Below are 72,089 nucleotides of genomic sequence, written 5' to 3' on the forward strand. Positions count from 1 at the left end.
TGGGCGGCTGTTGAAGTATATACACCGCACAGTACGTCTCCCCTGTATATATACACCGCACAGTACCTCTCCCCTGTATATATACACCGCACAGTACCTCTCCCCTGTATATATACACCGCACAGTACCTCTCCCCTGTATATATACACCGCACAGTACCTCTCCCCTGTATATATACACCGCACAGTACCTCTCCCCTGTATATATACACTGCACAGTACCTCTCCCCTGTATATATACACTGCACAGTACCACTCCTCCTGTCCTGTATATATACACCGCACAGTACCTCTCCCCTGTATATATACACTGCACAGTACCTCTCCCCTGTATATATACACTGCACAGTACCTCTCCCCTGTATATATACACTGCACAGTACCACTCCTCCTGTCCTGTATATATACACCGCACAGTACCTCTCCCCTGTATATATACACTGCACAGTACCTCTCCCCTGTATATATACACCGCACAGTACCTCTCCCCTGTATATATACACTGCACAGTACCACTCCTCCTGTCCTGTATATATACACCGCACAGTACCTCTCCCCTGTATATATACACTGCACAGTACCTCTCCCCTGTATATATACACTGCACAGTACCTCTCCCCTGTATATATACACCGCACAGTACCTCTCCCCTGTATATATACACTGCACAGTACCACTCCTCCTGTCCTGTATATATACACCGCACAGTACCTCTCCCCTGTATATATACACTGCACAGTACCTCTCCCCTGTATATATACACCGCACAGTACCTCTCCCCTGTATATATACACTGCACAGTACCTCTCCCCTGTATATATACACCGCCCAGTACCTCTCCCCTGTATATATACACTGCACAGTACCTCTCCCCTGTATATATACACCGCACAGTACCTCTCCCCTGTATATATACAATGCACAGTACCACTCCCCTCTATATATACTCCACACAGTACCTCTCCCCTGTATATATACACCGCACAGTACCACTCCTCCTGTCCTGTATATATACACTGCAGAATTTACAATAGCTATCACTCATGTAAGAAGTGAAATCTGGCATTGTACTCTACCTATATTTCTCTGCTGTATCTGGGCATCATGAATCGTGGTATGTGTTAAAGGGGGGGGGCCCACTGAGACTCTTTCGCCCGGGGCCCTCAAAAACCTGGAGCCGGCCCTGCTTGTCACAATGCGACTTTATTCATTTCTAGAGCCACAATATAGTAGTAAAACTGAGCAAACTTCAACCGATTTCACAGCCAAAGTCGCCATTTAGCCCTAGCCTTAAAAGCATTATTCAGTCTCATGTATAAAAAAGGGGTTGTCTGGGTAAACACTCCCATGCGATCTGACATCACGCACAAAGAGACACTAGTGCATGTTGGGCCATAATAAGAATAGATCCTGTGCACAAAGAACATAAATAGTAGGTTGTTTTGATTAGTGTCTCTCTTCTCTCTTCCTGCTTGGAGAACCCCTTGAATTTATTGTGTTATGTTCAACTTTGTAATCTACTTAATAAAACTGTATGTGACTTCATAATTTCAATACTTCAATAATCCAGAGCTGGATGTAAGGATATACAGTCTAAATACACATCTGTAAATCACGACCAGAAGATTCTCCTGTGCAGAATTTGTTACTGTCCAACTCCTACACCGAGGATAACATAGACAGGGGAATTGTTAAGTGTAATTAGGAGATAGGCAGCATGACAGGGGTCACATGGCCAAAGTTTTCTCTGTGTATGTGCTATATCACAGTGTCATACAAGTAAATGGTGTCACGTATTGACGGATTATAATGAGGACTATCTTGGCTACTGTCCGGGACCTGGGGTTCTGGGGGGGCCAATGGCCAGATTGCACTAATTATAATGTTTTGTGTGGCACACATATCTCAGCGGGGAGCTTTCCTGGAGAATAGCAGCGCAGATCCAGGGGACTTCTCATCAGCTCCTTTGTGACATGCCACCTCGATGATGTCATCAGCCGCCGCAAACCGTCATGTACATGCCACAAGCAGAAGTGGAGCCTCGGGGACCAGAGCAGTGCATCAGGGGAATGATAGGGAGGTGAGCATATGTTTTTTTTATTAATATTTGCATGGGATGTGCGCCAACATACCGTATGTGGGCTATGTGAGGGCTCGTACTGTATATACACTACTCAAAAAAATAAAGGGAACACTAAAATCCCACATCCTAGATATCACTGAATGAAATATTCCAGTTGTAAATCTTTATTCATTACATAGAATAAATGTGATATCCCATGGAGGGCTGGAGTTGGAATGATGCTCAAAATCAAAGTGGTAAATGAAGTTACAGGCTGATCCAACTTCAGAGGGAATGCCTCAAGACAAGGAAATTATGTTCAGTAGTGTGTATGACAAGCAAGTGGCAAAAAGTCCAACAGAGTCTGATTTTTTTGTATCTTGCATGTCGTGGTCATGGCAGTACAAAAACACTGGAGAAAGCTAGGAGTTTTGATAAAAGAAAGAAAAGCTTTATTTAATCACATTACAAAAAATGCTTAAAAAGACACAGACAGTATAAATAGATGTGTTACAGAAAAAAACACCAGAAAGATTAAAGCACTCAGCACACCAGGACAATAGATGAAAATAATCCCTTCCCTGAATATCCACAAGAAAAAAAAAAGGATGAATCCCTCTTTTAAATAAATCAAGGCCCTTTCATAAGTGATGTTCACAAATTGCCACCTGGGATGTTCGCATACATGTCCACCAGTTCTCTAAGGCATTATATCAGTTAGATGTGCCCGACATGGTGGGCATAGAGGGGAGAGGGTAGGAAAAGGAAAAGAAAAGAGTCACCGTGTGCTTGAATGCTCACGGAACGCCCCCGACGCACGTTTCGCCACTGTCAGCCTCGCTTTCTCAAGGGGATGTGTCTTGCTCATGGCACTCTAGGTGTGATCCCATTAGTTTTTGTAGCGTTGTGATGTAGCAGTGTCATTGAGCGAACTTTGGTCACATAATGGCTGCCATGGCCAAGTCACTGTGTAGCCCTAGACTAACTCCTTTCTGATGAATAATATACAGTGCAGGTGTATGGAGCCAATGTCAATCTCTGGCATTGAATTTAGGTGCTGCAATTTTGCCTGGGGTCAACTATATGCCACTCTTCATTTCGGCATAAAACATCTGTAGGGATGAGCGGACCCGTGGATTTTCAAGTCCGTCTGGTTCAGATAAACTTGGCTGATGACTACCACTCTCATCATCATACTCCTTGTCTCGCTGATAGCAGTGAAAGAAGGCGACGCTGATGAGAGTATTCACCAGCCGGCGTCTGTGCTTAGTAAGAAATATGTCAGTGAGATATATAAATAGTGCAGTGCACCTGTAACTTAACACTTAGCCTCGGCTCTTCCCAATTGCGCTGATACTTTGTAAATCGGTGTAATTGTTTTTGGAATTGATATCAACTGAAAAAAATATTGGTCTTTTAAAGAGGGAAAAAAAACAAATGTGCAAAAATGGAAATTGGCTGTGGCTGTAAGGGGTTAAGGAGCTCCTGTCAGCTCTCCTGAAAACTCTTCTATATGAAACAACCATTCTGGAGAACCTTTCCTGGAAACTCATCAATATTTCCAATGCCCAGTGTGAGGCCTGCACACTAAGATAATTGTATAATCAGTGCTGACGGTCAGGCTGTATACAGTAGACACTCTCCCTATTGGAAGAGAAGTGGCAACAACCTGTCATTTCTTTGACTCTTTACTAGGAAGAGAAACACGAACACAATGCAGAGTTGACAATATTTTTTATTTCTTGCTTGCTATTTGTCCTTTCAGGATAACCTGATGTCTGATGGCTTCCATGGGCCCCATTCCTTTTTTTATTTCTTTGTTAAAGGCTTCCATGGTTTCATTGCTGTTTGAGGTTATCTGAAGTTGACTTTTCTGATATTTTGTAGCCAAAATCAGAACAAGAATATGTCAAAATGTTATTTATTTCAGTAACAATAAGATAACAATCACATCTTATAGCGAACCTGTCACCATAAGACCACCACCTTTCGGACCCCCACCTGACCTGCAAGATAAGAAAAAGACCTTTTATTATACTCACCTGTGGGGCGGTCCTGTCCGATGGGCGACGCTGGTCTTAACCCGGCCCCTCCTTTCTTCTCTCAGTGCCATTCTCCTTATTCCTCCATGTGGATGACGCGTCACTACGTCATCCCCAGTCTCTCAGACATCGCGCTCCTGCTCAGGCGTACTTCAGGGCAGAGTAAATTACTGCAGTGCACTTGCTAGGTCATTCTTCCTTCTCCTGCATTCACCATACCCCGAGCAGTGGTGCTGATTGCAGGCTTCAATGTGGATTGAGCTCACTGAAGGGTGAGCTGGCCTTTTTCTATTTGGAGTCTGATCTGTGGACAGCATGGAAAATATAAGAAGAATCTGAACAGAATGATGTATAGGTTTGTGGGAAAAGATTCAGTATGACTTGCATTTTATCCATTGTAATCCCAAGTGCTTGTATACATATGAGTCCACTGGGCGGACCTACTAGTGATTGACAGCTAGCTCCGCATGCACATTCAGACACGGAAGACTGTCACTCACTGAATAGGATCGCTCACTGTTTTTCAGTGAATAAAAGAATGTAAATCAATTTAATCTTCTTTTATGGTCAATAACATTCTGCCTGAGGATCAGATACTATTTTTCATGTGACAGGTTCCTTTTTATGTCTCCTGTGTTGGCAATCTGCTTATGAATACAGAGTGTCCAAAACAGCATCCTGCTGAGCAGGCCATAGAAGACCAAAAATCAGCAACCTGCTTGATTGACACATCCATTATTTAATCAAAATTCCCCAATAAAGAATGCAAACATATGGTTTCTAAACCAGATGTCTCACAGGAGACAACCCAGGACTACTAGTAAACAGCTAATTATGTCAAGGAAGGGCATGAACTGGGTGACCAGTAATGAGCAGTGGAGTTACATGGTGGCCACTTAGGGACAGCTTTAGTCCGTTAGTGCGACAGAGAGACTCTCAGGATGTCATCTTTATGATATCTCTAAAGGGCATATGGATTAGGAGTTGCCTTCAGGAGAAAACACCTTTTAGTTCTCATGAATGATCTCTGTTCAGGAGCACACATCATTGTTCTGCCTCCCAGCTTCCAGATTTGTGGGGGAAGGACGATGCACTCCTGAAGATTGTCAGTTCAGATCAGCTGCATTATCGCACCATTACTGGATTACCCCAACTGTGCACGCTCTTATTATGCTGAAATCAGGGACCGCTTTACATGTGCAGCATTCAAGGAGCACAGGGGCACTGAGGCTTCAGAGCAGCACTTACACGTTCTATAGCAAAAAGCTAGCAAGCGCTGTTCTGCTTGCCTAGGAAACTGTCCACCTTTGGTAGAACATAGAGTTAACCGGTGTTCTTGAGAATACAGACAATTTATAATAAGAGGTAAATTGTAAAGTACAGTAGATTATTTTTACAAGCACGTTACAATTTTTCCAATGTATGATGATTAGGAATAGTTATTTTTGCCATTCCTAAATATAGTCTCATAAGGCAGTCTGACTTTGATTCAAAGCTGTAATTTTTTTTATATACCGTATTTTTCGGATTATAAGCCGCACTTTTTCCCCAAAATTTTTTTGGGGAAAATAGGGGTGCGTCTTATAATGCACATGTACCATACCGGTACCGTTGCTGCAGGCTGGAATGAGGGGGTGTCCGGTGGTGCTGCGGGTGTCCGGCGGTGCTGCCCGGTGCTCTGCGGGGTGGTCTGGCGGTGTTGCCCAATGCTCTTTGGGTGTCTCCGGTGCTCTGCCGACATTTTGTGAAAGGCCTGAGCCCCGGCAGTCCCATGGCTTCCTGTGCAGTGGACTCCGGGAAAATGGCTGCCGGTGCATGCGCAGTTGGAGATCTCAGGAGATGAGATCTCGGCGCTGAAATCTAATTTCCCGAGATCTCCAGCTGCGCATGCCCCGGGGCCATTTTCCCGGAGTCCACCGCACAGAAAGCTGTGGGACTGCCGGGGCTCTGGCCTTTCACAAAATGTTGGGAGACCTCCGGCAGCACCAGAGACACCAGCTGCACCATCGGGCAGCACCACCGGACAACCCCGCAGTGTCGGCCAGGAACCCCGCAGCACCGGAGACACAATCAGAGCACCGGGCAGCAGCGCCGGACACCCCCCCACCGGGCACCGGAGAAACCCGCAGAGCACTGGGCAGCAGTGCTAGACACCCCCCGCAGCACCGCCGGGCATCGGAGACACCCGCAGAGCACCGGGCAGCAGCGCTAGACACCCCCTCATCCCAGCCTGCAGCATGACCCCACTCCTGCCTGCTCCAGCAGGAGTCCCCTTGGGACCCCGCTTCACCACAGCCACCACCCCGGTAAGCAATAAGGAGCAAGGATTATAAGAAGCACCATCATTTTTTTTAAATAAAAAAATCTTTTTCCTCTTTTTCTCCTTAAAATTTGAGGTGCGTCTTATAATCCGGAGCGTTTTATAAAGCAAAAAATACAGTATATATAATATTAGCGTGTTTTTCTCTGCTATTTGTTTATTTGCAGTCATTGAGCTTTCACTTCATTTAATGTCACTGTCATTGGAAAAATATGAGAAAAAGACAAAGTAATCGATACAAAGAGAATAAAAGTAACAGCGATGACAACTGTAGGGATAGGGCGCAGCCGTTGCTGAGTCTGTTCCTGGGAAAGTCCTCTCCCCCTGCCTTAGCTGTGTAAACAGGAAAGGATGTAACCATGTAAGAATGCAGTTAGTGTCCCGGACTCACACAAACATTTACTGGGTACAGTCTGCACGTGGGACGCCAGCTCCTCGGACCACTTTAGATCTCCTTGTCATGTGCAGGAGTCAACAGCATGAGCCAAGGTGAAAATACACTTTGATGTATTAGAAAAACATAGAACTGCATTTATGGTTAGGTATCAGTTCTACATAATGACTCAGACTCTAAAGACTCATTGAACCACTGCATTACTAAAGAGGCCTTCAGTACAGCTATGTGCAGTCAATAACACACTTCTTAGGCTACTTTCACACTAGCGTTAACTGCATTACGTCGCAAATGCGTCGTTTTGCCAAAAAAACGCATCCTGCAAAAGTGCTTGCAGGATGCGTTTTTTCTGCATTGACTAACATTAGCGACGCATTTGCGACGCAATGACACATGTCGCAACCGTCCTGCGACGGTTGCGCCATGCTGTGGCGGACCGTCGGGAGCAAAAAACGTTACATGTAACGTTTTTTGCTCCCGACGGTCCGCTTTTTCCGACCGCACATGCGCGGCCGGAACTCCGCCGGAACTCCGCCCCCACCTCCCCGCACTTCCCCGCACCTCACAATGGGGCAGCAGATGCGCTGGAAAAATGCATCCGCTGCCCCCGTTGTGCGGCGGGGACAACGCTAGCGTCGGGGACCTCGGCCCGACGCACGGCGACGGGCCGAGCCGGACGCTAGTGTGAAAGTAGCCTTAAAGGGAATCTGTCAGTGGGATCAACCCTGCTCAACCATCTAATTGGACATACATGTAATAGGAAGCTGAATAAACGATTCCTTGATATCTTCGATCAGATGTCCTGTTCCAGAGAAATCCACATTTTTCTTAATTTGTAAATGAGCTGTTAAGATCTATGGGGCAGGACATAGATCCCACATTGCCAAAAAATACTTCAGCTGGATATGCATCGTTCGGACACACATACAACTTATGTGTATTGCGGCACATAGACCCATTGGCCCTCTTTAGAGACTGCTGTCTTCTGTACAAAATAGGAAGTATGAGTCCTAGTAGAAGGCTTAGTTGCCATTATGAATATTTCAAAATTTCAATTTTTTTGTTTTCATTTTATTTATTTTTTTAATATTGAAAATTGGGGAAAAAAATATTCTCAAATATTCTCAAAACACATTCCCTTTAACCCCTTCATGCCATATGACGTACATTTACATCATATGTTGTGACCTTGCCTTTGATGCAGGATTGCACGCCGATTTCAATCTCTGACAGTGCAATTTAACACAGGGAGATCGTCATTTCATGCTCCCATTGGTGCCCGTAATGTGATCGCAGGTCTCCAATGGGTTGTCATGACAACCGAGAGTCTATTAATGACCTCTGTGTTTGACATTATGATCCTCCTGTAAACGCCAGTATCGCTGCATTCAGAAATGTCAGATCTATCAAAATGTAAAAAAAATTAATCTGATTGGTATACGGCGTAATAGAAAAAAAAATCAAAATGCCTGAATTATGATTTTTGGCCACCGCAACATTGCGATAAAAGAGGCAATGAAGACATCATATGTACCCCGAAAAGGTATCAATAAAACCATCTGATTAGGTTGCAAAAATAAGCCCTCACATAGCCACATATCCTGAAAAATTAAAAGGTTATGTGTCTAGAAAAACGGTGACAAAAGCAAAAAGATTTTTCTTATAAATTTCCGAATTTTTTTTTACTTCTTAAATAAGAAAAAAAAACTATACATGTTTGTTATTTGCATACTCATATGGATGTGGAGAACCATATTTCCAGGTCACTTTTACTATATAGTAAACATGGTAATAAAAAAAATATATATATTATTATGGAATTGCACTTTTTTTGCAAATTCACCCACTTGGAATTTTTTCCCATTTTCCAGTACAATATATGGTAAAATGAATGGTGCCTTCCAAAAGTACAACTTGTCCCGCAAAAACTAAGCCCTCATTAGGTTATGTTGATGGAAAAATAAATAAGTTATGGCTCTTGGGAGAAGGGGGAGGGAAAAAAAGGAAAATCGCCCCGAGTTAAAGGGTTAAGCATAAGCCACAAGTGTATTATGAAAAACCCCTTTGAAAGAGATTTTTATTAAGTTTCCTAGTACATTTATTTAAAAAATGTAGGGCTACTTTAAAGGGTGAGACCTAGATTTAGAGAAACCAGTGCCACTATTCAAGGTCACCATCAGGGCTTACTGCCCTTACTGACGTATGGGGCCCACACTGGGCCCCTCTCTTCTGCTCACCGGGCCCCAGTGGCAGAATTCTGCTGGCTCAGTAACTGAACGTGTGTCCTGAGACGCTAGCACGCACGTTGCCAGCCAGGGCCGGACTGGGACTAAAATTCAGCCCTGGCATTTGAAGTTACACAGGCCCACTTGTCACATGGTGACTGTATAATACCTTTGTACACTTGTAGGCAGGGCCGGTTTTAGGCAAAGTGGGGCCCTAGGCAAAGTTTAAAATGGGTCCCCAAATGCTAACATATTGCACATCACACAGAAGCCTTTCTGTTGTATTTACGTGCGCTGAGTTCAGGCCGCTAAACAAGTTTGATCGACAATACTGAAGTTGTTCAACGCTTGTTTCCCGGCCTCTTTCCACCAGCTGAGGAATAATGATGAGACAGAACGATCACTAATAGATCACCATACAGTATCATGTTTTCAGCAGCACATCTACAGTTTACACTGGCAATGTGCTGCTGACAACAAGGCTTTTAGTTCCAGCAAAAACAATCCGAATATGCAGCATTTTACTTGTTTAGTAAAATACACCCCATAGTCCTCCATATATTATAATGTGCTCCATAGTCCTCCATATAGTATAATACACTCCCTATAGTCCTCCATATATTAAAATACACTGCTCAGTCCTCCACATAGTATAATACACTCCTCATAGTCCTCCATATAGCATAATACAATCCTCATAGTCCTCCATATAGCATAATACAATCCTCATAGTGCTCCATATAGTATAATGCACCGCCACAGTCATCCATGTAGTACAATTCACTTCCCATAGTATAATGCACCCCATAGTTCTTCATATAGTATAACGTATTCCCCATAGTCCTCGATACAGTATAATGCAGCCCACATATAGTATAATGCAGCCACCCCAGAGTATAATGCAGCCACCCCAGAGTATAATGCAGCCACCCCAGAGTATAATGCAGCCACCCCAGAGTATAATGCAGCCACCCCACAGAGTATAATGCAGCCACCCCAGAGTATGTAACCCCCATAGAATATAATACAGCCCACCTCCCCATAATATATAATGTAGCCCCCCATAGAATATAATGCAGCCCCCCATAGTATATAACGCAGCCTCCCCCATAGAATATAATATACCCCCACAATAGTATATAACACAGCCACATAGTACATAACATGGCCTCCCCCATAGAATATAATATACTCCCCATAGTATATAGCAAAGCCCGCATATTATATAGCACAAACCGCATAGTATACAGCACAGCCTGCATACTATAGCACAGCTCGCGTAGTAGATCACACAGCAGTATTCAGCACAGACCACACAGTAGTATACAGCACAGACCACACAGTAGTATACAGCACAGCCCACGTAGAAGTATACAGCACAGTCCACACAGTAGTATACAGCACAGCCCACAGAGTAATATATACAGCACAGCCCACAAAGTAATATATACAGCACAGCCCACAAAGTAATATATACAGCACAGCCCAGAGAACTATATACAGCACAGCCCACAGAGAACTATATACAGCACAGCCCACAGAGAACTATATAAAGCACAGCCCAGAGTACTATATACAGCACAGCCCAGAGTACTATATACAGCACAGCCCAGAGTACTATATAAAGCACAGCCCAGAGAGTACTATATACAGCACAGCCCAGAGAGTACTATATACAGCACAGCCCAGAGAGTACTATATACAGCACAGCCCAGAGAGTACTATATACAGCACAGCCCACAGAGTACTATACACAGCACAGCCCACAGAGTACTATATACAGCACAGCCCACAGAGTACTATATACAGCACAGCCCACAGAGTACTATATACAGCACAGCCCACAGAGTACTATATACAGCACAGCCCACAGAGTACTATATACAGCACAGCCCACAGAGTACTATATACAGCACAGCCCACAGAGTACTATATACAGCACAGCCCACAGAGTACTATATACAGCACAGCCCACAGAGTACTATATACAGCACAGCCCACAGAGAACTATATACAGCACACAGTAGTATACAGCACAGAGCACAGCCCACAGAGAACTATATACAGCCCACAGTAGTATACAGCACAGAGCACAGCCCACAGAGAACTATATACAGCCCACAGTAGTATACAGCACAGAGCACAGCCCACAGAGAACTATATACAGCACAGAGCACAGCCCACAGAGAACTATATACAGCCCACAGTAGCATACAGCACAGAGCACAGCCCACAGATAACTATATACAGCCCACAGTAGTATACAGCACAGAGCACAGCCCACAGAGTACTATATACAGCCCACAGTAGTATACAGCACAGAGCACAGCCCATAGAGTACTGTCATGATCTCCATGGCCAGAGAACTAGCATAAGCCTCTATAGGAACAAGCTCTTGGAAGATGTAACTATACTGACCATGAACTAAACCTACCGCATCATCTAGAAGTAGCCAGGTAGCATGTCCTACTTTTTATCCCTATATGCCCAGCGCCGGCCGGAGAACTAAATAATGCTAGCAGAGGGAAATATAAGACCTGACTCACCTCTAGAGAAATGCCCAAAAAAAAGGAGACAGAAGCCCCCCACATATATTGGCGGTGATATGAGATGAAACAACAAACGCAGCAGGAAAATAGTTTTAGCAAATTTGAGGTCCGCTTTCTAGATAGCAGAAGACAGAAAGCATACTTTCATGGTCAGTAGAAAACCCTAACAAAACACATCCAGAAATTACTTTAGGACTCTGGCATTAACTCATAATACCAGAGTGGCAATTCCTGATCAACAAGAGCTTTCCAGACACAGTAACGAAACTGCAGCTGTGAACTGGAACCAAAATACAAAAACAAAACATGGACGAATGTCCAACTTATCTAGTAGATGTCTGGGAGCAGGAACAAGCACAGAGAGGCTTCTGATAACATTGTTGACCGGCAAGCATCTAACAGAGAAGCCAGGTTATATAGCGACACCCAGATCTAATCAGAACAGGTGAACAGGGAAGATGATGTCACAAGTTCAATTCCACCAGTAGCCACCGGGGGAGCCCAGAATCCAAATTCACAACAGTACCCCCCCCTCAAGGAGGGGGCACCGAACCCTCACCAGAACCACCAGGGCGATCAGGATGGGCCCTATGAAAGGCACGAACCAGATCAGAGGCATGAACATCAGATGCAGTGACCCAAGAATTATCCTCCTGGCCATATCCCTTCCACTTGACCAGATACTGGAGTCTCCGTCTGGAAACACGGGAGTCTAGGATTTTTTCCACAACGTACTCCAACTCACCCTCAACCAACACCGGAGCAGGAGGCTCAACGGAAGGCACAACCGGTGCCTCATACCTGCGCAATAACGACCGATGAAAAACGTTATGAATAGAAAAGGATGCAGGGAGGTCCAAACGGAAGGAAACAGGGTTAAGAATCTCCAATATTTTATACGGACCGATGAACCGAGGCTTAAACTTAGGAGATGAGACCCTCATAGGGACAAAACGAGAAGACAACCACACCAAATCTCCAACACAAAGCCGAGGACCAACACGACGGTGACGGTTGGCAAAAAGCTGAGTCTTCTCCTGGGACAACTTTAAATTGTCCATCACCTGCCCCCAGATATGATGCAATCTCTCCACCACCGCATCCACTCCAGGACAATCCGAGGATTCCATCTGACCGGAGGAAAATCGAGGATGGAACCCCGAATTACAGAAAAACGGGGAAACCAAGGTGGCAGAGCTGGCCCGATTATTGAGGGCGAACTCCGCCAATGGCAAAAAAGCAACCCAATCATCCTGGTCAGCAGACACAAAACACCTCAGATATGTCTCCAGGGTCTGATTAGTCCGCTCGGTCTGGCCATTAGTCTGAGGGTGAAAAGCAGACGAAAAAGACAAATCTATGCCCATCCTAGCACAAAATGCCCGCCAAAATCTAGACACAAATTGGGTTCCTCTGTCAGAAACGATATTCTCAGGAATACCATGCAAACGAACAACATTTTGAAAAAACAGGGGCACCAACTCGGAAGAAGAAGGCAATTTGGGCAGGGGAACCAAATGAACCATCTTAGAAAAACGGTCACACACCACCCAGATGACAGACATCTTCTGAGAAACAGGCAGATCTGAAATAAAATCCATCGAGATGTGTGTCCAAGGCCTCTTAGGAATAGGCAAGGGCAACAATAATCCACTAGCCCGAGAACAACAAGGCTTGGCCCGAGCACAAACGTCACAAGACTGCACAAAGCCTCGCACATCTCGTGACAGGGAAGGCCACCAGAAGGATCTTGCCACCAAATCCCTGGTACCAAAAATTCCAGGATGACCTGCCAACGCAGAAGAATGCACCTCAGAGATGACTTTACTGGTCCAATCATCAGGAACAAACAGCCTATCAGGCGGACAACGATCCGGTCTATCCGCCTGAAACTCCTGCAAGGCCCGCCGCAGGTCTGGAGAAACGGCTGACAAGATAACTCCCTCCTTAAGAATACCTGTGGGGTCAGAGTTGCCAGGTGAATCAGGCTCAAAACTCCTAGAAAGGGCATCCGCCTTAACATTCTTAGAACCTGGTAGGTACGATACCACAAAATTAAACCGAGAAAAAAATAATGACCAGCGCGCCTGTCTAGGATTCAGGCGCCTGGCGGTCTCAAGATAAATCAAATTTTTGTGGTCAGTCAATACCACCACCTGATGTCTGGCCCCCTCGAGCCAATGGCGCCACTCCTCAAACGCCCACTTCATGGCCAAAAGCTCCCGATTCCCAACATCATAATTCCGCTCAGCGGGCGAAAATTTACGGGAAAAGAAGGCACAAGGCCTCATCACGGCGCAGTCAGAACTTTTCTGCGACAACACTGCCCCAGCTCCGATCTCAGAAGCGTCGACCTCAACCTGAAAAGGAAGAGTCACATCAGGCTGACGCAACACAGGGGCAGAAGAAAAACAGCGCTTAAGCTCCTGAAAGGCCTCCACAGCATCAGGGGACCAATTAGCAACATCAGCACCCTGTCTAGTCAAATCGGTCAATGGCTTAACGACATCCGAAAAACCAGAAATAAATCGACGATAAAAGTTGGCAAAGCCCAAAAATTTCTGAAGACTTTTAAGAGAAGAGGGCTGCGTCCAATCACAAATAGCTTGAACCTTGACAGGATCCATCTCAATGGAAGAGGGAGAAAAAATATATCCCAAAAAGGAAATTCTCTGAACCCCAAAAACGCACTTAGAACCCTTGACACACAGAGAATTAGACCGCAAAACCTGAAAAACCCTCTTAACTTGCCGGACATGAGAGTCCCAGTCATCCGAAAAAATCAGAATATCATCCAGATACACTATCATAAATTTATCCAAAAAATCGCGGAAAATATCATGCATAAAGGACTGGAAGACTGAAGGGGCATTAGAAAGACCAAAAGGCATCACCAAATACTCAAAGTGGCCCTCGGGCGTATTAAATGCGGTTTTCCACTCATCCCCCTGCCTGATCCGCACCAAATTATACGCCCCACGGAGATCAATCTTAGAGAACCACTTGGCCCCCTTTATGCGAGCAAACAAATCAGTCAGCAACGGCAATGGGTATTGATATTTAACCGTGATTTTATTCAAAAGCCGATAATCAATACATGGTCTCAAAGAGCCGTCTTTTTTTGACACAAAGAAAAAACCGGCTCCTAAGGGAGATGACGATGGACGAATATGTCCCTTTTCCAAGGACTCCTTTATATATTCTCGCATAGCAGTATGTTCAGGCACAGACAGATTAAATAAACGACCCTTTGGGTATTTACTACCCGGAATTAAATCTATAGCACAATCGCACTCACGGTGCGGAGGTAGTGAACCAAGCTTGGGTTCTTCAAAGACGTCACGATAGTCAGACAGGAACTCAGGGATTTCAGAGGGGATAGATGATGAAATGGACACCAAAGGTACGTCCCCATGAGTCCCCTTACATCCCCAGCTCAACACAGACATAGCTCTCCAGTCAAGGACTGGGTTGTGAGACTGCAGCCATGGCAATCCCAGCACCAAATCCTCATGTAGATTATACAGCACTAGAAAACGAATAGTCTCCTGGTGATCCGGATTAATACACATAGTCACTTGTGTCCAGTATTGTGGTTTATTATTAGCCAATGGGGTGGAGTCAATCCCCTTCAGAGGAATAAGAGTTTCCAAAGGCTCTAAATCATACCCACAACGATTGGCAAAGGACCAATCCATAAGACTCAAAGCGGCGCCAGAGTCGATATAGGCGTCAGTAGTAATAGATGACAAAGAGCAAATCAGGGTCACAGACAAAATAAATTTAGACTGTAAAGTGCCAATGGAAACGGATTTATCAAGCTTTTTAGTACGCTTAGAGCATGCTGATATAACATGAGTAGAATCCCCACAATAGAAACACAACCCATTTTTCCGTCTAAAATTCTGCCGCTCGCTTCTGGACAGAATTCTATCACACTGCATGCTTTCTGGCGTCTTCTCAGTGGACACCGCCAGATGGTGCACTGGTTTGCGCTCCCGCAGACGCCTATCGATCTGAATGGCCATTGTCATGGACTCATTCAGACCCGCAGGCACAGGGAACCCCACCATAACATCCTTAATGGCATCAGAGAGACCCTCTCTGAAAGTAGCCGCCAAGGCACACTCATTCCACTGAGTAAGCACAGACCATTTACGGAATCTTTGGCAGTAAATTTCAGCTTCATCTTGCCCCTGCGATAGGGACATCAAAGTTTTTTCTGCCTGAAGTTCCAAATGAGGTTCCTCATACAGCAAGCCCAAGGCCAAAAAAAACGCATCCACATTGCGCAACGCAGGATCCCCTGGTGCCAATGCAAAAGCCCAGTCTTGAGGGTCGCCGCGGAGCAAGGAAATCACAATCCCAACCTGCTGTGCAGGGTCTCCAGCAGAACGAGATTTCAGGGACAAAAATAGCTTACAATTATTTCTAAAATTCTGAAAGCTAGATCTATTCCCTGAGAAGAATTCCGGCAAAGGAATTCTCGGCTCAGATACCGGAGCATGAATAATAAAATCTTGCAAATTTTGTACTTTCGTGGTGAGATTATTCAAACCTGCAGTTACACTCTGAAGATCCATTATTAACAGGTGAACACAAAGCCATTCAAAGATTATAAGGAGAGAGAAAAAAAAGAAAGACTGCAGCATAGACAGACTGGCAAGTGATCCAATTAAGAGCACAGAGAAAAAAAAAAAAAAAAAAACTCTCAGCAGACTTCTTATTTCTCTCCTTTCTCAGCCAAGGATTTTAACCCTTTAGTGGGCCGGTCAAACTGTCATGATCTCCATGGCCAGAGAACTAGCATAAGCCTCTATAGGAACAAGCTCTTGGAAGATGTAACTATACTGACCATGAACTAAACCTACCGCATCATCTAGAAGTAGCCAGGTAGCATGTCCTACTTTTTATCCCTATATGCCCAGCGCCGGCCGGAGAACTAAATAATGCTAGCAGAGGGAAATATAAGACCTGACTCACCTCTAGAGAAATGCCCAAAAAAAAGGAGACAGAAGCCCCCCACATATATTGGCGGTGATATGAGATGAAACAACAAACGCAGCAGGAAAATAGTTTTAGCAAATTTGAGGTCCGCTTTCTAGATAGCAGAAGACAGAAAGCATACTTTCATGGTCAGTAGAAAACCCTAACAAAACACATCCAGAAATTACTTTAGGACTCTGGCATTAACTCATAATACCAGAGTGGCAATTCCTGATCAACAAGAGCTTTCCAGACACAGTAACGAAACTGCAGCTGTGAACTGGAACCAAAATACAAAAACAAAACATGGACGAATGTCCAACTTATCTAGTAGATGTCTGGGAGCAGGAACAAGCACAGAGAGGCTTCTGATAACATTGTTGACCGGCAAGCATCTAACAGAGAAGCCAGGTTATATAGCGACACCCAGATCTAATCAGAACAGGTGAACAGGGAAGATGATGTCACAAGTTCAATTCCACCAGTAGCCACCGGGGGAGCCCAGAATCCAAATTCACAACAGAGTACTATATACAGCCCACAGTAGTATACAGCACAGAGCACAGCCCAGAGAACTAGATATAGCACACAGTAGTATACAGCACAGAGCACAGCCCACAGAGTACTATATATAGCACAGAGCACACAGTAGTATACAGCACAGAGCACAGCCCACAGAGAGCTATATACAGCCCACAGTAGTATACAGCACAGAGCACAGCCCACAGAGTACTATATACAGCCCACAGTAGTATACAGCACAGAGCACAGCCCACAGAGTACTATATACAGCCCACAGTAGTATACAGCACAGAGCACAGCCCACAGAGAGCTATATATAGCACAGAGCACACAGTAGTATACAGCACAGAGCACAGCCCACAGAGTACTATATACAGCCCACAGCAGTATACAGCACAGAGCACAGCCCACAGAGTACTATATACAGCCCACAGCAGTATACAGCACAGAGCACAGCCCACAGAGTACTATATACAGCCCACAGTAGTATACAGCACAGAGCACAGCCCAGAGAACTATATATAGCACACAGTAGTATACAGCACAGAGCACAGCCCACAGAGTACTATATATAGCACAGAGCACACAGTAGTATACAGCACAGAGCACAGCCCAGAGAACTATATACAGCCCACAGTAGTATACAGCACAGAGCACAGCCCACAGAGAGCTATATACAGCCCACAGCAGTATACAGCACAGAGCACAGCCCACAGAGAGCTATATATAGCACAGAGCACACAGTAGTATACAGCACAGAGCACAGCCCACAGAGTACTATATACAGCCCACAGTGGTATACAGCACAGAGCACAGCCCACAGAGAACTATATACAGCCCACAGTAGTATACAGCACAGAGCACAGCCCACAGAGAACTATATACAGCCCACAGCAGTATACAGCACAGAGCACAGCCCACAGAGTACTATATATAGCACAGAGCACAGCCCAGAGAACTGTATATAGCACACAGTAGTATACAGCACAGAGCACAGCCCACAGAGTACTATATATAGCACAGAGCACACAGTAGTATACAGCACAGAGCACAGCCCACAGAGAACTATATACAGCCCACAGTAGTATACAGCACAGAGCACAGCCCACAGAGAGCTATATACAGCCCACAGCAGTATACAGCACAGAGCACAGCCCACAGAGAGCTATATATAGCACAGAGCACACAGTAGTATACAGCACAGAGCACAGCCCACAGAGTACTATATACAGCCCACAGTGGTATACAGCACAGAGCACAGCCCACAGATAACTATATACAGCACAGAGCACAGCCCACAGAGAACTATATACAGCCCACAGCAGTATACAGCACAGAGCACAGCCCACAGAGAACTATATACAGCCCACAGCAGTATACAGCACAGAGCACAGCCCAGAGAACTATATACAGCCCACAGCAGTATACAGCACAGAGCACAGCCCACAGAGAACTATATACAGCCCACAGCAGTATACAGCACAGAGCACAGCCCAGAGAACTATATACAGCCCACAGCAGTATACAGCACAGAGCACAGCCCACAGATAACTATATACAGCCCACAGTGGTATACAGCACAGAGCACAGCCCAGAGAACTATATACAGCCCACAGCAGTATACAGCACAGAGCACAGCCCAGAGAACTATATACAGCCCACAGTAGTATACAGCACAGAGCACAGCCCACAGAGAACTATATACAGCACACAGTAGTATACAGCACAGAGCACAGCCCACAGAGAACTATATACAGCCCACAGCAGTATACAGCACAGAGCACAGCCCACAGAGAACTATATACAGCCCACAGCAGTATACAGCACAGAGCACAGCCCACAGAGAACTATATACAGCCCACAGAGAACTATATACAGCCCACATCTCTTCTCTTCCTCCCCTCACCTCCTCCGAGAATGGCCCCACAGTCCAGAAAAAAAAAAAACTCTCCTCACCTCTCCTCGTGCCCAGCGTTGCTTCCTGGTTCCTGCTCCTGTCTCAGCAGCTGCAGTCTGCCCGGGACACAGCAGGTGCGCGATGATATGACATCATCGCGCACCCGCAGTGTCAGAGGCAGAGCGGGGAATGATGGGAGAGGAGCGTCTGTAGACGCTCTCCTCCATCATTGCATTCAACTGTACCGGCGTCTATACACCGGTGTAGTTGAATGCGACGGCGGGGGCGGCGGATTGAGCGGCCCACCACTGGCACCGGCCCTTCTGGCATTTGCCAGAAGTGCCCTATGGCCAGTCCGGCCCTGTTGCCAGCGTATGATGTCACTGTCATACGCTGGAATGATGGACCACGCCTCAGATGAATCAAGCAGAGGACACGGCAAGGTAAGGAAAAAACTTTTTTTTTGTAAAGCTGCACTATGGGGTGCACTATACTACTATGGAGGTGCATTATATTACTATGTGGGTGCATTATACTACTAAGTGGGTGCATTATACTGCATATGGGGGTATATTATACTGCTATGGGTGTGCATTATACTACTATGGGTGTACATTATACTACTATGGGGGTGCATTATACTGCTATATATGACTATGGGGATGCATTATAGTCCTATGGGGAGGTGCATTATACTTTATGCATGACTAAGAGTGTGCATTATACTACTATATATGACTATGGGGTGCATTATACTACTATGGGGGTGCATTATACTTCTATATATGACAATGGGGTGTATTATACTTTTATATATGACAGTAGAGGTTCATTGTACTACTATGGATGACTATGGGGTGCATTATATTATTATATATGACTATGGGGATGCAATATACTACTATGTATGACTATGAGATGCATTATACTTTTATGGATGACTATGGGGTGCATTATACTACTATGGATGACTATGGGGTGCATTATATTACTATATATGACAATGGAGTACATTATACTACTATGGATGACTATGGGGCAATATGGAGGGACATGGGGACAGTATGGAAAGATATGAGGCAGAATGGGAGGATACGTGGGGTCCAGAATGGGGAGACATGTGGGATCCAGAATGTGGGACATTATTACTGGCTAATTAACCCCTTCATGACCCAGCCTATTTTGACCTTAATGACCTGGCCATTTTTTGCAATTCTGACCAGTGTCCCTTTATGAGGTAATAACTTAGGAACGCTTCAACGAATCCTAGCGGACATATAGGGATTCATGTTAGTGTTAAATTTAGGTCAATAATTTTTGCGTTTATTGGTGAAAAAAATGGAAATTTGGCGCAAATTTAGAAAATTTCGCTATTTTCAAATTTTTGAATTTTTATTCTGTTAAACCAGAGAGTTATGTGACACAAAATAGTTAATAAATAACATTACCCACATGTCTACTTTACATTAGCACAATTTTGGAGACAATTTTTTTTTTTTGCTAGGAAGTTATAAGGGTTAAAATTTGACCAGCAATTTCTCATTTTTACAACAAAATTTACAAAACCATTTTTTTAGGAACCACCTCACATTTGAAGTCAGTTTGAGGAGTCTATATGGCTGAAAATACCCAAAAGTGACACCATTCTAAAAACTGCCAGGAGTGCCATTTTACTTTTTGAACGAAAATTTGGCTCCAATCTTTAGCGGACACCATGTTGCGTTTGGAGAGCCCCTGTGTGCCTAAAGATTGGAGCTCCCCCATAAGTGACCCCATTTTGGAAACTATGGAAACTAGACCCCCCCCAAGGAACTTATCTAGATGCATAGTGAGCACTTTGAACCCCCAGGTGCTTCACAAATTGATCTGTAAAAATGAAAAAGTACTTTTTTTTTCAAAAAATTTATTTTAGCCTCAATTTTTTCATTTTCACATGGGTAACAGGATAAAATGGATCCTAAAATTTGTTAGGCAATTTCTCCTGAGTACACCGATACCTCACATGTGGGGGTAAACTACTCTTTGGGCACACGGCAAGGCTCGGAAGGGAAGGAGCGTCATTTGACTTTTGAATGAAAAATTAGCTCCAATCGTTAGCGGACACCATGTCGCGTTTGGAGAGCCCCTGTGTGCTTAAACATTGGAGTTCCCACACAAGTGACCCCATTTTGGAAACTAGACGCCCCAAGGAACTTATCTAGATGCATAGTGAGCACTTTGAACCCCCAGGTGCTTCACAAATTGATCCGTAAAAATGAAGTACTTTTTTTTCGCAAAAAATTTCACTTTGAACCCACAAGTGCTTCACAGAAGTTTATAACGCAGAGCTGTGAAAATAAAAAATAATTTTTCTTTCCTCAAAAATTATTTTTAGCCCGCAATTTTTTATTTTCACAAGGGTAACAGGAGAAATTGGACTCCAAAAGTTGTTGTCCAGTTTGTCCTGAGTACGCTGATACCCCATATATGGGGGGAGCCACTGTTTGGGCACATGGCAGAGCTCGGAAGGGAAGTAGTGATGTTTTGGAATGCAGACTTTGATGGACAGGAGAAATTTGACCCCCAAAGTTGTTGAGCAATTTTTCCTGAGTACGCTTATGCCCCATATGTTTGGGTAAACCACTGTTTGGGTGCACGTCGGGGCTCGGAAGTGAGGGAGCACCATTTCACTTTTTGAAAGCAAGATTGGCTGGAATCAATGGTGGCGCCATATCGTGTTTGGAGACCCCTGATGTGCCTAAACAGTGGAAACCCCTCAGTTCTAACTCCAACGCTAACCCCAACACACCCCTAACCCTAATCCCAACTCTAGCCATAACCCTAATTCCAACCCTAACCCCAACACACCCCTAACCACAACCCTAACCCCAACACAGCCCTAACCCTAATTCCAACCCTAACCACAACCCTAACCCCAACACACCCCTAACCCTAATCCAAACCCTAACCATAACCCTAACCACAAGCCTAACCCTAACCCCAACACACCCTAACCCTAATCTTAACCCTATTTCCAACCCTAACCCTAATTCCAACCCTAACCCTAAGGCTATATGCCCGGATTTTTCTGCACCGTTTTTGAAAAATCCGCAGGTAAAAGGCACTGTCAAAGGAATTGACATGCTGTGGTATTTTCTGCACCATGGGCACAGCGGATTTGGTTTTCCATAGGTTTACATGGTGCAGTAAACGTGATGGAAAACTGCTACGAATCCGCAGCGGCCAATCCGCTGCAGATCCGCAGCCAAATCCTCACCGTGTGCACATAGCCTAATTTTAACCCTAACCCTAATTGCAACCCTAACCCTAATTCTAACTCTAACCCTAATTGTAACCCTAACCCTAATTGCAACCCTAACCCTAACACTAATTGCAACCCTAACCCTAATTGCAACCCTAACCCTAGTTCTAACCCTAACCCTAGTGGAAAAATAAAAGTAAATATATTTTCTTTATTTTATTATTGTCCCTACCTATGGAGGTGATAATGGGGGGGTTATTTACTATTTTTTAATTTTGATCACTGTGATAGGTTTTATCACAGTGATCAAAATGTGCCTGGAATTATTCTGCCGGCAGATTTGGCGGGCGCACTGCGCATGCGCCCGCCATTTTGGAAGATGGCGGCGCCGATGGAGAAGATGGACGGACAGCGGGAGGGACACCAGAGCTTGGTAAATATGGGGGTGGGGGTGGGATCGGAGCACGGGGGAGCAGGGGAGTGGAGGACAGTAGAGGAGAGGATGGAGGATGGAGGGAAGGAGATCGGTGGTGGTGGCGGGGGCAGATCGTGGTCTCCAGCCATGGCCGATGATATTGCAGCATCGGCCATGGCTGGATTGTAATATTTCACCAATTTTCATTGGTGAAATATTACAATTGCTCTGATTGAAAGTGAAAGTGAAACAGTCACTTTCAACAGCCAATCAGAGCGATAGTAGCCACAGGGGGCGAAGCCACCCCTCCTGGGCTGAAGTACCACTCCCCCTGTCCCTGCAGGTCGGGTGAAATTACAGTTAACCCTTTCACCCAAGCTGCAGGAACGCGATCATTCTGTGACACAGCATATGCGTCACAGGTCAGATTGGCACCGACTTTCATAATGCATACGCTGTGTCACAGGTCAGTAATGGGTTAAACGATATTATTTTTTAGGATACTGTTTTCAGTATGGGGGAGGAGAGGTCCTGATACTGTGTAGGGTGACACAATTGCTTTTTTCTTCATCTGCCGTAGTGTAGAGTTTGGGGAATGTACTCTAGATAACTGTATTATTTTCTGCAGAGATAAGTCCTGGCTAGAAGAAGTTATGGTGGTGTGCACTGGATGAAGATGAAGGACTTCAACGAGAGACATCGCCAGTGAATCAGTGTGTTACCTGTACACTGACACTCTAAGCTGTATACTATATACAGAGTTCCTGTGTAGAATGTCACTGGTGATCGCTGTATTACCTGAACACAGACAATATATATGCAGCGCCCCAGAGTCCTGGTTGCTGCAGTAATATTATTCTTCCACCAGGGGGAGTGATATTACATCTGAAGGTAATAAAGGAGTTCATCTTTCAAGGTATCACAGCATCACAACACACTTCACACTCCAATCCACCAGGGGGAGCCATGCTCCTATCTAGTAGGGCACGCCTCACAGAAGGGTAAAACTGGTGGTTTGGATAGAAAGTTAGAGAGACACTGGCTGGGCTTTGCCCAGGCAACACCTGTCAGGCAGACAGGGGGAAAGGAGGAACATCTGAGCTGCAGACAGAGGGTCCCTGTCAGGGGTGGGATCCTGACAGAAGCCTAGCGGGATAGAAAGCTACGGAGCTGCGCCTGCCACACGTGCGGCAGTATCCAAAGAAAGGACACGAAGCGAACTGTGTTGTAGAGTGAGAAACGAAGTCACAGCACAAGGAGAAAACACAGGGAGGAGCTCTGCCCCGAGATAGGCAGCCTACTTCTGATGTGCGTAGCCGGTGGCCGGAACACAGAGGGAGCAATTGACTCTACACATTACTTCAGAGACTGGCAGGACAGTCAATTCCAAGTTGGCTGCCCGACCTTAATACCTAAGAAGACACGGTGGCAAATTGTGGGGGTCAGGGCGTCTCTAGGGTCCCTATAAACAAGCCTCAGGCCATCCCAGTCATACTGGTTTGTCCTATCCATACTATCTGGGGGACAGAGAGAAGACATCAGAAACTTCCACGAAAGTTGTGAGGACCTTACCGAGTTGCTCAGCAGGGAGGGACTACAACACACAGGCGCTAGTAGGAAGGCTACTGATTTCCACCTGGATAAGGGGACTCTGGATTTGCCTTCGGACCGGCCGGACTCTGCCTACCCTGTGGTCCGTACCCTGGACTGTGGATGCTGAAGCTTCTAGTAAAAGGTAAAGAGACTGCAACCTTGTGTCCTCGTTATTCCCTGCACCTCACATCGTCCACCATTACCATCTACACTTCTGGGAAGCCCTGGGGATACACTTCACCTGTGGGAAGGTATACCATCTTGCTGCCATAACATCACCCCAGCGGACCCCTAAGCAGCGTCGGTCACCCTGACCGAGTACCACAGGTGGCGTCACGAACACTGTACAAACTACACCTTTAATTGGACGCCCCTCAAAGGGCCACGGACCGGGTCAGGCCACCGTGACATCCCCAGAACCGAGAGGGACCCGGTATCGAGTACCCCATTGCCCTGACGTGGGGGGCGCTCCATATACAGATCTCCTGTATATAATCTCATCGGTGATCACTGTATTATCTGTGCTGTAATAATTATAGGGGATAATTCAGGAGACTCTTTGCGTGGAACAAGACAACAGGACACAGTTTTATAAGTGGTAAAGTTTATATTATCACACGGTGATTCAAGCAGGTGCAGAGAGAAACTCAAGTCCACAACACTTGGTACAAATAATAAACGCAGCTTAGCAGTCAATAGGAAATTTCAGAGGTAGATGCAAACAAACCGAAAGTCTATGAAGCACAGTTATTCTTGAGGAAACTTGACACGAATAGATCCTTGACTTAGTCCAGACACAGATAGATATGCTATTAGGCAGTTCAAATCATATCTTAGCTCAACCAGGGAGGCCTGGTTAATAGTCTCAGGTTTTGCAGAGCAGAAACAGCTTACATGTCCAGCAAATGCAGATGGAAGTAACACGAGCAGCAGATGAAGGAGGATTACTGAACACTGGTGTATGCAGCAGGAACTCAGAGCAGAGTGGAAGGATCTCCAACACAGGTTCACAGGAGCAGGTGCAAGTGCAAGGCCAGGGAGTAATCAGGAGCTGGATGCAAAGCAGAATAATCTAGCACAGACTGAAGGCTGGGGTGGAGTTTTATAGCAGGAAGACAAGTGCACATGAGACCAAAGACGCCATGTTGGAAAAGGGCAGTAATGCACAAAAGGTAAAAAATGTTCAGAGTCCTGACATTACTCCCTCCTTAGAAGCGGCTTCAGGATGATCCTGGACCTGGTTTCTCAGGGAATCTCTGATGAAAACGAGAAATCTTCTATTGGGCATTGATGTTTTCCACAGGTTCCCAAGAGTCTTCCTCAAGGGGATATCCCTTGCCATCTTATCAGATATTGGAGCCGATTCCTGCGAATCCTGGAATCAATAATTTCCTCCACCATGAATTGTTCTTGCCCATCAATCACCACAGGCTGCGGAGGTGGCACAACACATCCCTGGAAGGTATTAGGAGATACAGGCTTTAGTAAAGATACATGAAAAACTGGGTGTACCTTCATTGTCCTAGGTAGCTTCAGCCGGCAGGCCACAGAGCTCACAATACCGTTGATCTTGAAAGGGCCAATGAATTTCTGTCCAAGCTTTTGTGAAGGAACATTTAACTTCAGATTCTTAGTTGCTAACCACACAGAATCTCCTACCTTGAACATGGGTGCAGGTTTACGGAATCTATCAGCCGATCTCTTATAACGTTCTTGAGCCGTGGTCAGGGATTCCTTCAGAACCTCCAGATTTTGTCTCATCGCAGTCAGCCTTTCATCCACTGCTGGAACCGGAGAATTAATGGGAGACCTAGGTAAAATACACGGATGATAACCCAGATTGGCAAAGAAAGGTATAAATTTAGTGGAGGCGCTCTGAAATTATTATATGAAAATTCGGCTAACGGCAACAACTCCAACCAATCATCCTGGAGATGGCTGACATAGCATCTTAGATATTGTTCCAGCGTCTGGTTGGTACGCTCAGTCTGACCATTTGTCTGGGGATGGTAAGCAGAAGAGAGACAGACATTAATACTGAGTGCAGAGCAAAACCCCTTCCAGAATCTTGAAGTGAACTGTACTCCACGGTCAGAGATGATCTCGTAGATCTTGTAGATTGTAAGCTCTCACGAGCAGGGTCGTCTTATTTTGCTTTATTGCTGTATTGTTAACATTGTTACCTATGACTGTTGTGTTTTAAACTGTTAAACTGTAAAGCGCTGCGGAATATGTTGGCGCTATATAAATAAAGATTATTATTATTATTATTATCTCATCCGGCACCCCATGCAACCGAAAGACATTCTGTATAACCAAGTTCACTGTATCTTTAGCAGAGGGGAGGCCGGTGCACGGAACAAACTGAGCAGCCTTAGTCAGGCGATCAACTACCACCATGATTGTATTCATGCCCCCCGATGTAGGCAGCTCCACAATAAAGTCCATTGATATAGACCCCCAAGGTCGGGATGGAACAGGTAATGGTTGTAGAAGACCCGTAGGTGCCACATGAGGAGTCTTGTAACGGGCACATACCTCGCAAGAGAGAACATAGTCCTTGGTATCCTTCAGGCAAGTTGGCCACCAGAAGAATCGGCTCAGGAACTCTTGTGTCTTCTGTACCCCCCTGTGACCAGCCAACTTGGAGTCATGTGCCAACTTGAGGATCTGCAGACGGATGACCTCCGGGACGTAGATACGTCAATCTCTGAACCACATGCCACCCTTAAAGATAAGATTAATATCCACAGGTGGGTTGGCCAGAAATACATCACCTTCATAGGCCTCCGTGCACTCCTTCCACAAGTCCTGATCGTGGATAACTCCGATGAAATTGGCATCAGATAGAATGGTCTTGGACGGTGCTCCAGGTACGGAATCCGCAGCATGGATTCGGGATAAAACATCAGCCTTCCCATTACGAGAACCTGGATGGTACGAGATAACAAAGTTAAATTGATTTAAGAATATGTTCCAATGAGCCTGACGAGGAGAAAGACATCTAACGAATCTAAGGAACTCTAGATTGCGATGGTCAGTTAGCACTATGATCTGTTGTGCAGCTCCTTGCAGATGATGCCTCCATTCTTTGAAAGCCGCAATAATAGCCAGCAATTCCTTGTCTCCCACGTCGTAATTCTTCTCTGCTGAGGTTAGTCTACAGGAAAAGAAAGCACAAGGATGTAGCAGACCCTTCTCTCCAGTTCTTTGGGAGAGAATAGCCCCCAAAGCATTATCAGAAGCGTCCACCTCCACAATGAAAGGATGTGTTGGATCTGGGTGTATCAACAGCGGTGCTGATGTGAAACAGACCTTCAGCCGATCAAAAGCTTCTTGAGCCTGTGATGACCACTTAAAGGGCTTTTCCTTCTTTGTCAAGGAAGTAATGGGACGGACAATATCAGAAAAATTTCGAATGAAGCGTCTGTAGAAATTTGCAAAACCAATAAAACGTTGGACCTCCTTAACGTTCTTGGGTACCGGCCAGTCAAGGATAGCCTGAATCTTACCAGATTCCATGTTCAGCCCCTGGGGAGAGATGATATAACCCAAGAACTGTATCTCAGAATGATGGAACTCGCATTTCTCCGGCTTGATATACAGTTGGTTCTCTTTCAGACGTCTTAAAACAGTTTTGACATGTTCTTCATGTTCCTGTAGAGAGTCAGAAAAGATTTGTATATCGTCCAAATAGATCACCACAAACTGGTCCAACAAATCTCTGAAGATGTCATTAACAAGGTGTTGAAATGCTGCAGGGGCGTTACAAAGTCCGAAGGGCATCACAAGAGATTCAAAGTGTCCATACCGGCATCTGAATGCTGTCTTCCACTCATCCCCTGGACGAATACGCACCAAATTATAAGCCCCATGAAGATCCAGCTTAGAGAACACCTTAGCATGGCGGACTCTTTCCAGTAATTCGGGAATCAGAGGCAAAGGGTAACGGTTTCGTACGGTTACCTTATTGAGTTCCCGATAGTCAACACAGGGTCTCAGGGTCCCATCCTTCTTCTTTACAAAAAAAATGGGTGCCACTGCTGGTGAGGAAGAAGGACATATGAAGCCTTTGGCCAGATTTTCATCAATATACTCCTTTAAGGCTTGAAGCTCAGGTGCCGCCAAAGGGTATACGTGACCAAAAGGAATATCTGCCCCAGGAAGCAACTCAATGGAACAGTCATAATGCCTGTGTGGAGGAAGTTGATCTGCATTCTTCTTGTCACAGAGGTCAGAGAACTCTTTATATGCTGGCAGTAAAGAAGATACCTGTACATGTGGTTCCGTAGCCGTGGACTCAGGGACAGCTTCTGTTAACGCTGAGTTGCTCCTTGTTGGAAAGATAATCTCCTTTGTCTCCCAGTTGATAATTGGGTTCTGAGAACGCAACCAAGCCTAAAATCACAGGAAAATGAGGAGAAGAAATTAGCAAGAAAAAAAGTTGCTCCTGATGATTAGGCTCCAACAAAATTTCAAGGGGTACGGTCTCCTGATCCACAGGCCCAGAGATTAAAGGTGACCCATCCACTGTTTCCATGGTAATTGGAGAGGCTCTTTGCTGAATTTTAATACCATGTTCCTGGCAAATGCGATATCCATGAAATTGCCACCTGCACCAGAGTCAATCATAGCTGAACTGGAAATCCACTTTCCTGAACACAGGATCTTAATAGGGAGAGAACAGTGAGAGTTCTTTTCCTTCAGCTCCTTGGGGGGTGAAGTCATAGAAAGTGAATGGAATACCGCGTTTAAAGGCAGGCTACATTCAGAGGTGTCAGATTCATCATCACAGTTGTCATACTCCCCTATTGCTGCTAGCACCTTGTTACGCCGTCTAGGACACTTAGGACAATTGATCAAGCAGTGGTCAGACTGGCCGCAGAAGAAACATAGACTTTCACGAAGGCGATGCTCCCAGCGCTCATTGATCTCGCGTCTCTGAATGGAATCAATTTGCATGGGCACCTCCTCCACTTCCCGAGATGTTTTACCTGCAGGCTCTTTGGAAGGAAGGGAAAAGTTAGAAATACGGTTATATGCAGCAAATTTCTCCTGCCGACGCTCAGTAAGGCGAATGTCTATGCGCACACAATGCTGTATAAATGTCTCTAGTTCTTGTGGTGACTCTGAGCGAGCTAGTTCATCTTTTATAATACTAGACAGACCCCTTTTAAAAATAGGCAATTGTGCATAACTGTCCCAATTGGTATCTACCGCCAATCTCCTGAATTCAGTGGCATACTCAATAACAGAACGTTTAGCCTGGCGTAAAGACAACAAAGCAGATTCAGCGGTTGCACGGCGATTAGGGTCATCAAACAATAATGCCATAGCGGCCAAGATATCATCCAAGTCATTTAACCGTGGGTCACGAGACTCAATCATCGGATTCGCCCAGGCGAGCGTTCATGAGGTCAGTAGCATTATTACACACGATACTTTGGATCTATCAGTAGGAAAATGGTCAGCATGCACATCAAAATATAGCATACATGGATTCACAAATCCACGAAATTTGTAGCGATCACCATTAAGTCTGAATGGGGGCAACTTAGGTGGGCCAGCTGGTGGCGGTTGCCCAGAGGGTAAAGTCACTTGTGCAGCTATTTGCGTGCTTATGTCCTGGAAAGCCCGTCCATACTGGGACTCTATGCCAGCAAGTTTGTTTTCCTGGGCTGCCATGCGATTGCTTAAGTCCTGCAAAGTTTGTCCAAACACTTGTTGATTGTGTTCAAAGCTTCCAAACTTCTTTTGCAGACCTTCCACATCTTTCTGCAGTGATCTAATTATGGAAAATACCTGCTCTAATCTGCTCCCTGCAGTCATTGTTCCAGCAGTCTCCTTTTTTTTATGGCTAGATTATCCTGTAATAAATATAGGGGATAATTCAGGAGACTCTTTGTGTGGAACAAGACAACAGGACACAGTTTTATAAGTGGTAAAGTTTATATTATCACACGGTGATTCAAGCAGGTGCAGAGAGAAACTCAAGTCCACAACACTTGGTGCAAATAATAAACGCAGCTTAGCAGTCAATAGGAAACTTCAGAGGTAGATGCAAACAAACCGAAAGTCTATGAAGCACAGTTATTCTTGAGGAAACTTGACACGAATAGATCCTTGACTTAGTCCAGACACAGATAGATATGCTATTAGGCAGTTCAAATCATATCTTAGCTCAACCAGGGAGGCCTGGTTAATAGTCTCAGGTTTTGCAGAGCAGAAACAGCTTACATGTCCAGCAAATGCAGATGGAAGTAACACGAGCAGCAGATGAAGGAGGATTACTGAACACTGGTGTATACAGCAGGAACTCAGAGCAGAGTGGAAGGATCTCCAACACAGGTTCACAGGAGCAGGTGCAGGTGCAGGTGCAAGGCCAGGGAATAATCAGGAGCTGGATGCAAAGCAGAATAATCTAGCACAGACTGAAGGCTGGGGTGGAGTTTTATAGCAGGAAGACAAGTGCACATGAGACCAAAGACGCCATGTTGGAAAAGGGGAGTAATGCACAAAAGGTAAAAAATGTTCAGAGTCCTGACATGTGCATTGACACTATATACAGAGCTCCTGTGTATAATGTCACTGGTGATCTCTGTATTACTTGTACACTGACAATATATACAGAGCTCCTGTGTATGTCACTCTGGTGATAACTGTATTACATGTACACTTACACCATACACTGTGTACTATATCCAAAGCTCCTGTGTATAATGGCACTTATGGTAAAATTAATATTGTGGGTTTTGTTTTATTAATGATCAGTATTGTAGTATTTGGTCACTATGTGGTAGCAATACGTGGTCTGGTCATGGTTTGGCAGTTTTTGTCCCTTGTATGTGGTATTAGTGGTCACTCTGGAGTAGTAATATGTGGTTCGGCCATGGTGTGGCCATATTTGTCCCTTCTATGTGGTATTATTTGGTAACTATGTGGTTGTAAGATGTGGTCCAGCCATGATGTGGTAGTATTTGTCCCTTGTATGTGGTCTTATTGTTCATTTTAAAAAATGTATGTGACACATTCCCTTACAGATATACAAAAAAGCTTTGCTGAGAGAGGTGTTCACATTCACCCAGGAATTCAGACATCAGCCTAAGAGAGGTATTCACATTGGTTAGGGACCCATCAGTCTTATAAGACCACCTTGATGTTGGTTGATGGGCAGACATTATTTGGTTGTCCTAGTGTATCATCACCCATCCCCTGCAGACTGTGAGCCCTTGCGGGCAGGGTCCTCCCTCCTTATGTACCCGTGTGCCTTGTTTTTGCTCATGTTTAATGTGTTTGTCTATATTTGCCCCGTATTTCACATGTAAAGCGCCATGGAATAAATGGTGCTATAAAAATTAATAATAATAATAATAATAATAATAATAATAATAATTTGGTAAAATTTTTGCAAAGCGTCTCATTCATTTTTTCCTAATGTTCAAAAGCCATATTGCTATTTATATATTCATGTATTTCACATTGATATGCTTTAGCACGATAGAGTGCAACTTTTTTTTGCATATTGTATATTGAGGTAGCTGCTCCCTGTATGCACTTATTCAGACTAGTTTGGAAGTGCCAGTCAGTTTTTTGTTGTTTCGACATTCCCTTAAAAAACATAAATAAAAATATACCTAAAATGAACACAGGATATTTTAACAAATATTTAACAGGTTAGAGTAGAGTAGGGTGCTGCAAAAAGAGTCTGCCTTGTTGTAATGGCGGCTTAAAAAAAAAGCTTTTAGCTAAAACAAAAGCGGCTGGCTATGTCTATGATCTAGCATTAGATGGGAACTGATAATGAGTAATTGGTGAGGACGTGGTGCAGAAGTGGAGTTTTTCCATGAGTGGGCAGTGGGACTGTGGAAGGTGCGAGAGTTGGAGGCGGGGCTGGGGTAGAGCCTGGGGGGAGTCTCAAGGGGGTCCGAAAATGTTGCCAGTATGGGACCTGGAAATTCCTGCTGGCAGCCCTGCCATTATTATCCAATGTCCAGTGGAGCAACTGGAGTCTGACGGGCCCTGATGCAAGATTTGGATGGAGCCATGGGGGGGAGGCTATCCTGGTATACATATGTCCCTCATTGTGGCTCCATCCTGGTATATATGGTATATGCCCTTTATCTTGGTATATACAGTATTTCGCCCATGTTGGCCCCATCATGGTATATATAAATAAATATATTTAATCGATCCTGATATATATGTTCCCCTTCCTGGCCCCATCCTGTTATATACTGTATATCCCCCATCCTGGTATATATGTCCCTTATGCTGGGCCCCATCCTGGTATATATATTTCCCATCCTGGTGTATATATCCTGGTATATGTCCCCCGTTCTGCCATTGTTCTTTAATGCATATTTATAAATAACCAATTGTACTCACCTTCCTTTCGCTTTGTCGCCACATGGCATCCACTTCTGGAGCCGGCAGCTGACTTCAGCGTGTAAGCGACGTGAAGCTCATGACATCACTGCATGCGACCCCAGTCACTTGCATGCCTATGTCAGCTGCTGTACTCTGGCTGGCTGCGTGTATTGTGAAGCACGGACCTGACGGATCTCTGCGCCACAATACACTTCAACTGAATGTGCGTCCAATGACGCACATCCAGTTGAAGTTTATCCTCTCGTCAGTGAGCCCACACCCGCATGGGTCCAGTGTTGGTCACTACATCTGCAACTGCGGTCATTATGCCCCTGCAATTGTCTGTATCTTTCAATGCATCCTTATACATTGTAATGGGGAGAGACTGCAATACAAAACTCAGCTCTTTCTGTGCAAAAAAAATCCCACAGTCACTTTTTTACTGGATAATCCAAGCGTGTTGTAATTTTTTTGTTCTCATAGCCAGTATATACAAAATGAACCTCTAATGTGGATTGAGGCTAAAGGGTATAGTTACGGTGGCAATAAAGAATGAATATCATACCTTGATATTGTTACTTACCAGATTTTATGAATTGTGCTTAGAATTCTGCTGGCATTTTTCAGAAAGAATATAAAGCATTTCACTTTATTTCTTGTTATTTACATTATTTTATTCGTTAATGATCTCAGTCTGTGTGAAAAGAGACACAAAACAATTACACAATACAACATACTGGCCTTCGACAGGAACGGGAGAAAACATTCTACCTATATACAAACATTGCCTCTTTAATATGAAACCTTTCTATTGCCAGTCCTTTCTGACTCACTCTCTGCCTTGTTTTTAATGGATTTTTTCCATGGAAACCCACACAGAGCAGCACCGAGAACTGCTTTAAATGTTCTGAATCATTCAGACATTCAGCCAAATACAGGCAGATGGCAAAAATAACTGATGTGACTAAGTCACATCTCGAAAGCTTCCGACAGAAGAAGGAGCTCTTAACATCTTGACTGCCAAGATGTCCCTCTGTCCAGTAGTACCCTCTGGCAGTTTATGGGTTAAAATTCGGAACATTTAAAATGTCGTAACATAGCAACACAAGTCCAAAGTCTTCCTCTTTCAGCTTAGAAGTTCAGCCCCATAGTCCTGGAGTCAGTCCATGCGTTGGAGTTTTGGATGCGTTCCCAGCTTTGAGGAAGTCAAATGTGTATATTAAGATCTGGAGCACTCGGTGTACTCTGAAAAGGACGAAGGGGTGTGCGTATCTGTCTGTCCATCAGCTACCTGCTACTAATCATTTATGACTTGGGATTCTGGATTTTAATACGTTGGAATATTTATAGTTGTTTGGTTGCTATATTTTGTATTTGGCTTCTATTTTGCCAGCAAAATCCATATAAAGAATGTTTATTTTTATGTTGCAAATTACAGTTCATTTTAGTGGGTGTATGTTTATGCTGCAATGATATTAGGTTTCAAAGTACAGTATAGTCAATCACTAACCCCAAAATAGTAAAATGTCCGCCCTTTGAACTCTAGTTCTTAAAAGCATTCTTCATCACTTGAATAATTTTGGGGGGAGCATAAATGGTTTTAAAGTAGTAAACAAAGCCATACTTGCCCTACAGCTCTCCTGAGGGAACACTGCCAGGAAGCGATGTCTTCTCTGTTTGAAAGTTACCAGGATCGCTGTGGCTGGTGATTGGCTGCAGCGGTCCTGGTAACATAAACAGAGAAGACATTACTTCGGGAGCTGGTGCAGGGCTTCAGAGCCTCCTGCACTGGATCCACAGGACAACCTCTTTAGGCTACTTTCACACTTGCGTCGGTACAGGTCCATCGCTAAGCGTCGGGCCGACGTACCGACCCACGTTGTGAAATTTGTGCACGATGTGGGCAGCGGATGAAGTTTTTCAATGCATCCGCTGCCCAATCTGAAGTCCGGTGAGGAGGGGGCAGAGTTCTGGCCGCACATGTGCGGTAGAAAATGGCGGACGCGACGTACGAAAAAACGTTCCCTTGAACGTTTTTTCGTGACGATGGTCCACCAAAACACGACGGATCCGTTGCACGACTGACGCGACGTGTGGCCATTCGTCGCGATCCGTCGCTAATACAAGTCTATGGGCAAAAAACGCATCCTGCGGGCACATTTGCAGGATCCGTTTTTGGCCCAAAACGACGGATTGCGACGGATTGCTAAAAACGCAAGTGTGAAAATAGACTTAGGCTACTTTCACATTTCCGTCTTTCTGCTATCATCGCAATACATCGATTTTTGAAAATGCAGGATGCTGCAAAAAAATTTGCAGGATCCTGCATTTTCCCATAGACTTGTATTAGCGACGTATGGACTCACGTTTTGTCCGCTGTGCACTGGATCCTGCAAAATGTGACAGCCCGTCTTTTGCAAAAAACGTTCAAGGGAACTTTTTTCTGTACGTTGTATCCTGTGTTTCCGACTGTGTATGCCCAGCAGGAAATCTCGCTCTCTCTCGCTTTCCTCCCTGGGACTTTAGACTGGACAGCGGACTGGACTGCGTCCGCTGCTCATGATATACACTATTTCACAAACGTCCATCAGTACGTCGCGCCGACGCTCTGTGACGGCCGACTACCGACGGAAATGTGAAAGTAGCCTTAAAGGACATTTACACCTAAATTAGTGTCCACGTGCTGGTTAATCAGAATTAAGAGCATAAGCTAAAGTATGGCATTTATGCTCTTTTTTATTGCAGATGCCTTTTTTTGCAAAAGCAAGAACAGGAGGTTCAGCCCTATTGTTTATTCTTTTCAAATTGGCTTCTTAAAAATTAAGGAGAAAATACTTCAATTAAAGGGAACCTGTCAGCAGGATTGTGCACAGTAACCTACAGACAGTGTCAGGTCAGCGCCATTATACTGATTAAAATGATACCTGGGTGATTAAATCCGTCTTGTGGTTGTTGTGTAATCTTTCTTTTCAGTTTTGAGTTAATGATATGCTCGTGCTTCGGGGCAGCCTGTGGGGGGGTCTTCATGTGGTGCTCTGCTTACATATTCATCAGTATGGCTTCTGACAGGTTATTTATCCCTATGAATATCATATATACATAGTGATAAAAAAAACCTTCTGCAGGCAAGCGCTGGCCGTGGCACCTGCGCTACAGCATACTCGCATGTGCAATGTGCATACAATTAATATGGTTGAGGTTATCCTGATATTAAAAAAAAAATAAAAGTCCTTTTGAAAATGGCCCGCCTTGCCTGCACAGTAGCAGCTATAGGGGTATATAGAGGTGATCTGATAGCTGCTACTGCACAGGTGCCGGCGGCGCCATATTGGTAGAGAAGGAAAAAAATTCCTCCTCCAAGATGGCACCGCAGGCATCTGCACAATAGCAGCTATTGGTGATCACCAATACACAGTACATATGCAATTATGCTGCAGTGCAGGTGCCACGGCCATCACCTGCCTGCAGATGTTTTTTTTTTTTTTTCAATATGCACATATAATATTCATTATGTAAACTAGGGGGCAGGTCAGAGAGGGATTAATGACCCGTCAGAAGCCACACACATGAATACCTAATCAGAGCACCACAGGAAGACCCCCACAGGCTGCCCCAGAGCACGAGCATATCATTAACTCAAAACTGAAAATAAACATTAAACAACAACCACAAAATGGATTTCATCACCAGGTATAATTTTAATCAGTATAACGATGCTGACCTGACACTGTCTGTAGGTTACTGTGCACATTCTTGCTGACAGGTTAATTCAATATGGCAACCAGTATGGCTACATTTATTGTTGTCCGTTAAAGAAATATAGGAGCCTCAACAATATGTCTAAAGTAAAATAAACATAATTATTAAAGTATTGCAGTCAGTGTCGGACTGGGGTGACAAGGGCCCATCAGTAACATTAAGTTTGGGGGGCCCACTTTTCACCTGCATGCAAATATTATACTACCTTCATTCACAAATTTACCTATATCTCTATATAATAATAAGCTGGGGGTAGTGTGGTTAATGAATGATGAGATGCTGCCTTTTTCTGTACAGAGTGAATCAAATGAATTATGCCAAGTACTGCCCATACAGTGGGGTTGGGGGCCCAGATCTACAGAGGGGCCCACCGGGGGATTCCCCTGTTACCCTGTGGGCCAGTCCGAGCCTGATTGCAGTACATCTTCTACAAAATTCACTCATTTCTGACCATAAACTAAAAGGAAAATGTCACCAGGTTTGGCCAATACGAGTTACGGCCAACCCCTTTCAGGGCTTGTATACAGCATTCTATAATGCTGTACATAAGCCCCGATCTGACCTGTAAGAGAAGAAAAATAACTTTTATTATACTCATCTGGGGGCAGGGGGGTCCGGTCCGATGGGTGCCGCTGGTCTTGGTCAGGCGCCTCCATCTTCTTGTGATGCCGTCCTGTTGTTTGCTTCATGTGGATGACGCGTCCCTACATCATCCACACAGGATTGCCAGAATCGCGCTCTTGTGCAGGCGCACTTACCTGCCCTGTTGAGGGCAGAGCAAAGTCCTGCAGTGCGCAGGCGCTGGGCCTCTCGGACCTTTCCCGGCACCTGTGCACTGCAGCACTTTGCTCTGATAAGTACGCATGCGCAGGAGCGTGATTCCAGGGAGCCTGTGTGGATGATGCAGGGAGGCATCATCCACATGAAGCAAGCGGGAAGGCGGCATCGCAAGACGATGGGAGGCACCGGACCAAGAGCAAAGACGCCCATCGGACCAGACCGCCCCAGAGTATAATAAAAGTTATTTTTCTTCTCTTACAGGTCAGATCGGGGGCTTATATACAGCATTATAGAATGCTGTAAACAAGCCCTGAAAGGGGGTGGCCTTAACTTGTATCGGCTAAACCTGGTGACAGGTTCCCTTTAAAGATCTACATTAGTTACAGACGATTGTGTAATATTATTTCTTATTTCTTTCCTCGATACTTACTTTTCACATAATTTTCACCTTGATTTAAGATTCATCTAAACCCCTCCATAAATGTCACTAGCTATTGTAATTTTTAATGAAAAAAAAACTGTAGTTTGCATCTAATTATACCCTAAATAATATAAGTGCCTAGAAGAAAATATGTGAGTATTAACCTGACTAAATCTTAGGTTAGCTGGAGCACCTCAAGGTTTTCTTTTCATACAAGCGGTAAATTAATGTTGTAAGGCACCAAACCAAAAGGATATGGCAGCATATTTATCGATACTAATTCTATCAATACTAATGCTTCAGAATCAGACCAGTCTTGAAATGCGCCAGATTTACCAGAGTGATTCAGGCTGTTTGATAAATTTGGCATATTTTTAGACAGTCTTGTCATCTATTTGTTGGCTTACCTTGTGCTATAATTTAGGTGTACTGTATGGTATGGTATCTTATTATTAAGTGCTTTTTCCTGCTAAGTCCCTTTTCAGTGAAGTCACCACGTGTCTAAAATACATTATAAATGTGGTACAAGTCGTGAAAGACATGGTTTTTTTTTTTTAGTGAACTGGGTCCTAATTCTGGGCATCGAGCATGATAAACTTCCCCACTATTTCTGATGTTTATTTCCTAATATTATATAAACCACTGCTGTTTTATAGGTAATTTAATATTTTGCATTTTAGCTTCACTTGTAAAGTTTGGTCTGTGTATATCATGACTTTGATCCCAAAAATGTCAATCTTGAGTTCCACAAACTCCCCAGAACTCCATATGAACCAAATGAGACAAGTGACTAAAGACATTCATTCCAACAAGCCATAAAGCATCACTGTGATGAATATGTAAAATAAAGACATCTTTGAATCCCTTTATTTTTGTTAATGTCTTGTGGACATGATTTTGTGGCACTTACTAATACTGTATATATTGTAATTATTATAGGTTCTACTTCCAGTCTTGTTTGTGCTGCCTTCCTCATAGACTGCCTACTAGGCTGCTGATTAAGGGTCGTGTGACCAGACCTGTCCATCAGCCTCCTCCAATAGGAATTCATGTGAAATGTTTTACAATTGGAGGAGGCTGATAAACAAGTCACATGCTCCTCCATCAGCAGCCATTTTTGGAATAGCAGAGCTGGGCAGTTTCTGAGGAAGAAAAAAACAAGATAAAAACAAAATGAGCAAATACCATGTAGTAAGTAAATAAATAATTAGTAATAGCACTGTTATGGATCTGCATCACAGGACCAGGGTAGAAGGGGGAAAAGCTGACCCTGTACTAGGACTGCACTGAAACCCTATGATGGAGTGGGTGACCTATTCCTTGTGAATAGGCCCACCGACGTTTCCTAGGCTAGACTCAAAAGAATACCTGGGGGAAGGGGGTCCCTGAAAGATCTAGGGACTGGGAACAAAAACAGGTAACCTCCTAATAGGAAAATAGAGGCAGCCGCAGAAACGAAAGGAAAACCAAAAACAAAACTGGCAGAACCAGAGATCCCAAAACTGCACACTATCAAACACAGAAAGCTAACAAGGCACCAAGCCAGAACAATAGCGGATTAACACTGTTGTCCAGCAAGGACTGGGAGGCAGGTGCTGGGTAATAAAGGGTGATGCAATTACCTCACCTAGGACAAATCCAGCACCAGAGGAAAAAGACCAGCAACCTGAAAACCACAACAAGATGGCGGATGGTCAAAACGAAATAGATTCTAACAAGTACAAGTAAATAACAAAAGGAACTTAGCTAGAACTATTTTGATCAAGAAAGTGTTAAAGCTATCCCACCGTGACAAGGTGTACCCAATCGGGATGGTCCTGTATTTAGCATTAAACCTCTCTATGTGTCAGCAGACCTCAATATAGATGGGGGCAGGGCGGGACCCAGACCCAAATGTTCAGACTCCTGCCTGTGGAAAGGTATAAAAACAAAACGCCCAGCTCAAAAACGAGGAGTCATACCTCTATTTCTACAAACTACAAAAAAACAAAGCAATGCCAAAGAAATGAGGCAGAACATATGCTGGCAGAAGTGCAGTGTGTAGGTAGGAGTGTAGGTGATGTAAATATGTTTTTGTTCCCTTCTCCTCCCCAAGCCCTTTCTAGTGTAAACAATGTATATTATTAATGTGTACGGACACGGTGGTACAGCTACGCATAAAGTGTATTACCACCGTGTACAAGAGTACTGCTACACCTCATGTGTATTTCTCTGTATATTTGATTGTTTACATGTTTTACACATTTGCACACATATAGTTTATAAAGTTTGTACCCGGGCCCAGTATAGTGTTAGGGGTGTAGTGTCCATAGTTGGCCATTAGAGGGGGCACTGTAGTGTATAGATAGAGTAGGAGGGCCACAGTGGCATAAGAATAGTTTGGTTTCCTGATTCTAGTCAGTCAGGACCTGGGCGCCCGTACAGCTCACAGGGCTGCCTAGCCAGGAGTCGCTGTGCCCCACAATGTTACAAGAGAGGGGCTCAGCATAGAGCAGCTAGCACAGAAAGGTTCCTCTAGGAGGAAGAAGTGCGGCATGGCTGCAGATGCAGCTGAAGGGAGTTTGTCCTCCATAAAGAGAGAGAGGTTTGTTCAGCCGGGGAGCACCAGCAAGATATGGCAGATCTTTGCCTGGGCAGCAGTTCTTAGAACAGGGGCAAAGCGGTGTAGGACTCCCCATGTGAGGCAAGAATTTTGGATGGAATAGATTCTGTGGGACCGGAAGATATGGTCTGACCCGGGGCTGAATACAGAGAAGAGGACAGAGCAGGGACAGAAAAGGAGGTACTGACTGTGATACCCGAAGTGCCTGTATCGAAGTCGGAGTGTGTCTCCTTTATTTCGGAACCGTCTGTGAGGAATACATCCTCATACGGGGCAAGTCCAGATGGCACAGAGAATCAGCACAGAGAATCAGCACAGAGGTAACACAGCAGAGAAATGCGAATTGATGTGGGACAGAGTGATACCGGGATTGCTGTCGGCCATGGTTGCTGCCCAGCCCCCGAACCCTACAGGAGCATGTTCACACTGTGGCCATTTACTTCCCTATTAGGAAGGCAGCACTAACAAATGCAGGAGAAGAACCTATAATACTTATATATTAGTAAGTGAAACAGAATGACATTCCCATCAAACTTATTAAAGTGTCCAAACCCTTTAAAGCACCAGCGCCTCACAATGGTAATAGTTTAGTTCATAATATAAGCCGTTAAAAAACATAATTTCAGAAATAAGTATTACAGTGCCTTGTGAAAGTATTCGGCCCCCTGGAACTTTTCAACCTTTTCCCACATATCATGCTTCAAACATAAAGATACCAAATGTAAATTTTTGGTGAAGAATAAACAGCTAGTGGAACACAATTGTGAAGTTGAACTAAATGTATTGGTTATTTTAAATTTTTGTGCAAATTCAAAAACTGAAAAGTGGGACGTGCAATATTATTCGGCCCCTTTACTTTCAGTGCAGCAAACTCACTCCAGAAGTTCATTGTGGATCTCTGAATGATCCAATGTTGTCCTAAATGCCTAATGATCTCTTGGCTGCATCTCTGATCAGTCTTCTCCTTGTTTGAGATGAAAGTTTAGAGGTACGGCCGGGTCTTGGTAGATTTGCAGTGGTATGATACGCCTTCCATTTCAATATGATCACTTGCACAGTGCTCCTTGGGATGTTTAAAGTTTTGGAAATCATTTAATATCCAAATCCAGCTTTAAACTTCTCCACAACAGTATCACGGACCTGCCTTTTGTGTTCCTTGGTCTTCATGATGCTCTCTGTGCTTCAAACAGAACCCTGAGACTATCACAGAGCAGGTGCATTTATACGGAGACTTGATTACACACAGGTGGATTATATTTATCATCATTAGGCATTTAGGACAACATTGGATCATTCAGAGATCCACAATGAACTTCTGGAATGAGTTTGCTGCACTGAAAGTAAAGGGGCCGAATAATATTGCACGTCCCACTTTTCAGTTTTTGAATTTCCACAAAAATTTAAACTAACCAATAAATTTAGTTCAACTTCACAATTGTGTTCCACTTGTTGTTGATTCTTCACCAAAAATTTACATTTGGTATCTTTATGTTTGAAGCATGATATGTGGGAAAAGGATGAAAAGTTCCAGAGGGCCGAATACTTTCGCAAGGCACTGTATAATGCTCTGAGATGTATGATCACAGATTTCCTCTGGAAGATTTATGCTGTCTCCCAGATGACTTTTTCAGATGTTTCACATCGTATGCAGCAAGAAAGGAAATTAAAACGTAATGTTCATAATGAAAACCTAAGAAGAGACATCCTGATGGCAAACGCCAAACCACTGCTGTAGGCTTGAAAATGTTTCTATCCTTACTAAGAAAATATTTTGTGGGTATAGTACTCACTCTGTATGGTCCAAGTACTGTTCATATACACCTTGGCACATTGCGTGTCATGTACCTCTCCTGACTTTCCTCTTTAGTTCCTCATTGACATTCTATGTTCTTGTGATTTTGTGATTTGCATACCGTCCCTTTCTTATACTTTGTGGTAATCAAAACTATAATTTTGCCTTATTACGTCGTGTATAAGCTGATCTGAAAGGCTTTCCAATATAATTTTCTATTTGAAGATGTATTTGGATAATCGATTGTCTGGTTGACAAATATCATTCATCTGTATCTCTATACACATATTTATTTGTAAGAGTGAATGAATAGAGAATTATCAATGGTTCTGATATTTAATTTTGATGGAGATCTGATCGTTTCCACTAATGTAGCTTATCCCATAAGGCTCAGGCTGCATGGCCACAACACAGGCTGCAATATCAAAGATTGCTGTATGTCGCTGCTGTATCGCAGCATAATGCAAGTGAAAAAGGTTGCATTGCAACCTGCAACCATGACAAGCAACTTGCAAAAAGTCAGAACCAGTTGGATCATTTGCAACTTGCCAATCATTACTTTCTAGGTCTCAATGCTATCCCATTCATTTGCACTATGCCACAATGTAGCAGCGGTATACTGCAGTCTTTGGCCAGTTGACCTGTGTCACAGTCAAAATTCCTGTCATCTTAGCTTCAATGGACACGGAATCACATAAAAAGTGATAAATCATTGTACAGTATATGTGACTGACCATGAAATTACATTGGTAGTTCTCTCAGGGAGGATAAGATGACCAGTATGCATAGTAGATATTGGATTTGTCACAGGAAATCTGATCTCTATAGAGAGATGGTCGCACTAAAGGGGCTTTCCATTTCTTTCTAATAATAAATGGATCGTCCGAGTATGATATTAATAAATCAAATAGCACATAGTCACTCATCAGTCCTCCTACTCAACCACTCTCCTTCCTTTCTTCTTTTCCTGCCTGTTGCATGACCACAGCAGCTAATTCTAGCTACGATTAAGGGCGTTTGTAATGCCAGAAACGCGTCAAATTTTACATTCCTCATATGGATCTACTTGTTTTAATGGATTTTGAATAAAGGATTTCCAATTTTAACCTAGTGGTTGTGCCGAGCTTCTCCTCAAGTTTTTCGTATGTTTGCCATGCGTCTACAGCAGGATTTGGCACCCATTGGCTTACGGTTCCCAGCCTTCCATCCACATGCAAACGTGGTGACCTCTCTTTTTTTATTTTCCTTTATACAGCAGCCAATTAGTGGCCACAGCAGGGACCAATGTGTCACCATTGCTCCCAACCGTTGGCTGAAGTGGCCATGCACCAACTAGGCTGGAAGATGAAGAGCGAATTATGGCAAGAGATCCACGAGTATGTGACATTTCTTTTTTTTTTGTTAGTGTACTCGGGCCATGAATTCATTATGAGAGAGAGGTAGAAAACCCCACTAAGTTATTCTTTTGGAGAAGCTTCATATTCCTATCTACCAATACTTTTGAATTTGTGGCATGTTCATACCTAGGTAGAAAAATAGAAAATTCTTAACTGCACTACCAGTACTCTTAGGGTTATTGTTCAATAAGTGGAATATGCAATGTATTAGCAAATGCAAGTTTTATCCATCCAACTCTCTTCTGGCCATAGAAAAAGCATTAAATTAAGACAGATATGGTCTCTGGAGTCCGCATATTCATTGAGGCCGTAGCCAAAAAAGGCTTTGTTTATACAGAACCAGAAAAATACAAAATACTTGAATTTAATCCCGGTTTATAACAGAGCAGAATGTTATTTTTGGGGGGTGTAACATATTTTTATGTGTTACTGTCCCTTTAACAAATTGAGTAACGCCACAATTTTGTTATGTAATAAACACACCAGTGTATTTATCCAATCATGAAGTCTTTGGCCTAGAAGAGGTTAAACAAATAGCAGAGTTCCTGAACACAGTGATATATGACAAAGCACGAACCTAAAACATAACCCTGGTATGAACCATAACAAGAGTCTCGGGAATAGACTGGGTTAACCGTCTAACTTCCTGCGCTTCATCAATGGGACTCTCAGAGGTAGTGGAGCTGAAGAAAGAGGTGGGGTGAGGAGGACCTCTGCCAGATGGCAGAAAAATCACTTTGTCCCCTGGCACTGCTCTGCTACACATGGTTTTCATAAGTGCAAATAGATCCCAGAAACTTCCTGAACAGATTTTTATTCTTGAAATCTATGCTCCTGACTCCTCTTCTATGGAATTTTTTTTATATCGTTATTTCACAACAGGGTGAATTGTGCAACCTTGTTGACAAAGGGATGTTGGGGCGTATGTTTTTTTTTATCCTCAGCCTGAGCTAGTGCAGTCTCTTCTCTAAATCAGGAAGCCATAGAAGCTCTCAGCTGAGAGGTGAATTAGGAGGGGTCTCTGTGGTGGTACCTGAAAAGTGACAGCTACGGGAAGGAGACAACAGGGACTGGAGAAGAAACAGCTGGATGCCTATAAGTGGACATCAAATCCCTACAATAAGCTGAACGTTCTGTGATGCAGCGCCCCTGGCAAGCGATTATTGGCTGTATATTTGTTTTTTAGTAGACTGACTTGTCTGGAGGGAGCCAGAGGTTTATCCCTTTTTTTGTGCATCCAGATGTTGTTTCTTCACTAAGAACGCAACACAGAACTTTGGCCTTACTTTTGTCTCCATTCCTGATCAGTTTCTTCAACATTTTTTTATTTGCCATTAAAAAAGAGAAGAAAGATTGTAGCATTAAGACATTCATGTCATCTTTGTTTTCTACCTATAGGAGGAGAAGTTTGGAAACAGCTACAGGTTGCACTGATGAAGCGGGCAGCAGGAGCTCACATGTCCATCATTCATCTCTGCAGGTAACAGAGTGATTGTATTGTAGGTCAATAGTGAAGATTATCTTGTAAACCTCTTCAGATACCTTTACAACTGTCCATTAGCTTTGGCTGAGACTTCTAATCACTACTTTTTTTTTGTACTTTTACTTGTTTACTTAACTTTATATGTTTTCCTACCTCTTATAAGGTCATTAATTTGTACCTTTTCCAAGGCATAGAAGATAATATCAGGATCATGCCAAGTCCCTTATAAAACAATATCGTACCGTGTGTTTGACTTACTTGATGTTTTGTTAAGTCATATAAGTTATCCAACTTTACGTGCAACATCAGTTTCATCTCGGGTTTCTCTGCCCCTCCTTGATGGACCAGAAATCTACAATATAGAATGTATTGGAAAGTGTCCTCACATGTGGAAAGCAGGTGGCAACTTCCTTTAACTTGTAAAAAAATTCAATGAAAGATAATCGCTGTTATGTTAGGCGAAATCCTCAATGACACCTGATCTCCAATGTAAGGAAACCTGCCATATAAATCTGTACATGACAACTGGACCCCGTCAATGTGACATTGGCATTGGGCAGCAACCTATGGCTAGCTGCTTTCTCCAGGGGATCTTTACTTTTTGGGCTTTTTCCGTTTACACAGCTTTTGTTAGACTATATGGATATGTTTCTGTTGCCACATTGGTTTATTTCGTCTCCAGGTGTGGATGTTCCAATATCTACACGTTCCCAAGGGAAATCAGGCAGATTTCCTTCAATCGTGTGCACTTAAATGTGAACTTAATTAATTAAACGTAATTGGTTTATTTTCAGAAAGTAATAGAACTGCATATAACAACTGCTTCCATATCATGTTATAGAAAGTCTGTATTTGGAATATACTACAGTTTTCACATACATTCATGACTCAGATCCAACATAATAATGTTATAGCATGTTGTGCCATAGGAGTCAATTTACTCTTTGGAACTGCATCACGTGTTGATTCAGAGTTTGGATAATGTAGTAGATTTACCTGCAGTCCTATGCAAATAACATGACTTGTTCTACAATAAGACTTAGGGCTCATGCAGACATCCATGGATCTCAGTCTGATCACGGACCGTAATGACCGGACTGGCTGCGGGTCTCCTGACAAAAGCATTTTAGCTTTATGGAAACATATTAATCTGTCTTGTTCTGGCCATGGCCAGTCCAGGCATTGTGGTCCACGATCGGACCGAGCTCCATGGACGGCTGCTTGAGCAATGTGATACATCTGTGTACATAGTATAGGCTACTTGGCACAGAGCAGATAATATCCTTTAGTCTATATTCACATGACCAAATTTTCAGTTCGGTGTGCTGTCCGTGGAAAAAACGAACAGCACTCGGACCAATGTTATTCAATTGGGCTGTTCAGATGGCCCATTTTTTTTATATGGGCCGAATGTCCCCTTGAAAAAAATTGCAGCGTGTACCACATTCTTCCGTATTTTGGATGAAGTTAGCCTATTTAAGTCCATGGGTGTGCAAAAAAAAAATCGGATTCCATAACAGATCAACTGTATAGCATCCAATTTTTACAGTTTATTAGCATAGCAAACTGTTTTTGGTCTTGTCAATTTTATTCACTGCTAATGTATACAAATGGAGGCAATGTGGAAAATAATACAGATGAAAATTGTCTGTTTTTTCTTTATGAAAATCTCATGATTTTTCATATGCTTATCTGAACTTGGCCTCCAAGGGATGTAGATTGTTTTGCTGACCGTTCATGGATCTAACGCTGAGTCTGCGCCACTGCTCCTGTTGTTTGTTATTGCCTGCAGGCAATGCTGCAGACAATCAGTAAGCTCATCGGCTAGTGCTGTCTACTGAAACAAGGCCTCTGTACTCACTGACTTTTTGCAGCAGTCAACATGACATCAGCACTGTAGACAATAACAGATACTGGGAGCAGCGATGGAGAGTCAGTGCAGGATCTGTAGAGGGTAAGAAAAGCTCAACATGCAGCAATTTTTGCCTCAGTGAGACAATGGTGTGGAAAAATATCGGAAATGTGTACAGCCCCATAGACTAACATTGGTCTCGGTTTGATCCGATGTTTTTTCGGATTGTACTCGGCCCGAAAATACTATTGTTTGCACCTGCCCAATTAAGGAGGAATCACTGAAGACGATATTTGCTTTTTTTGCTATGTCCTCTTGATCTGGACATATCAGCTTTAAAATGTATTAATTTGCAAAGATCCCAGCTATTCTCGACATTTTTAATCCTCAGTAAACTGAGAGAATCTACTGTAGAGCCATGTCAACAAGTGATGTTTTACATTACTACACCAATGTGGATAAAATCAGTGACTCATTATTTATTTTTGTGAGTCAATTTTATCTTAACTTAAGGTTTATTTTGGCCAAAACTAATAAAATACAACACAAAATGAATTCAAATTCTAAATTTTATGAAAAAAAAAATTCCTCTAACTTTTGGCATTATATAAATTATATATTTGCTTTGTATTGTTTCTTTCTGGTTTCAATATAAAGGAGTGAACCCTCAAACACCACATGCTACCTGTCACAGGGATACAGCACAGACAGAGGAGGATCAGAAGATTGTGGCGTTAAATAGTTAAATAGGGTTAAATAGTTCTGTTTGTTTCCTAGAGCTCTCCGTCCTGAGATATCTCAGCTGTTCTGATTTCTCCACTCACTTCTTGGATTGAGTAGTTGCCAGTGATAGCTTGCTATAACCTGGTTTGGAGCTGGAGATGTGAGCTGCGTGAAGAGAGGTCATTTAGGAGTCATCTCTGGAGAAATCTGTTTGGTAGCTTGAGTGTCTTCATTTACATTATATCCTATTTGGTTTGCCTCACCTTTTCCTTCCCCTTTCCCCTTTCTTTACAGTAACATATAAAAGTTTGGGCACCCTTGGATAAAATTCCTGTTATAGTGATTAGTGAACAGTTAAGCAAGTTGAAGAGGAAATGATCTCTAATACGCCTAAAGTTAAAGATGACGCATTTCCTTTTTATTTAGGCAAAAAATATATATTTTCATCTTTTATGCTTTAAAAATTAAAAAAGGAAAATGGGCCAATGCAAACGTTTGGGCACCGAGCATGGTTAGTACCAAGTAGCACCCCTTTTGAAAGTATCACAGCTTGTAAACACTTTTTGTAGCCAGCCAAGAGTCTTTCAATTCAATTCAATTCTTGTTTGAGGGATTGTAATCCATTATTCCTTGGAAAATTCTTCCAGTCCTGTGAGAGTCCTGGGCCATTTTGCATGCACTGCTATTTTGAGGTCTAGTCACGAATGCAAAATGATGTTCAAATCAGGGGACTGTGAGGACCATTTTAAAACCTTCAGCTTGTGCCTTTTGAAGTAGTCTATTGTGGATTTTGACATGTGTTTAGGATCATTATCCATTTGTAAAAGCCGTCCTCTTTTCAACTTCAGCATTTATACAGATGGTGTTATGTTTACATCAAGAATTTGTTGAAATTTCATTGAATCCATTCTTCCCCCTACCTGTGTAATGTTCCTCGTGCCATTGACTGCAACACAATCCCACCCAAAGTGTGATTGATCCACCCCCATGCTTAATGGTTGGCAAAATGTTCTTTTCCTGAAATTCTGTTCACTTTATTCTCAACACATGCCTTTGATCATTGTGGCCAAACAGTTCTATTTTAACAACATTGGTCAACAGGACTTGTTTTCAAAATGCATCAGGCTTATTTAGATGTTCTTTTACATACTTCTGATGCTGAATTGCATGGTGAGGACCCAGAAGAGGTTTTCTTCTGTTGACTATTCCATGAAGGTCATATTTATGCAGGTGTCTCTGAACAGTAGAACAATGTACCACAACTCCAGAGTCTGCTAAATTTTTCTGAAGGTCTTTTGCAGTCAAGCAGGAGTTCTGATTTGCCTCTCTAGCATTCCTACGTGCGGCTCTCACAGAAATTTTGCATGGTCTTCCAGACCTTATCTTGACCTCCATTGTTCCTGTTAATTGCCATTTCTTAATTAAATTTCAAACTGAGAAAAGGACAACTTGAAAACACTTTGCTATCTTCTTATAGCCTTCTCCTGCTTTGTGGTCCTCCACCATTTTCATTTTCAGAGTACTAGGCACCTGCTTATAAGAACCCATGGATATGTTTTTTAGCACAAGGTTAGAGGAGGTTGGGCTTTTATACAGCTAGGAAATTTACATCACCTGGCCATTCCTAACGATAATAGTGAACAAGCCATAACCCTAACAGACTAATAAAGGTCTGAAACCTTTGTCAAACTTATTTGCGCACACAAATCTCCCAGGGTGCCCAAACTTTCGATTTGATCCATTTTCCTTTTTGTAAGATGATATATATATAGTACAGACCAAAAGTTTGGACACACCTTCTCATTTAAAGATTTTTCTGTATTTTCATGACTATGAAAATTGTAAATTCACACTGAAGGCATCAAAAGTTATGAATTAACACATGTGGAATTATATACTTAACAAAAAAGTGTGAAACAACTGAAATTATGTCTTATATTCTAGGTTCTTCAAAGTAGCCACCTTTTGCTTTGATGACTGCTTTGCACACTCTTGGCATTCTCTTGATGAGCTTCAAGAGGTAGTCACCGGGAATGGTTTTAATTTCGCAGGTGTGCCCTGCCAGGTTTAATAAGTGGGATTTCTTGCCTTATAAATGGTGTTGAGACCATCAGTTGTGTTGAGCAGAAGTCTGGTGGATACACAGCTGATAGTCCTATGAATAGACTGTTAGAATTTGTATTATGGCAAGAAAAAAGCAGCTAAGTAAAGAAAAACGAATGGCCATCATTACTTTAAGAAATGAAGGTCAGTCATTCCGAAAAATTGGGAAAACTTTGAAAGTGTCCCCAAGTGCAGTTGCAAAAACCATCAAGCACTACAAAGAAACTGGCTCACATGAGGACCGCCCCAGGAAAGGAAGACCAAGAGTCACCTCTGCTTCTGAGGATAAGTTTATCCGAGTCACCAGCCTCAGAAATCGCAGGATAACAGCAGCTCAGATTAGAGACCAGGTCAATGCCACACAGAGTTCTAGCAGCAGACACATCTCTACAACAGCTGTTAAGAGGAGACTTTGTGCAGCAGGCCTTCATGGTAAAATAGCTGCTAGGAAACCACTGCTAAGGACAGGCAACAAGCAGAAGAGACTTGTTTGGGCTAAAGAACACAAGGAATTTACATTAGACCAGTGGAAATCTGTGCTTTGGTCTGATGAGTCCAAATTTGAGATCTTTGGTTCCAACCACCGTGTCTTTGTGTGATGCAGAAAAGGTGAACGGATGGACTCTACATGCCTGGTTCCCACAGTGAAGCATGGAGGATGAAGTGTGATGGTGTGAGGGTGCTTTGCTGGTGACACTGTTGGGGATTTATTCAAAATTGAAGGCATACTGAACCAGCATGGCTGCCACAGCATCTTGCAGTGGCATGCTATTCCATCCGGTTTGCATTTAGTTGGACAATCGTTTATTTTTCAACAGGACAATGACCCCAAACACACCTCCAGGCTGTGTAAGGGCTATTTGACCAAGAAGAAGAGTGATGGGGTGCTACGCCAGACCTGAACCCAATCGAGATGGTTTGGGGTGAGCTGGACCGCAGAGTGAAGGCAAAAGAGCCAAAAAGTGGTAAGCATCTCTGGGAACTCCTTCAAAATTGTTGGAAGACCGATTCCGGTGACTATCTCTTGAAGCTCATCAAGAGAATGCCAAGGGTGTGCAAAGCAGTCATCAAAGCAAAAGGTGGCTATTTTGAAGAACCTAGAATATAAGACATATTTTCAGTTGTTTCACACTTTTTTTGTTAAGTATGTAATTCCACATGTGTTAATTCATAGTTTTGATGCCTTCAGTGTGAATGTTCAATTTTCATAACAAAAAATCAAGGGTGCTCACTATATCTATGAGCGCGGGTGCTCTGGAGAAAAAGAGTCCAATTATGTTATAGATAACTCCGGCACACCATAAGTCTTGAACAATTAATGTATCTTTATTCTGTGCATCTCAAAAAATTCAACAGACAGCGGGATGCCATGCAAAAAGGAAAAACGATCACAATCGTAGACGTGAGTGAATGTCCCCAACGTTTCGGCATTAAATTGCCTTTATCAAGGGGTATCAGACTATTTTTGCTGTGACGATCGAGGTAAGTGGCTCCCGCTTAGGCTTTTTCTCTGTACGGAATCCGGAGTGAGGCTCCAAGTGTGGACAAGTTGCTGCGGTCAGGTGAGAGGAGTAGAATGCGTGGCCGCTTCTTATACAGTGCCGGAAAGTGCCGGCGCGGATACTTCCGGGTGAGGGGTGAGTCATGTGATTGAGAATTTCCGTGAAAAGAGCGGAAAAAGCCGATGTGTGCCGAGATAGAAACGGCGCATGCGTGGTAATAGAGCGCTCCGATTTCTAAGTGCCTCCCATCTGCTTCCTCCAGCTCTTCAGTGAGCTCACTGAAGAGCTGGAGGAAGCAGATGGGAGGCACTTAGAAATCGGAGCGCTCTATTACCACGCATGCGCCGTTTCTATCTCGGCACACATCGGCTTTTTCCGCTCTTTTCACGGAAATTCTCAATCACATGACTCACCCCTCACCCGGAAGTATCCGCGCCGGCACTTTCCGGCACTGTATAAGAAGCGGCCACGCATTCTACTCCTCTCACCTGACCGCAGCAACTTGTCCACACTTGGAGCCTCACTCCGGATTCCGTACAGAGAAAAAGCCTAAGCGGGAGCCACTTACCTCGATCGTCACAGCAAAAATAGTCTGATACCCCTTGATAAAGGCAATTTAATGCCGAAACGTTGGGGACATTCACTCACGTCTACGATTGTGATCGTTTTTCCTTTTTGCATGGCATCCCGCTGTCTGTTGAATTTTTTGAGATGCACAGAATAAAGATACATTAATTGTTCAAGACTTATGGTGTGCCGGAGTTATCTATAACATAATTGTTCAATTTTCATAGTCATGAAAATACAGAAAAACTTTTAAATGAGAAGGTGTGTCCAAACTTTTGGTCTGTACTGTATATATATATATTTATATACTAGATGGTTGCCTGACTCTAACGCATCGGGTATTCTAGAATATGTATGTCCACGTAGTATATTGCACAGCCATGTAGTATATTGCCCAGCTATGTAGTAGATTGCCCAGCCACGTAGTATATTGCCCAGCCATGTAGTATATTGCCCAGCCACGTAGTATATTGCCTAGTGATGTAGTATACAGCAGAGCCACATAGTATATTGCCCAGTGACGTAGTATATTGCCCAGTGATGTAGTATGTTGCCCAGTGACGTAGTATATTGCCCAGTGACGTAGTATACAGCAGAGCCACATAGTATATTGCCCAGTGACATAGTATATTGCCCAGCCACGTAGTATATTGCCCAGTGACGTAGTATATTGCCCAGTGACGTAGTATACAGCAGAGCCACATAGTATATTGCCCAGTGACGTAGTATATTGCCCAGTGACGTAGTATATTGCCCAGTGATGTAGTATATTGCCCAGTGACGTAGTATATTGCCCAGTAACGTAGTATGTTGCCCAGTGACGTAGTATGTTGCCCAGTGACGTAGTATATTGCCCAGTGACGTAGTATACAGCAGAGCCACATAGTATATTGCCCAGTGACGTAGTATATTGCCCAGCCACGTATTATATTGCCCAGTGACGTAGTATATTGCCCAGTGATGTAGTATACAGCAGAGCCACATAGTATATTGCCCAGTGACGTAGTATATTGCCCAGTGACGTAGTATATTGCACAGCCCATGTAGTATATTGCCCAGCTATGTAGTATATTGCCCAGCCACGTATGACACAGGTTAAAAAAATAAAAAATAAACATATACTCACCTTCCGCAGGCGCGTTGTAGCTCTGTCGCCTGTGTGGGGTGCAGGCGGCATCTTCCGGTCCCAGGGTGTGATGACGTCGCGATCACATGACCGTGACGTCACGGCAGGTCCTTGTCGTGCAGGACCTGTCATGACGTCGCGGTCACATGACCGTGACGTCACGGCAGGTCCTTTCCGCGCAGGCGCGCAGGACTTGTGATGACGTCATGGTCACATGACCGTGACGTCATGGCAGGTCCTTCTGCCAGACCACCTGTGAGACCGGAACGTGCCGGTTGCATCGCGAGGAGCGGGAAAGGTGGCGTAGGTGAGTATATAATCATTTTTTATTTTTTTAATTATTTTTAACATTAGATGTTTTTACTATTGGCGCTGCATAGGCTGCGTCAATAGTAAAAAAACTTGGTCACACAGGGTTAATAGCAGTGGTAACGGAGTGCGTTACCCGCAGCATAACGCGATCCGTTACCGCCGGCATTAACCCTGTGTGAGCGGTGAGCGGAGGGGTGTATGCGGGCACCGGGCAGTGAGTGCGGGGAGTAAGGAGCGGCCATTTTCTTCTGGACTGTGCACGTCGCTGATTGGTCGCGGCAGCCATGACAGGCAGCTGGCGAGACCAATCAGCGAACGAATAACCGTTACAGACAGAAGGACAGACGGAAGTGACCCTTAGACAATTATATAGTAGATCTGGGGGAGAGCCTAAAATACAAAGGAAATGTGTCATCTTTAACTGTAGGTCTTTTAGAGATCATTTTTTCACATTCTACTTGCTTAACTGTTTACAATAACAGTAACTTTGACAAGGGGTGCCCAAACTTTTACATGCCACTCTAGTTTGGGAGGTCGTTGAGTGATTGCTGTTTCTTTTCTCCTTGTTTCCCTTTGCATCTTGATGTTAGAGCAGGACCAACGTTCTTGCTGCCCTGTGCACTAGTCAGGGTCTTTGTCAGGATAAGATAGAGATAGGAAAGTGATCTCCGCACGGTGTGAAAGAACCAGTCTAGGGACGCTAGGGAACTTAGGGTTGCCCCCTTTAATTTTTCCCTAGTGACAGAGCCATCTTGCTTCTGGCATAAGCATGACACTACCTATGACTAAATGCTTCTATAAAATACTAAAGAGCACACGATTGCTCATAGCTGGTTTTGGAATCATATGTGAGTATAGCAGTTGTCTAAGCAATGTAGCACAATATAACATGACAGAGTGCAGCAGTGGACGCCCAATCAAAGGGAAAACTTGTATGAATAAATGTAGGAAAGATTGTGGGTGAATATATTTTTAACAACACTGCACATCTAGAGGACATGTGTGGTTTTGCAGCTCAGCTCTTCTCACTTCCATGGAGCTAAATTGTAATGCAAGACTCATTCCATGGACAGGCGAGGTGCTGTTCCTGGATAAAAAGAGTTCTGTTTTTCTAATCCCATACAACTCCTTGAAACTATATTTCGCTATTGGACAATTTGTACATCTATCCCTAAATTCTGTCCATTACAGGCCCTTAACAAATGACGTAAAGATGACTGGAGTAATGGAACATTCAACATGCCAGGGGAAGCAGGCATTCACCCTTGCCAAAGTAAGTATCACATTATGCTCCATTGGTCTATTATGCACTAAAATTCCTACTTTGAAATTATTATAATGTAGATATTGGAAATAACATATTGAATCTAGTTTTTATTGGTTGTTGGTATGGGGCATCCTATCTTTTTTCAAGTGGAAGGATGCCCTATACCAAAAATTAAAATGAGGCTGATTAATGCACACACTGTATCCCCCACCGTGGGACAGGAGTGTCCTGCTATTTCCTGCCTTTCTCATGCCTTCCAACACAGATGGCTCTTCCATTCTTATCCACAATTTGGCCATATACATTTTATGACGATGCTGCTGTTTTATTCATGAAGATGACCCCTTACTTTTATTCTCTTTCTATGCCCCCCTTCCACACTTCATTTTCATTGATGTTCTCTTATTTACCTTATTATGATACCTGGCTGCTGTTCATGTCGTATTCATATCCATATTGTGTTTGGATTTTTTACTTCTATCTTGTTTTTTAATATTTTTCATTAAAACTTAAGATATTGTATGATTCAATCCCTCCAGTTTATTATGGTTTTGTTTCTTTAGCAGAGAAAGGAATAGGACCTTGACTGCTAACATTGAGGTGTTTATGGACACAGCATATTGGTGTAACGTGACATCGGGTGGCATCCTAGTCCTCACAGCACCAACAGGGGCTTATGATACATATGCCCGACACTATGATACATAAGCCCATTGTTATATAGGCATATGTAAAAAAAAAAACACTTCATCACTCTATTTTGCCAAATATATGTTTCAGTTACTCATGTTATATTAGAATCCCTAAGCACAGCAGTGACTCTCATTGGCCAGACGTTGGTGGCATTTGTGTCACACCGCCGTATTTGCTTTCATCCTAGAGATTCGGGCTGATGATAATCACTCTCTCATCGGCTTTTGATCATATGTGATCATAATGTGATCTGATTTCCTCCGATGTGGAGAAGATGAAAAATATAATTTCTCCTTCTTCTCCATTCTGTCAGTCCATGAATATCGCACCCCATTTGGATGTCATCCGAGTGCAGTCCGATGTTTTTCACAGACTCATTAACTTGCATGCTGTGATTTATTTTTTTCCTCGGACAAACTCACTATTTTTTCACTATTTTGTTACTATTTTAAATTCCCAATTTATTTTCAGCTCATGTGCCATGGACCTTTGTTACAAGTGAAAGAAGACAGATGGAAGGAGACTAACTCAGGCTCCTGTATCCCTGAACAGTAAGAGATTATGTGCTGTTGGATGTAAGACCCGGCACATATCCTTTTACTGCTCAGAGGGACTGGAGAAATCCACTGGAAAAATGTAGGTTTGGGGATCGTTTCCAAGTCTTCTCCATGCCATTAAAGACCATTCTTCAGGTACAATGTGAACACAATGTTCATCCTACAGTCCACATGAAATAAATGAACCAATAAAATAGAAATGTTCTTTCTAACATGGAAATAAAACTGAATCAGTGCAAATCTGGCACTTAGAAGATTTGTGCATAAATTGCTGTGTATTTATTACCGCTTGTTTAAAATTATTATTTTTCTGTTCTATTACTTATTTTATTCATTATTTTATAGGTGAAACTTATGTTATTGGTCCTAAAACTTAGATGACTAAGGCTCTCTAGGCATTTGGGAAGGGAATTTGAATTGCAACAAATATATTGGATGCTAATTGAATGTACATTATTATGCTCTCCAGATCCAAGTGCAAATTACATATGTAAAAAGCAAAACTAAAAAAAATTCAAACACTTAGCCTTCACCTTTCCCACCATGTAGCTCCACTCTCTTCTGGATATCACTTTCATCTCCTTCAGGCAAATTAAATTTTTTTTTTGTGAAATTCGATTCTCTTTAGTGATTCACTCATCTCTACTGATAACAAATTGACACGTTTGCATCATTTTCCATCACTTTACAATCCAAACGCTTCCCTATACAACCAGTGATCCTGGGAGTAAAATAATGATGGAGTGGGTAACCCACTTATCTGATTGGCTCTCAGCATACAGAAGCAAGGATGCATTGAACATGTCCTATTCCGATCCTCAAAATGGGATCAGAACAGGACATTCTCTGACCCTTACGGATCTCATTCTCAGATCCCTGATTTTTGCGGATGTGTGAATGGACCTTTAAAACTCTGTGAGCCCGTGTTCCGTCTGATTAAAAATTTGGAAGCACACAGACATTTCACACAAATGTGAGAATGTAGAATAAGGGATTGTACAGATAACATCCACGTCACACAGTGCAGATACAGAATAATATTTACATCCAGTCACTTACCGCTGACTTCTTGTCTGATGAGTCGGTTTCTGCTGTTTCTTCTCCATCTGGTCAGACCTTCATGTCGACATCTCACAGCGACGACTCATCTTGTCACGATGATCGTCACAAACCTGAAAATAACAAGTCACATATATTGTATACATACATGTGTCTCCCCCCTGAATACAGATATGTACCCCACCATTAATATACTATTAGCCACACACCATTAGAAATATAAAGTTATAAGCAGCGCTGTGTCCCCCATTAACTATAATCTCTGTCACCCAATAATATAAATTATTCAGTCTGTGACTCTCCCCATTTACCTGTAAGGCTATGTGCACATGGATTATATGCAAGGTTTTACAGTACAAGCACAGTGAATGAGATCCCTGAAGTCTCATGCACACGTTGCATATTTTTACTTTCAGATTTGCAGCAGATTAAAATCTGTATAATGTCAATTCTTGCAGCATATTTAACCCATACTAATGAGTAGGGGAAAATAAGCAACAAAAGCATGACAAAAACATTGCAAAAAAATAAATGTATTTTACCCAACTTTCTTCCTGCCAACCAGTAGCGTAGCTACCAGGGGGGCAGAGGGGGCGGTCGCCCGGGCCCTGTGCTCTGAGGGGGCCCACCCAGAGCTACGCTACTATCAGGGCCGGCGTTAGGGGCCCCTGCCTCCGGTCAATGATTATCTTTCATTTCCCCTGCGTTTGTACTGTGTATGTAGCTAAAGTAACATGCACGGTACAAACACTCACAGGGAGTCAGCAGAGAGAAGAGAAGGCCTCCAATCAGAGTGCAGGGAGTGAGTCATGTGATCGCTCTTCTGCAGTCTGTGGAGGAGAGGGGGAAGGGAGGTCACTCACCTCTCACCCAATCCCGGCTGAGCGCGCTCTGCTCAAAGCTGCTGTGCTGCAGAGAAGTGATCAGCTCCAGCAGCAGCAGCCGGGGACGCAGGGGGACTGTGCCTCTGACTGTGAGCTGAGCTCACTGCCTACACATGATGTCTGCAGCATCTGACTTGGAGGAGCCTGAGGAGCAGCCCCCAGGACCAGAGGACACTCTCCACACAGCATGATGAGTATCTTGGCACATGTCATTTGCTATTTGATATGTCTGATCTGTTGCCTTGAATACATACATACAGGCACAGTATATAAAGCAATGAAGGTTCTTAAAGGGAACCTGTCACCCCGTTTTTTAAAGATGAGATAAAAATAGCGTTAAATAGGGGCAGAGCTGTGCTTTACATTAGTGTCTTTTTTGTGCCTTTATTCCCCAGCTATGCTGCCGAAATACCTTTGTAAAGTCACCATTTTGGGCTGTCACTCACGCCGGTCTGGTCAAATGGGCGTGGTGACATCGCTGTTTCTCCCCCCAGATCTTGCTTATCTGTCCGTTGGTGGCGTAGTGGTTTGCGCATGTCCAGCTGCCGAATCCACTGCGCAGCTGAAGGAAAAGAGCGCGATCTGCGCTGTTACCCTGGTGATCGGTGGGGGCGGCCATCTTCCTGAGGCCGCACGTGCGCAGATGGAGTGCTTTGCTGCACGGGGCTTCAGGAAAATGGCCGCGGGATGCCGCGCATGCGCAGATGGAGATCGCGGTGGCCATTTTCCTGAAGCCCCGGGAAGCCGCGCACTCCATCTGCGCACGCGCGGCCTCAGGAAGATGGCCGCCCCCACCGATCACCAGGGGAATAGCGCAGATCGCGCTCTTTTCCTTCACCTGCGCAGTGGATTCGGCAGCTGGACATGCGCACACCACTACGCCACCAACGGACAGATAAGCAAGATCTGGGGGAAGAAACAGCGATGTCACCACGCCCATTTGTCCAGACCAGCGTGAGTGACAGCCCAAAATGGCGACTTTACAAAGGTATTTCGGCAGCATAGCTGGGGAATAAAGGCACAAAAAAGACACTAATGTAATGCACAGCTCTGCCCCTATTTAACGCTATTTTTATCTCATCTTTAAAAAACGGGGTGACAGGTTCCCTTTAAACTTGTATGTCTTGTTTATCCTGCAATCTGGACAGACACAGAACACTGACATGTGATCGATAAGTGTCTTCGCACATAATTTATTTACTGCTGATTAGCTTATGAGAAGGAGAATGATTATTTTCTTAAGTTTGCGAGTGGCTGGAATCTTGCAGGACGGCTTTTACATGTGGGAGCCTGTCATCATATAAGGTCCGGCCAGCATCTGTACGCCCTCACATAGTGTTCTAGAATGCTCTCTATGTCCCCAATCCTCTATGCAAGGCACAAAAAAGAGCTTTTATTATAATCGCGGATGGCGCAGTCCGGGCGTCACAGTCTTGATCCGGCGCCGACCCTCTTCCTGTGATCGCTGTCCCTCTTCGTGTGGAAGATGCGTCCTACATCATGCATTCAGTGTCCTCTATCGCACTCCCATGCAGGTGGACTTCTCTTTGCCCTGCTGAAGTCAGAGCACAGTATTGTAGTGCGCATGCGCCAGCTTTATTTCCAGGTTATCAGCGCCCTTTGGCCTTTCCCAGCACATACGCACTACAGTACTTGGCTCTGCTTTCAGCAGCGCAGACAGAAGTGTGCCTGCACAGGAGCGCGATGGGTGACACGGTGTGGATGACGTAGGATGTGTCATACAGATGAAGCAGTAATGGAGGATGGCGATCTTAAGTCAAGACCAGCGATGCCTTGGTGAGAGCCATTGGTGAGTATAATGAGAGGTCATTTTTATGCCTTGCGGAGGGGATTGGGGACACATTTACAGCCTTCCTTATAGAGGCTGCCTATGGGAGCTGCATTATACTATATAGTCTTCCTATGTGAAGGGCATTATACTATAGAGTCTGCCTATGGGGAGTTCATAATACTATATGGAGGCCTATGGGGAATGTATTATACCTTATTGAGGACTATCTGGTGTATTATGCTATATGGAGGCTATCTAGAGGGCCATCATTCAGTGTGGAGATTACAGCGAAGGGGCCATCATACAGTGTTGGAGCCAGTTTGGGGGATATTAACGGGTCAGTATATACAGTGAGGGGGCATCATACTGTGTATAGGGGAGCTGTACAGTGGGGGAGACTCGGGACTTTATTAAATGTAAAGTGGGCATTTATTCTTACAGGGGAACTCAGGTTACTGTGACTATCAAAGGGTCACACACAGAGGGCATTATTACTTTCTAGGGGACAAAATATGGGCACTGTTTTCTAGGGCACTTGCACCTGGCATTACTATATTATAGAGGGGTGCTTTAGAATTTAGAGGGCACAGAGAACCACACAGCAGGTGCAGTAATAGGGACACATACGGCAGCAGTGGCTCAGTATTGGGGTATCGGGGTCAGTAATAGGGACACATACGGCAGCAGCGGCTCAGTATTCGGGTATCAGGTGCAGTAATAGGGACACATGGCAGCAGCGGCTCAGTATTGGGGTATCAGGTGCAGTAGTAGGGACACATACGCCAGCAGCGGTTCAGTATTGGGGGTCTCAGGGGCAGTAATAGGGACACATACGGCAGCAGCGGCTCAGTATTGGGGGTATCAGGTGCAGTAATAGGGACACATATGGTAGTAGAGGCTCAGTATTGGAGTATCAGGTGCAGTAATAGGGACACATGGCAGCAGCGGCTCAGTATTGGGGTATCAGGTGCAGTAGTAGGAACACATACGGCAGCAGCGGCTCAGTATTGGGGTATCAGGGGCAGTAATAGGGACACATACGCCAGCAGCGGTTCAGTATTGGGGTATCAGGGGCAGTAATAGGGACACATACGGCAGCAGCGGCTCTGTATTGGGGTATCGGGGCAGTAATAGGGACACATACGGCAGCAGCGGCTCAGTATTGGGGTATCAGGGGCAGTAATAGGGACACATACGGCAGCAGCGGCTCTGTATTGGGGTATCAGGGGCAGTAATAGGGACACATACGGCAGCAGCGGCTCTGTATTGGGGTATCAGGGGCAGTAATAGGAACACATACGGCAGCAGCGGCTCAGTATTGGGGTATCAGGGGCAGTAATAGGGACACATACGGTAGCAGCGGCTCTGTATTGGGGTATCAGCAGAATGAGGAGTTTGTGCAGGTTGGGAATAGATGGTGATGTGATGGGGCTGGAATATGAGAAGTGAAATGTGTCTTTGTTGTATTCTCTGCAGATGAGTTGTAGCTGGAAGATGTTGTCATGTCGGTCTGGGCCAGATGGAAAAGACGGGAAAAATGAACAATTCTATCAGAAAGAACGTCAGAGGTAAGTCATTATCTGTAACTGTGCAGTGATCTGTTATATGTTCTGTAGGACTGGTATCTACCACTGACCATATGGCGGTAATATCAGTGTTGGTCTTTATATGGAGATTATTTTCAGTAACAGCGCGGTCATCTGCTGAGGTTCTCCTCCACTATTAGGGCGCATCACCGAATTGTAATGAAGGTTACCTGGTTAGGGGCTCACTCAGAAGCTTCGCCCCCCCTGGACCAAAACCCTAGCTACGCCTCTGCTGCCAACACATTAGGATATGCAGCAGAATGTTCTCCTGCAAATGATGAACGTGTGCACATAGCCTTAGTCCCTGTCCTGTGTCCCCCCCCATTCATTATAAGTCCTTGATAGCATCATAATGAATTTTGGGGGTGGGAGAAAACACTATCAGATACTGAACATCCTCTGCCACCTTCCAATTCATTTCAAGTCCCTGACAGCGTCTTCTCCACCTTTCAATTAATTATAAGTTGTCTTATGCACCCCTACTGCCTCCTCTCCCCTATAAATTTTAAGTCCTCGATAGCCTCCTCCCTATCTCACAATTCATTGTGATGCTATCAGGGGCTTAGCACCCTCCTCCACCACCAAATTAATTTATCCTCCTCCCCCCGCATCCTATCATTGCTCTCTCCCCCACCTCCATCATTGCCCTCTCTGCCACCCCTATCTTTTCCCTCGTCACCTCCCCAATCATTTTTCTCCTCCACCACCCTATCATTGCCCTCTTCACCACCCTATCATTGCCATCTCCACCTCCGCAATCATTGTTCTCCTCCATCACCTCCATCATTGCCCTCTCCATCACCTCCATCATTGCCCTCTCTACCACCACATCATTGCCTTCTTGCCCACCTTCATCATTGCCTTCTTGCCCACTTCCATCATTGCCCTCTCCTCCACCTGCATCATTGCCCTCTCTACCACCCCTTTCATAGCCCTCTCCACCTCCGCAATTATTGTTCTCCTCCGCCACCACCATCATTGCCCTCTCCACACCACCATCATTGCCCTCTCCACCACCTCCATTATTGCCCTCTCCACCACCCCAACCATTGTTCTCCTCACCTTCTCCAAATGTATTGTTAAAAAAACCACACACACCACCACTCACCTCTCCTCATGTTCACCCGCATCAGCATCATCGCTGACAGCTTTCTCTCTCTGACACAGGCACGTGATGAATGCTGTCATCATCCAGCCACGCAACTGTGTCAGACAGAAACCTGCAGAGCAGGAAGCTGAGGATATATCCCTGCAGCTCCGCTCCACTGCCATTTTTGCCTGTAGACAGCGGAGCTGCAGGGATCGTTCCCTGCCTGCCACACATGAGGGCAATCTGGCCATGGGCCTCCAGAGCCTCCTTGCTGGAGAAACAGGCTAGATTGCCCTCATTATTAGCTGCCCTGCAGGGGCCCCCTCCACCTCGAGCCCCGATGCAACTGCACCTGCGATATGTCTGCCCCTGAGGCGGAAGTTGTCAATAAGTAGTCCATAGCTCATGAATATACAGTACTGGTTACCAACCATCCAGAAATTCCTGCTCAGCATGTAAAGGACACTTTTTCCCATATCCATATAAAATAATGTATATGTCTGTGGTTTTTATAAAGCTGCAGCAGCATGTACTAATTGTTATGATTATAATTATCTGTTTACAGTAAATGCTACCAATGTGTTCATATCAGTACTATGGCCTATGGTCATATATAACATGAATGTTAATGATAAATTGGTTCCAGTATGTCCATAAAATGTTGGCTATCCATAATTTTTGGATAAGTTGTCCAGGAAAAAATAAAAAATTCATCCCTGCTTGGCAGTGCCTACAATACATTGAGAGGACTTCAGTATGAAACACAATTCCTTCTCATTGACTGTCCAGTATTGTGTAATTTACCTGCTTCAAGTGAGACATTTTTTGGAGATTCCCCTATTTTTTCACTCATTTCTAGACACATGGTTAATGGGTCTATTCCTAGAATCACATTCTTTTTTTTAACATCAAATGCATTCTTATTGATAATATACAGGATATACTGCCCCTCTGTGCATCCAGTTTCATATAGGTGAATGGGAGGTTCTATGCTAAAGCTACATACCCCAGAGGCACACTGCTTTTCCTCAGTGCTACAGGTCCCTACTTCTCTTTTCTGTGTGCTTTCAGTAGCTCCACTTCTTCGAGTTGGTGAATCAACCAGAGCTCTGTTGAAGTTGACTGATGAATCTGATGAATTTGTAAAATGGTTCTGGCATTTTTTAGCTCATGCTATGCTGCATTCAGCACAGCTCTTCCTCCACTACAAATATCTGGCACATCAACAAGCTAATCTATGTTTTGAATATGCTTTATTCTTCTGTACACTGTTTGATTCTGTGCACTAGTCTGCCAAACTGATTTTATCTACCGCCATGCACAACACTATATATATATATATATATATATATATATATATATATATGTCTTTACATCAATGATCATTTAGCTGGTTTCCAGAAGCAATCAACTATTCTTCTGCACTCCGCTCTGCTCTTCTCTCACCACAAAACTTGAAATATCCATTGTGGAAGTATGACACCGCTGACATCAGCAACGCTGGTCTGTGCTTGTTGTCTGCTGTAAACAGATAAATGATGCAAAACTGTAAATGCCCCTTGGTATTTGTAGTTTTACATCACTGACTGGTTAGTAAGAGGCATTAAAGACAGCTCAACTATGCTAAAAAGTAACCACTGTTTTAACTTTTATTTCATAAACCAATATTACACACTAGATGGTGACCCGATTCTAACGCATCAGGTATTCTAGTTGTTCAGTAAACGTGAGTGAACTATGTCACGCTGTGGGTGGGGGTTAAATTCCACGCCAATATCGCTGATTGTTCGCGGCCGGCCGGGTGCGACCAATCAGCGAAGCGTTGTTCAAATCCCGCACCAATTCGCAGCCGGACTGCGCCCCTCGCTGATTGGTCACGGGCGACTGGTGCAACCAATCAGCAACGCAGGATTTCCGTTACAGACAGAATTAGACGATTATATAGTAGATGAAAATAAAGAACTGTGTAATATATCTTATATGAGAAATCTACTTCTTGCTTCGCCAGGACTGATCATTCATGTTCAAAATTCTCAAATCACAGCTAAAATCTGTATTTAGTGAAGAGTGACATGTTGTCCCATTACTGATATATGATATGAGATGGCATCTGCTACTGATAAGATTCTATGTAGATGGTTGGAGAAGGGGCTCTGACTCTAGCTCCTCTTTTCTTCTCTCCTCTCCCCTCAACATTGAATCTTATCAGTATAAATTGCCATCTCCTATCTCTATCATGGGACAATATGACTTCACTGAATACAGATTTTACCCATATATTGAGATTAAATAATAATTATTTAGTCTTAATCTTAGCTTTGTTGTACTTACACAATGGTTATTTCAAGCTCCGTTGTGGAGGAAGAGCAGAGCTATTGATCTCTGCTGGAAACCAGCTTACATATCAATGATATAAAAACACATACAGCCATTTTGTTGTGTATGGCAGAAGAGAAAATCGACCTGATTAGTGTACAGAAACGCACAGTGCACTGAAGAACAGAGTTTATTTTAAGTGTAGAATACATTCTATGCCAGTGGTGGAAGCACATCAGACCTAGGCTGGGAGCCGGCTGAGAGTGACTGCTGGACAGAGGGCGGTGGAACTACAGCAGGACGAGTCACGGCATCCTTAGTGGGATAGTTTGTGCAATATGGGGCCAATTTAAAAATGTGTTATATTTACATAAATGCACAAATATATATGTACATCATTATAAGATCACATTGTGATCCAGGGAATAACCATTCTAAGGTTTTTCAGTTATTTCTTAGTTATATTTAGAAAACTCTCATTCATCGTTCCCAAATTCTTAAAAAGCCAATTTTCAAAAACTTAAGTTTCTTTTAATTGCCCTCATAATTATACAAAGGTGGACATTCTCACCAGGAACACCATACTGCAAGATGCGCTAGTGGTAATGTTGACGGTATCCAAGATTTTCACAGATTCCTATACTTTACAAGGACTATTTAACATTGAGGTGTGAGAACTGAATTCACATGGCTATTTCTCTAAGCAAATGTAGTTGGAGCAGCAATGTGCATGTTCAACTGCTGTTTTATACGTTCTGCATCCTGTAATTGTGCTGCTGGGAAGAATGGAGGACTAGTCACAACCCCATACCAGAAATCATTTAAGGTCCCAGTGGAGGAGCCTCAAAGTGATCTAATATTTATCTGGTTGATAATCATCGGGACATAAAATTTCCATTTATTAGAAATATATCATTTCTGAAACTTAACTTCTCATGTGTAGTAGCCAAATTCAAAATTCTGTTACCTTATATATTTAAAAATTCTTTATACATTATATATCCCCATATGTGCCTATTTATTTAAGAATGTCTTCAAACATGCCATTATCTAACATTTGGAAAAACTGCATAGTAGAACCTGCAAAGCAACACTTACCTGGAGACAGCAATGATGCTCTTTTATCGCTTTTTCTGCATCAATATAAAAGGAGATGTGAGAAGAAATGAAAAACTACAATGGTTAAGCATGAGAAATAAAATGTTGAACAGTAACTCAAATCAGGAACTTACTGTCAGGAGGCATATACTGTAGGTGCAGTACATGGCTCACAGAACACTAAAGACAGACATGCACCATCCCTTCAGGCCTAGCAAGAACCATGGCTTCTTCTCTATAAAATTTTCCTGAAGTGTTCATTTAGTTTGCTGTCATGGATAACATTTGTGCTGGAAAGAATGTTCTTCTGAGTTTTATGGAATTCACTGATTTTCATTTGGAACTTCAACTTGAAATTTACTGTAAATGAAGAACCCTTTTAAATGTGATTGGGATTGTAGGAATCCTCTATATAAAAGGGTTCTTATTTTATAGTTAATTTCAAGTTGAAGTTCTAAAATGAAATGAAAATAAAAATCAGTGAAATCCATAAAACTCAGAGTAGATTTTTTTCCTGCACAAATTTTATCCATGACAGCAAACTAAATGAACAATTCAGGAGAATCTTATACACCATGTTGTGCTTCTTGCAGGGTCTGAAGGGATGGTGCATGACTGTGTATCTAGGGCTACGACAGCAATGTTAAGGAGTATAGTTCCCACCATGATGGCCCAAGACAAGCCAGAATCTCCCAATTGGTGGCTTTGTGGTTAACATGGCTGTTTTGCATCAGGGTCAATATACTTGTTTGGAGTTTGTATGTTTCTTCTGTGTTTCCTCAAACTTCAAAAAACATACTAAAAAGGTTACCGGGTTTCCAATCAAATAGTCATGTGTGTACTTAACATCGAGAAATAAGAATTTGAGTTAGTGGCTAATGTGTATTTAATGACAATATCACAACAGCTCTGCAGACTATGTTAGCACAACATAGAGAAATAGTAATGGAAATTTAAGGTGACTGTCAGCCCCTCAAAAATATTTTCTAAATCTTTCAACCATCCAGCACAGCCAGAATAACATCTGGTAGGCAGCACCAACACTGGTACGCATTAGAAAACAATAATTGGGGACCAATAACTGTTGATATATACAAAAAACACCAGGAATTTAAAGAGGAAGAAGACTGGAACAAGCAATGAGAAGCTGTGAAGTCCTTAGGCTGGTTTCACATTTGCGGTTGTGTCTGCAGCGTTTCTGACACATATATCCGCATGCATCTTGATTTAATATCTTTTACATTGTGAACGCAGGTTCATGTGTTTGCATGCGTTCGTCTGCTTTTGCTTACACATGCGTATTTTTTGCTGTGTGCGGTGGGGTGTGGCTAACGCACCATGTTGCAATTTTTGAGGTGGCAAATTTCCGTCAAATATGCGCAGGCATGCGCATGCGGATGAGTGCGTTAAAAAATGCATTACTGCCTATGGGAACGCATGCGTACACATGCGTTCTCTGTGCTTGCGTACATCGGACTGCGCATGTCCAGGAACTGATTTACACGCCCATTGAGACACGCCCTCCTGGAAATATCGAACGCATGCACAGAAAAAGCTCAAACGCAGGCAAAAAACGCATGCAAATGCAGCATTTTTTTGCCACCATGCATAAGTTGATGCAGCTAAAAAACGCTGCGTAAATATGCTTTAGCATGTGTTTTTGCATGCGGTTGCAGACAAGACGCTGCGTACTCAACCGCAAATGTAAAACTAGCCTTATCTGGACATCATGATCAGTGTTGTGTAGATTTGAGCTCCATTATGGCTTAGAAGAAGGCTGTTATACTTGTAAGTCTCCTGTAGATCAACAACCAATGCTTCTGCCATTTGATGTTCTAGAAAACAGCTCTGTTCTGGGTTTATTCGTCAGATGAAATCACCGTCAAAGCTAAATGGGTTCCAACAACTGGTTCTGACATTCATCTTTCATAAATCATATGTAATGAAATCGGCATCTTGACAGAGATATGTTTCTGCTGGTATCCACAGGCCACTATTAGGGAAACGACAAGTCCAGGAGGATGGAGACCTCGGCTCCTTATTTCCCACAACACAGGCTGCCTAACATGATTCTCTTGTTTCTGGTAAAAAAAAGGCAACGCAGCAACACATCATCACCATGCCACCATTATGCTTCCCTGTAGGCTGGGTACTCTTTTCAGGGTAAGCTTCTTTTTTTCTCCTTCAGAGAAACTGCTGAAATATATAATTTAAAGTTAAAGCTATGTGATGGGTTTTGACCACCTGCCTCCACAGGAATATGGTGGTAGCCAGTGACAGCTTCTTCTTTCAGCCACAACCACATAGAGTAGCCAGGGTTCCTTTAACGTTGAACTTGTGAACTCTGGTTCCAACTGCATACTTATGAACAGACAATGGCTCTGCTATATTTTTGGGATCTATTTTAACCCTTTGGATCAAGAATATTACTGAACTGATGGTGGCTATATGGAATAGTCCGGAACTCAGGAACGGTCAAGGTGTCTGGCTTAGGATCACGTTTTCAGCAAATCATAACAGCCAAAGAGTGCTCTACCATTCTCTAAAGATGCTAGTCATATAGGGGTTGAATAATTCTGAAGCTGCAGTTGTCAATAAAAATGACATTCTGTGTTGAATTTAAAAACCAATTGTTATATTTTTTGTTTAGGGCTATTTAAAAGGAAGCTGTCAGATCACATAACTGTTCAACACGTCTACTATAGTGGTACACGTGCCAAATCCTGTATTATAATGAAGACTTTTTGAGTGGAGCAAACACTGATATTATTTAAAAATTAAGCCTTTATTTGCAGCATCAAGTATACTAATGAGACAATATCAATTTGGCATCTTCTCTTCTTTTAATCAGGTTTCCTGGTAGTCCTAGCAAGACAGGAATTCTATTGAGGATGTCAAGCATGCATGAGGGAATCCAAAGCAGGACTAGTCTGGAGGAATAGATGAAAACTTAATTTTTAAATGATTTTTCTAGGTCACTTAAACTACTAAACTAAACAACAGGATTTGGCATATGTACTTCCATAGTTGTGGTTTTGAACAAATTTGAGGCCTAACAGGTTCCTTTTAACCCCTTTCTGACATGTGGCATAATAGTACGCCGATGTCAGACTCCCCCTGTTCCGGGCACATGACAGTTGATCTGCCTTGCAACGGCCGCGGGTGGAATCGCGATCCACCCGCGGCTGTTAAATACTTAAATGCCGCTGTCAATTTCTTACCAGAAGCGCGTCGTAAATCCCACCCATCGGTGAGCCCGTCACATAATAACGGGTCACCGATGGGTCGGCATGACAACCTTTATGGTTGGCAAGCAGACCTCTATGGTTGTCATTATCGGATTACCGTGGTTGGCACTCACAGCAAGTGAGCATTTCTGCTACATACAGGCAATCTGATAATCGCCTGTGAGTAACAGAGACGATCGAAGTACTGCAGTTTCTAGTCTCCCATGGAGACTACTGAAGCATACAAAAAGTAAACAAAGTTAAAAAAATTTTTAAAAAAATAAAAGTTCAAATCACCTCCCCATTCAAAATAAAACAATAAAAAATCAAATATGCACATATTTGGTATCGCCGCATTCAGAATCGCCCGATCTATCAACATAAAAAGGAATTAACCCGATCGCTAAACAGCGTAACGAGAAAAAAATTCAACACTTCAGAATTACGTTTTTTGCATTGCCACTACATTGCAATAAAATGCAATAACGGGCGATCAAAAGATCATATCTATACCAAAATTGTATCCATAAAAATGTCAGCTTGGTGCGCAAAAAAATAAGCCCTCGCCCAACCCCAGATCAAGAAAAATTAAGACGCTATAGGCAGTAGCATAGCTACCGGGTGGCAGAGGGGGTGGTCGCCCAGGGCCCACCCGGAGCCACGCTACTGTAACTGTAGTTATATTCTGCAGCACAGCAGGGAGAATCGATCTCCCTGCTCTGCTGCCCGGCCGCTATGGGGCCCCTGAGCAGGCGGGGGGCCTCGGTGCCAGCAGTGGGCCCCCACCCATCATCGGAAGGTCAACTGTTCCGGCATTTAGCCAATACAGCTGATCGCATTGATGGGAGAAGGCACTCTACGCTCCTTCTTCCATCATCCCCCTCTCAGCGTCTGACGTCACCGACACAGACACTGACAGGGGGCGTGATGACGTCACTAGCCGGCGCCCGCTGTCAGAAAATGAGCGGGCACTCAGAGCTGCGGAGGAAGAGAGGTATTTATTTATTTTTTACGGGTGCTGCCTTATATTACAAGGTCTGCCTATAGGGGTGCTGCCATACATTACAGGATCTGCCTATAGTGGTGCTGCCTTATACTACAGGGTCTACCTATAGTGGTGCTGCCTCATTACAGGGTCTGCCTATGGGGGTGCTGCCTTATACTACAGGGTCTGCCTATAGGGGTGCTGACTTATACTACAGGGTCTGCCTATGGGGGTGCTGCCTTATTACAGGGTTTGCCTATGGGGTGCTGCCTTATACTACAGGGTCTGCCTATGGGGGTGCTGCCTTTTATTACAGGGTCTGCCTATAGGGGTGCTGCCTTATATTACAGGGTCTGCCTATAGGGGTGCTGCCTTATATTACAGGGTCTGCCTATTGGGGTGCTGTCATATACTACAGGGTCAAAAGTAGAACTTGTTCTGCAAAAAAAAGCCCTCACATGGCCATATTGACAGAAAAATAAAAAAGTTATGGCTCTGGGAAGAAGGGGAGCAAAAAATGAAAACGCAAAAATGAAAATACCACGGGTCGTGAAGGGGTTAAATTGTTCTTGTAAACAGAAAGTTTGCAAATGTTACTAATAAATGTACAACCCCAATTCCAAATAGGTTGGGACGCTGGGCAAAATTTAAGGGAAACAAGAATGCAGTGATTTGGAAATCTCTTATATACTGTAGCTAAATTACCAATCAGTGCCCTTAGGTTCTAGTCTCTCAGAGTAGATAATTTTAAGCAGCATGAAGAGATTCTCTTAAAACATTGCTTTTAATTATAATCATAAAATAAGGATAATCCCAGGAAAAACAAACTTATAAATAGTATCTGTAGAAGATTCATCAGTCTATTTACCACTCCTTGAAAGAAAAAGTGGACACACTCTGTTACTAGACAAAATCTGGGATAAAAACAAAATGAGCAAATATCCTGCAGTAAGTAAAAAAATTAATAAATAGTACATATAAATAGCATCGGGTACTTAGTTGACACCATTTTGATCAAAGTAAAAGGTAAAAGCTGTCCCACCGCAAAAAGGTATAGCCACTCAGAATGGACCCTAACTCTTGCAGTTCACCTCGCTATGTGTCAGCAGACCTTAAAATAGAAAGGGAAGAGCAGGATTGCTCAAAATAATTTCAACTAAGTACCCTTTCTCAAAGATGACAAAGTCAAGGCCAACATGCCGAATCCAGGCCACCATTTTATTCTATGTGGCTCACGAGGCCAGGACATACTTCAACACTGCTCCGACTGGCTCTCAGTACAGGGAAAGTGGAAAGTTGGTCAGAGCACTTTTCTGTGGTTTCATCTATGAATCAGAGCAGAAGCTGTCAGTGCTGAGCATAGGGAGCAGTCAATCTTGGACTCTGAGGTTTGGCACAGCAACCTACTACCTAGGGACAGCGCTCTTAGCTGTACTATCCAGGTATAGCACTCTTAGCCCAACTACCTAGAAACAACTCTTAAAGTCCTACTACCCAGTAACAGCTCTTAGCCCTACCCTACAACCCAGGGACAGCCCTCTTAACTTTACTACCCAAGAACAACTCTCTTAGCCCTACTACCTAGGGACAGCTCTCTTAGCTCTACTACCCAGGGACAGCTCTCTTAGGCTACGTTCACATTTGCGGTCAGCGCCGCAGCGTCGGGCGCCGCAGCGGCGCCGCATGCGTCATGCGCCCCTATATTTAACATGGGGGCGCATGGACATGCGTTGTGCTGCGTTTTGCGCCGCATGGCCGCAAGCGTTGGACGCAAGAAATGCTTCAAGTTGCATTTTTTTTGCGTCCAACTTTCGGCCAAAAAGGACGCATGCGGCGCAAAACGCAGCGTTTTAGCGTGCGTTTTGCCGCGTTTTTGTTTGTGTTGTGCGCTGCGGCGCCGACGCTGCGGCGCACAACGCAAATGTGAACGTAGCCTTAGTCCTACTACCTAGGGACAGCTCTCTTAGACCTACTACCCATGAGACAGTGCTCTTCACCCTATTACCCATGGACAGCTCTCTTAGCCCTAGTACTCATTGACAGCTCTCTTACCCTACTACCCACGGACAGCTCTCTTAGCCCTACTACCCACGGACAGCTCTCTTAGCCCTACTACCCAGAGACAGCTCTCTTAGCCTTACTGCCCAGGAACAGCTTTCTTAGCTCCACTACCCAGAGACAGCTCTCTTAGCCCTACTATGCAGGAACAGCTTTCTTAGCCCTACTACCCATGGACAGCTCTCTTAGCACTACTACCCAGTGACAGCTCTCCTAGGCCTACTACCCAGAGACAGGTCTCTTAGCCCTACTACTGAGAGACAGCTCTTATCCCTACTACCCAGGAACAGCTTTCTTAGCTCTACTACCCAAGGACAGCTCTCTTAGCCCAACTACCCAGGAACAGCTTGCTGAGCCCTACTATCCAGGGCCAGTTATCTTAGCTCTACTATGCAGGAATAGCGTTCTTAGCCCTACTACCCAAAGACAGCTCTCTTATAGCACAT

The 72,089-nt window shown here is 43.7% G+C and overlaps 1 long non-coding RNA gene across 2 annotated transcripts; it reads left to right on the top strand.

Annotated features, from left to right (window-relative positions):
• The first annotated feature begins 2,039 nt into the window (after positions 1-2,039).
• Positions 2,040-55,850, top strand: LOC143815362 (uncharacterized). 2 transcript variants are annotated; one of them, XR_013223725.1, is made up of 4 exons: positions 2,040-2,079; positions 44,762-44,843; positions 54,223-54,304; positions 55,463-55,850. It is a non-coding gene; the product is annotated as an uncharacterized LOC143815362 (long non-coding RNA). The 2 variants fall into 2 exon arrangements; XR_013223724.1 differs by lacking the exon at positions 2,040-2,079 and adding an exon at positions 44,029-44,366.
• The last annotated feature ends 16,239 nt before the right edge of the window (positions 55,851-72,089 follow it).

The sequence above is a fragment of the Ranitomeya variabilis genome, chromosome 3 (assembly GCF_051348905.1).
Source record: "Ranitomeya variabilis isolate aRanVar5 chromosome 3, aRanVar5.hap1, whole genome shotgun sequence".
NCBI lineage: Eukaryota > Metazoa > Chordata > Amphibia > Anura > Dendrobatidae > Ranitomeya > Ranitomeya variabilis.